Here is a 72,089-nt window from a genome sequence, read left to right as displayed (position 1 = left end):
TCTCATCCTGACCCTGACAAAGAGCCAGCAAATTCTTTTCTGCCTGATCCACTGAGTTAGGCTCATCGTACAGTAATCCGAGTGCCAGGAAAAACGCATTGATATTACTCAATGCAGGATCTCCTGGCGCAAGAGAAAATGCCCAGTCCTGAGGGTCGCCACGCAAAAAAAAAATAATAATCAAAACCTGATGAACTGGATCACCAGAGGAACGAGGTTTCAAGGCCAGAAATAACTTACAATTATTTTTGAAACTCAGAAACTTAGTTCTATCTCCAAAAAACAAATCAGGAATAGGAATTCTTGGTTCTAACATAGATTTCTGATCAATAGTGTCTTGAATCTTTTGTACTCTTGCCGAGAGCTGATCCACAAATGAAGACAGACTTCTAATGTCCATCGCTACACCTGTGTACTGAACCACCCAAATGTCTAGGGGAAAAAAAAGACAAAACACAAAGCCAAGAAAAAAAAATGGTCTCAGAACTTCTTTTTTCCCTCTATTGAGAATCATTAGTACTTTTGGCTTCCTGTACTGTTATGAAAGGCAATTCAGTATCACAATGGACATGGAGGTCAGAGCACATACAGTGATCTGACAATAACCCAAAATAATAGAACGAGCTCTGAGACGTGGGAACTCTGCAGACTGCAATCCCTGATCCTCTCCAAACACAACTAGAGGCAGCCGTGGATTGCGCCTAACGCTACCTATGCAACTCGGCACAGCCTGAGAAACTAGCTAGCCTGAAGATAGAAAAAATAAGCCTACCTTGCCTCAGAGAAATACCCCAAAGGAAAAGGCAGCCCCCCACATATAATGACTGTGAGTAAGATGAAAAGACAAACGTAGAGATGAAATAGATTCAGCAAAGTGAGGCCCGATATTCTAGACAGAACGAGGATAGGAAAGATAACTTTGCGGTCTACACAAAACCCTAAAGAAAACCACGCAAAGGGGCAAAAAGACCCTCCGTACCGAACTAACGGCACGGAGGTACACCCTTTGCGTCCCAGAGCTTCCAGCAAAACAAATAGACAAGCTGGACAGAAAAAATAGCAACAAATAGCAAAGAAGCACTTAGCTATGCAGAGCAGCAGGCCACAGGAATGATCCAGAGAAACACAAGTCCAACACTGGAACATTGACAGGAAGCATGAATCAAAGCATTAGGTGGGGTTAAGTAGAGAAGCACCTAACGACCTCACCAGATCACCTGAGGGAGGAAACTCAGAAGCAGCAGTACCAGTTTCCTCCACAAATGGAAGCTCCCAGAGAGAATCAGCCGAAGTACCATTTGTGACCACAGGAGGGAGCTCTGCCACAGAATTCACAACAAAGACCACCACGCGATGCTTAGCTCCTTCAAGCCAATGACGCCACTCTTCGAATGCCCACTTCATGGCCAGCAACTCTCGATTGCCAACATCATAATTACGCTCAGCAGGCGAAAACTTCCTGGAAAAGAAGGCGCATGGTTTCATCACCGAGCCATCAGAACTTCTTTGCGACAAAACAGCCCCTGCTCCAATCTCAGAAGCATCAACCTCGACCTGGAACGGGAGCGAAACATCTGGTTGGCACAACACAGGGGGAGAAGAAAAACGACGCTTCAACTCTTGAAAAGCTTCCACAGCAGCAGAAGACCAATTGACCACATCAGCACCCTTCTTGGTTAAATCAGTCAACGGTTTAGCAATACTAGAAAAATTATTGATGAAGCGACGATAAAAATTAGCAAAGCCCAGGAACTTTTGCAGACTCTTCAGAGGTGTCGGCTGAGTCCAATCATAAATGGCCTGAACTTTAACAGGGTCCATCTCGATAGTAGAAGGGGAAAAAATGAAACCCAAAAATGAAGCCTTCTGAACACCAAAGAGACACTTTGACCCCTTCACAAACAAAGAATTCGCACGCAGGACCTGGAACACCATTCTGACCTGCTTCACGTGAGACTCCCAATCATCCGAGAAGACTAAAATATCATCCAAGTATACAATCAGGAATTTATCCAGGTACTCTCGGAAGATGTCATGCATAAAGGACTGAAACACTGATGGAGCATTAGAAAGCCCGAATGGCATAACCAGGTACTCAAAATGGCCCTCGGGCGTATTAAATGCTGTTTTCCATTCATCGCCCTGTTTAATACGCACAAGATTATACGCACCACGAAGATCTATCTTGGTGAACCAACTAGCCCCCTTAATCCGAGCAAACAAATCAGACAGCAGAGGCAAGGGGTACTGAAATTTGACTGTGATTTTATTTAAAAGGCGGTAATCAATACAAGGTCTCAACGAACCATCCTTCTTGGCCACAAAAAAGAACCCTGCCCCCAATGGCGACGACGAGGGGCGAATATGACCCTTCTCCAAGGATTCCTTTACGTAACTCCGCATAGCGACGTGCTCAGGCACAGACAAATTAAACAGTCGACCTTTAGGAAACTTACTACCAGGAATCAAATCGATAGCACAATCGCAATCCCTATGCGGAGGTAGGGCACTGGACTTGGGCTCAGCAAATACATCCCGGTAATCTGACAAGAACTCTGGGACCTCAGAAGGGGTGGATGATGAAATAGACAGAAATGGAACATTACCATGTACCCCCTGACAACCGCAGCTGGACACAGACATTGATTTCCAATCTAATACTGGGTTATGGACTTGTAGCCATGTAGCCATGGCGACCCCAACACAACCACATCATGCAGATTCTGCAACACCAAAAAGCGAATATCCTCCTGATGCGCAGGAGCCATGCACATGGTCAGTTGGGTCCAATACTGAGGCTTATTCTTGGCCAAAGGCGTAGCATCAATTCCTCTCAATGGAATAGGATGCTGCAAGGGCTCCAAGAAAAACCCACAGCGCCTAGCAAACTCCAAGTCCATCAAATTCAGGGCAGCGCCTGAATCCACAAATGCCATAACAGAATAGGACGACAAAGAGCAGATCAAAGTAACGGACAAAAGAAATTTTGACTGTACCGTACCAATGGTGGCAGACCTAGCGAAACGCTTAATGCGCTTAGGACAATCAGAGATAGCATGAGTGGAATCACCACAGTAAAAACACAGCCCATTCCGTTGTCTGTGTTCTTGCTGTTCAGCTCTGGTCAAAGTCCTATTACATTGCATAGGCTCAGGTTTATGCTCAGGTAATACCGCCAAATGGTGCACAGTTTTACGCTCACGCAAGCGTCGATCGATCTGAATGGCCAAAGACATAGACTCATTCAGACCAGCAGGCATGGGAAATCCCACCATGACATCCTTAAGGGCTTCAGAGAGACCCTTTCTGAAAATTGCTGCCAGAGCACATTCATTCCATTGAGTGAGCACAGACCACTTCCTAAATTTCTGACAATATATCTCTACCTCATCCTGACCCTGACACAGAGCCAGCAAGATTTTCTCTGCCTGATCCACTGAATTAGGTTCATCATAAAGCAACCCGAGAGCCAGAAAAAACGCATCAATATCACATAATGCAGGATCTCCTGGCGCAAGGGAAAATGCCCAGTCTTGAGGGTCTCCACGTAATAAAGAAATAATGATCTTTACTTGTTGAACTGGGTCACCAGAGGAGCGGGGTTTCAAAGCCAGAAATAGTTTACAATTATTTTTGAAATTCAGAAACTTAGCTCTATCTCCAGAAAATAACTCAGGAATAGGAATTTTAGGTTCTAACATAGGATTCTGAACCACTAAATCTTAAATGTTCTGTACACTTATAGCGAGATTATCCATCAAAGAGGACAGACCTTGAATGTCCATGTCTACACCTGTGTTCTGAACCACCCTGATGTAAAGGGGAAAAGAAAGACAAAACACAGTGCAAAGAAAAAAAAATGGTCTCAGAACTTCTCTTTTCCCTCTATTGAGAAGCATTAGAACTTTGGGCCTCCAGTACTGTTATGAACCGGTGATTTAGAACCCCAATGGACCTGGTGGTTACGAGAACAGAAAATGACCTGATAGTTGCTAATCACATAGGACGAGCTCTGAGACGTGGGAACTCTGCTGACCGCAATCCCTAATCCTATCACACCACACTAGAGGTAGCCGTGGATTGCTCCTAACTAGGGTTGAGCGACCTTGACCTTTTTAGAGTCGAGTCGTGTTTCGCGAAACCCGACTATCTTAGAAGTCGAGTGGAATCGGCCGATTATCGCGAAAAGTCGGGTATCGCCCGAAACACGAAACCCAATGCAAGTCAATGGGGGAGCATAGTCGGCAGTGAGTGGAGGCCAGGAAAACACCTACACTGCCCATTTTAATGGCAAAAACATCCATTCTTTTTACTGAAGCTTGTCAATCGTAATTTAGCTTATAATAATTGGAAGGTATTTGAAATTGGGGGTCATTTGGCTAAAGTTGTGGGGGGTAGGGCTGGTTCAAGTAATTAGTGGGCCCAGGAAATCTGGAACGCGTCACGGCAGTGGAGCAGGGAGAGGAAAGTATTTCAACTTTGCAAGTGCTGTGATCCTGAGCAAGCAGGGGGGGCCCACTCGTTGGCACTGGCACTGGCACAGGGCCCCACAAAGTACAGCGGTGTGTTTGCACGGCGGGGGCGCCTCCCACCGGCAGCAACACTTTTGCGTACTATGAGAGGCCCTGTGCCAGTGACGTCGCCAACTAGTATTCCTCCCCCACCTGATGAAGGAACCTGCACTTTCATCTGCACCTTCCTCTTTGTCCCCGTGTAAGGTGGTATGGTATGCGGGAAGAGGAATCTGACTTTCAGCAGGGTCACAATCTTGCTGTGTAGCGTGCACGGGGAATTTAGCGTTATGGGTCAATGTACCAGCAGACTCATCTATCACTGGCTGGGCAATGGGCAGGATGAGGAGGAAACACAGATATAGGCCCAAAGAATAAAGTGGGCTAAATGCAGTTCAAAATTGGTAACACAGGACTAACCAGGGGGCATTTGATGTGGATTCTGTTTTTGGGCTCCCTCTGGTGGTTACAGATGGTACTGGGTGACTTGTGTTTTCTGCGGTCTCTGGTGTCCACCTGTTCTATCAGGATATGTGAGTTTCCTATTTAACCTGGCTTTCTTGTCATTTCCTCGCCGGCTATCAATGTAATCAGTGTGTCTTGTTACCTCTGCTTCCCGCTTCTGTAATCTTCAGGACAAGCTAAGTTTTTGATTTTCCTGTTCCACGTTTTGCTTAATTTTTGTCTTAGTCCAGCTTGCAGATATGTGATTCCTTTTTGCTGGTTGCTCTAGTGGGCTGATATTACTCCTCATGTTCCATGAGTTGGCACATGAGTTCAAGTAATTTCAGGATGGTTTTTTGTAGGGTTTTTCGCTGACCGCGCAGTTCACTTTTGTATCCTCTGCTATCTAGCTTTAGCGGGCCTCATTTTGCTGAATCTGTTTTCATATCTACGTATGTGCTTTCCTCTCATTTCACCGTTATTACATGTGGGGGGCTGCTATTTCTGTGGGGTGTTTCTCTGGAGGCAAGAGAGGTCTGTGTTTCTTCTAATAGGGGAAATTAGTCCTTCGGCTGGCGCGAGACGTCTAGTAATCATCGTAGGCACGTTCCCCGGCTACAGCTAGTTGTGTGTTTAGGTTCAGGATCGCGGTCAGCTCAGTTTCCATCACCCTAGAGCTTGTTTTGTTTTTTGTGCTTGTCCTTTTGTGATCCCCTGCCATTGGGATCATGACAGTATAGCCGGCCAAAAGTGGTAATCGTCTTGGCTGAAGTAGGAGGAAAAGTAGTCTGAGGAAGTTTTTTTTTTTTTTTTTTTTTTTCCCCCCTCAGAGTTTGCTGCCTAGCCTTAATTGCAGCCTGGCTGCGTCTTACCTCCTCTTAATCCTTGAATGGCTCTGACCTCAGCTGTTTATCATGGACGTCCAGAGTTTGGCTTCCAGCCTGAATAATCTTGCTGCTAAGGTTCAAAATATACAAGATTTTGTTGTACATGCTCCTATGTCTGAACCTAGAATTCCTATCCCAGAGTTTTTTTCTGGAGATAGATCTAGTTTTCTGAATTTTAGGAACAATTGCAAGTTGTTTCTTTCTTTGAAATCTCGCTCCTCTGGAGACCCTGCTCAGCAAGTCAAAATTGTTATATCTTTCCTGCGGGGTGACCCTCAGAATTGGGCATTTGCATTGGCACCAGGGGATCCTGCGTTGCTCAATGTGGATGCGTTTTTTCTGGCATTGGGTTTGCTCTATGAGGAACCTAACCTAGAGATTCAGGCTGAAAAAGCTTTATTGGCTCTCTCTCAGGGGCAAGATGAAGCAGAAATATATTGTCAGAAATTTCGGAAATGGTCGGTGCTTACTCAGTGGAATGAGTGCGCCCTGGCTGCAAGATTCAGAGATGGCCTTTCTGAGGCCATTAACCCCTTAGTGACAGAGCCAATTTGGTACTTAATGACCAGGCCAATTTTTGCAATTCTGACCACTGTCACTTTATGAGGTTATAACTCTGGAACACTTCAACGGATCCCGCTGATTCTGAGATTGTTTTTTCGTGACATATTGTACTTCATGTTAGTGGTAACATTTCTTCGATATTACTTGTGATTATTTATGAAAAAAACGGAAATATGGCGAAAATTTTTAAAATTTTGCAATTTTCAAACTTTGTATTTTTATGCCCTTAAATCAGAGAGATATGTCATAAAAAATAGTTAATAAATAACATTTCCCACATGTCTACTTTACATCAGCACAATTTTGGAAACAAAAATTTTTTTTGTTAGGGAGTTATAAGGGTTAAAAGTTGACCAGCAATTTCTCATTTTTACAACACCATTTTTTTTTAGGGACCACATCACATTTGAAGTCATTTTGAGGGGTCTATATGATAGAAAATAATGAAGTGTGACAACATTCTAAAAACTACACCCCTCAAGGTTCTCAAAACCACATTCAAGAAGTTTATTAACCCTTTACGTGCTTCACAGGAACTGAAACAATGTGGAAGGAAAAAATGAACATTTAACTTTTTTTTGCAAACATCTTAATTCAGAACCATTTTTTTTATTTTCACAAGTGTAAAAACAGAAATGTAACCATAAATTTTGTTATGCAATTTCTCCTGAATACGCCAATACCCCATATGTGGGGGTAAACCACTGTTAGGGCGCACCGCAGAACTTAGAAGTGAAGGAGCGCCGTTTGACTTTTTCAATGCAGAATTGGCTGGAATTGAGATCGGACACCATGTCACATTTAGAGAGCCCCTGATGTACCTAAACAGTGGAAACTCCCCACAAGTGACACCATTTTGGAAACTAGACCCCTTAAGGAACTTATCTAGATGTGTGGTGAGCACTTTGAACCCCCAAGTGCTTCACAGAAGTTTATAACGTAGAGCCGTGAAAATAAAAAATCGCTTTTGTTTACACAAAAATGATCTTTTTGCCCACAAATTCTTATTTTCACAAGGGTAACAGGAGAAATTAGACCACAAAAGTTGTTGTGCAATTTCTCCTGAGTACGCTGATACCCAATATGTGGGGGTAAACAACTGTTAGGGCGCACCGCAGAGCTTGGAAGAGAAGGAGTGCCGTTTTACTTTTTCAATGTAGAATTGGCTGGAATTGAGATTGGACGCCATGTCGCGTTTGGAGAGCCCCTGATGTGCCTAAACAGTGGAAAACCCCCACAAGTGACACCATTTTGGAAACTAGACCCCTTAAGGAACTTATCTAGATGTGTGGCGAGCACTTTGAACCCCCATGTGCTTCACAGAAGTTTATAACGTAGAGCCGTGAAAAAAAAAAATTGCATTTTTTCTACAAAAATGATCTTTTTGCCCACAAATTCTTATTTTCACAAGGGTAACAGGAGAAATTAGACCACAAAAGTTGTTGTGCAATTTCTCCTGAGTACGTCGATACCCAATATGTGGGGGTAAACCACTGTTTGGGCGCACCGCAGAGCTTGGAAGAGAAAGAGTGCCGTTTTACTTTTTCAATGTAGAATTGGCTGGAATTGAGATCGGACGCCATGTCGCGTTTGGAGAGCCCCTGATGTGCCTAAACAGTGGAAACCCCCCACAAGTGACACCATTTTGGAAACTAGACCCCTTAAGGAACTTATCTAGATGTGTGGCGAGCACTTTGAACCCCCATGTGCTTCACAGAAGTTTATAACGTAGAGCCGTGAAAATAAAAAATCGCTTTTGTTTACACAAAAATGATCTTTTTGCCCACAAATTCTTATTTTCACAAGGGTAACAGGAGAAATTAGACCACAAAAGTTGTTGGGCAATTTCTCCTGAGTACGTCGATACCCAATATGTGGGGGTAAACCACTGTTTGGGCGCACCGCAGAGCTTGGAAGAGAAAGAGTGCCGTTTTACTTTTTCAATGTAGAATTGGCTGGAATTGAGATCGGACGCCATGTCGCGTTTGGAGAGCCCCTGATGTGCCTAAACAGTAGAAATCCCCCACAAGTGACCCCATTTTGGAAACTAGACCCCCCATGGAACTTATCTAGATGTGTGGTGAGAACCTTGAATGCCCAAGTGCTTCACAGAAGTTTATAATGCAGAGCCGTGAAAATTAAAAATATTTTTTTTTTCCACAAAAAAGATTTTTTAGCCACCAAATTTTTATTTTCACAAGGGTAACAAGAGAAACAGGACCCCAAAAGTTGTTGTCCAATTTGTCCTGAGTATGCTGGTACCCCATATGTGGGGGTAAACCACTGTTTGGGCGCACGGCAGAGCTCGGAAGGAAGGAGCGCCGTTTTGGAATGCAGACTTTGATAGAATGGTCTGCGGGTATTATGTTGCGTTTGCAGAGCCCCTGATGTACCTAACCAGTAGAAACCCTCCACAAGTGACCCCATTTTGGAAACTAGACCCCCCAAGGAACTTATCTAGATGTGTGGTGAGAACTTTGAATGCCCAAGTGCTTCACAGAAGTTTAGAATGCAGAGTCGTGAAAATAAAAAATATTTTTTTTCCACAAAAAAGATATTGTAGCCCCCAAGTTTTTATTTTCACAAGGGTAACAGGAGAAATTGGACTGCAATAGTTGTTGTCCAATTTATCCCGAGTACGCTGATGCGCCATATGTGGCGGTAAACCACTGTTTGGGCGCACGGCAGAGCTCGGAAGGAAGGAGCGCCGTTTTGGAATGCAGACTTTGATAGAATGGTCTGCGGGTATTATGTTGCGTTTGCAGAGCCCCTGATGTACCTAACCAGTAGAAACCCTCCACAAGTGACCCCATTTTGGAAACTAGACCCCCCAAGGAACTTATCTAGATGTGTGGTGAGAACTTTGAATGCCCAAGTGCTTCACAGAAGTTTAGAATGCAGAGTCGTGAAAATAAAAAATATTTTTTTTCCACAAAAAAGATATTGTAGCCCCCAAGTTTTTATTTTCACAAGGGTAACAGGAGAAATTGGACTGCAATAGTTGTTGTCCAATTTATCCCGAGTACGCTGATGCGCCATATGTGGCGGTAAACCACTGTTTGGGCGCACGGCAGAGCTCGGAAGGGAAGGAGCGCCTTTTTGGAATGCAGACTTTGATAGAATGGTCTGTGGGCATTATGTTGCGATTGCAGAGCCCCTGACAGTGGCGTAACTACAAAGTTAGGGGCCCCGGTGCGAACTTCCAAATGGGGCCCCCCCCCTGCAGCCCTGCCATACAACTCAATGTAACCCCCATAGAATAATGGCCACACATGATGCTCAATACTGTATAACGGCCACCACACATGATGCTCCATACTGTATAATGGCCACACATGATGCTGCATACTGTATAACGGCCACACATGATGCTCAATACTGTATAATGACCCCCCTCCTGTATGCATGGCTCATCTCCCTCCTATCCCATATACATAGCTCATATTACCCCTCCTGTATGCATGGCTCATATTCCCCCCTGCATGGCTCATATTCCCCCCTGCATGGCTCATATTCCCCCCTGCATGGCTCATATTCCCCCCTGCATGGCTCATATTCCCCCCTGCATGGCTCATATTCCCCCCTGCATGGCTCATATTCCCCCCTGCATGGCTCATATCCACCCCTGCATGGCTCATATTCCCCCCTGCATGGCTCATATTCCCCCCTGTATGCAGGCTTAGCTCTCCGCTCCTGCTCGGCGCGCCGGCTTATGTCCTCCTTCATCCCCCCCCCCCCCCCCGTTCCCCCGTCCCCCCGTCCCCCCGTCCCCCCGTCCCTCGTCCCTCATACTCACCTGTCTTCCCACTGCACGGCCGTGCCGACATCCCTCGCGCTCTGTCCCGACTCCAGACGGCGGCGCCGGCGCAGCACCTTCTTCCTGCGCATATTCATGATCTTAATGAGCGGTGTCACGTGACCGCTCAAGCAGGAACGAGCTGCAGAGCAGACGCCGAGACCATCGCTGGAGCAGGGTGAGTATTCAAGGCAGCGGCGGCGGCGGCGGCGGCGGGGAAGGGGGGGGAGGCCCTGGAGCGGGGGGAGGCACTGCCAGTCCGAGCCTACCTGCCGGGCCCGGGCCCCTGACCTGCCGGGCCCGGTCGCACTGGCGACCGCTGCGACCGCGGTAGTTACACCACTGGCCCCTGATGTACCTAAACTGTAGTAACCCCCCACAAGTGACCCCATTTTGGAAACTAGACCCCCCAAGGAACTTATCTAGATGTGTGGTGAGAACTTTGAATGCCCAAGTGCTTCACAGAAGTTTAGAATGCAGAGTCGTGAAAATAAAAAATATTTTTTTTTTCACAAAAAAGATTTTGTAGCCCCCAAGTTTTTATTTTCACAAGGGTAACAAGAGAAATTGGACCCCAGAAGTTGTTGTCCAATTTATCCCGAGTACGCTGATGCCCCATATGTGGGGGTAACCCACTGTTTGGGCGCACGGCAGAGCTCAGAAGGGAGGGAGCACCATTTGACTTTTTGAGCGCAAAATTGGCTGTCGTGTTTGGAGACCCCCTGATGTACCTAAACAGTGGAAACCCCCCAATTCTAGCTCCAACCCTAACCCCAACACACCCCTAACCCTAATCCCAACCTCATCCATAATCCTAATCACTAACCCTAACCATAATCACAACCCTTACCCCAAAACAACCCTAATGTCAACCCTAACCATAACCCTAATCAAAACCCTAAATCCAACACACCCCTAATCCTAATCTCAACCCTAACCTCAAACCTAACCCTAATCCCAATACACCCCTAATCACAACCCTAACCTTAACCCTAATCCCAAACCTAACCCTAATCCCAAGCGTAACCCTAATGCCAACCCTAATCCTAATACGAACCCTAATCCAAACCCTAACCCTAATCCCAGCTCTAACCCTAACTTTAGCCCCAACCCTAGCCCTAACTTTAGCCCCAACCCTAACCCTAGCCCTAGGGCTACTTTCACACTTGCGTCGTTTGGCATTCCGTCGCAATCCGTCGTTTTGGACAAGAAACGGATCCTGCAAATGTGCCCGCAGGATGCGTTTTTTGCCCATAGACTTGTATTGCCGACGGATCGTGACGGATGGCCACACGTCGCGTCCGTCGTGCACTGGATCAGTTGTGTTTTGGCGGAGCGTCGGCACAAAAAAACGTTCAATGAAACGTTTTTTTGTACGTCGCATCCGCCATTTCTGACCGCGCATGCGTGGCCGTAACTCCGCCCCCTCCTCCCCAGGACATAGATTGGGCAGCGGATGTGTTGAAAAACTACAGCTGCTGCCCACGTTGTGCACAATTTTCACAACGTGTGTCGGTATGTCGGGCCGACGCATTGCGACGGCCCCGTACCGACGTAAGTGTGAAAGAAGCCTAACCCTAAGTTTAGCCCCAACCCTAACCCTAAATTTAGCCCCAACCCTAACCCTAAATTTAGCCCCAACCCTAGCCCTACCCCTAACCTAACCCTACCCCTACCCCTAACCTAACCCTACCCCTAACCCTACCCCTACCCCTAACCCTACCCCTAACCTAACCCTACCCCTAACCCTACCCCTAACCCTACCCCTAACCTAACCCTACCCCTAACCCTACCCCTAACCTAACCCTACCCCTAACCTAACCCTACCCCTAACCCTACCCCTAACCCTACCCCTAACCTAACCCTAACCTAACCCTAACCCTACCCCTAACCCTACCCCTAACCCTAACCCTAACCCTACCCCTAACCCTAACCCTACCCCTAACCCTAACCTAACCCTACCCCTAACCCTACCCCTAACCTAACCCTACCCCTAACCCTACCCCTAACCTAACCCTAACCCTACCCCTAACCCTACCCCTAACCCTAACCTAACCCTACCCCTAACCCTAACCTAACCCTACCCCTAACCCTACCCCTAACCCTAACCTAACCCTAACCTAACCCTACCCCTAACCCTAACCCTACCCCTAACCCTACCCCTAATTTTAGCCCCAACTGCTGTTCTCCTGCCGGCCGGCAGATGGAGACAGATGGCGGGCGCACTGGGCATGCGTCCGCCATGTTCTGCTGCCGGCGGCCAGGAGGAGCAGCAAGAGGATCCAGGGACCTAGGTGAGTATGCTAGGGTCCCCGAATCCCGCTATTTCTCTGTCCTCTGATGTGCGATCACATCAGAGGACAGAGAATTACACTTTACTTTTTTTTTTTTTTTTTTTGCGGTCGCCGGTAAACAGTTAATTACCGGCGATCGCAAAACAGGGGTCGGTAATACCGACCCCGATCGTGCTCTTTGGGGTCTCTCCCGGTGCCGGCCGGCGGGCGCACTGCGCATGCGCCCGCCATTTTGAAGATGGCGGCGCCCACCGGGAGACACGAGGAGCATCGGGGGAGCTAGGTGAGTATTGGGGGGCCTCCTGGGACCCCTTTTCTCTGTCCTCCGATGTGCGATCACATCGGAGGACAGAGAAATTAAAAAGAGATCGCTTTTTTTTTGCGATCGCCGGTAAACGGTTAATTACCGGCGATCGCAAATGCGGGGTGGGTTAAAAACCCCCCGAATCATGTTCTCTGGGGTCTCGGCTACCCCCGGCAGCCGAGACCCCGGAGAAAATCGGCCTCTGGTGGGCGCTATGGACTTTTTCCACAGCGCCGTTAATTAACGGCGCTGTGGTTTAAGTACCCTTAGCGGCCGCCGTTAAAAGGCGTATCGGCGGTCGCTAAGGGGTTAAAGATGTTATGGTGGGGTTCCCTGCGCCTACAGGTCTGAATGAGTCTATGACTATGGCTATTCAGATTGATCGGCGTTTACGGGAGCGCAAACCTGTGCACCATATGGCGGTGTCTTCTGAACAGGCACCTGAGACAATGCAATGTGATAGAATTCAGTCCAGAAGTGAACGGCAAAACTATAGGCAGAAAAATGGGTTGTGTTTTTATTGTGGTGATTCAGCTCATGTTATATCAGCATGCTCTAAACGCACAAAAAAGGTTGATAAGTCTGTTGCCATTAGTACTTTACAGTCTAAGTTCATTCTGTCTGTGACTCTGATTTGTTCATTATCAGCCATTTCCATCGATGCCTATGTGGATTCAGGCGCTGCCCTGAGTCTTATGGATTGGTCATTTGCCAACCGCTGTGGGTTTAGTCTGGAGCCTCTGGAAGTCCCTATTCCTTTGAAAGGAATTGACTCTACACCTTTGGCTATGAACAAACCTCAGTACTGGACACAAGTGACCATGCGTATGACTCCCGTTCATCAGGAGGTGATTCGCTTCCTGGTACTGTATAATTTACATGATGTCTTAGTGCTTGGTCTGCCATGGTTACAAACTCATAACCCAGTCTTGGACTGGAAAACGATGTCTGTGTTAAGCTGGGGATGTCAGGGGGTTCATGATGATGCACCTCCGATTTCTATCGCTTCATCTACTCCTTCTGAGGTTCCTGTATTTTTGTCTGATTATTGGGATGTTTTTGAGGAGCCTAAGCTCAATTCGCTTCTTCCTCACAGGGATTGCGATTGTGCTATAGATTTGATTCCTGGCAGTAAATTCCCTAAAGGTCGTTTGTTCAATCTGTCAGTGCCAGAGCATACTGCTATGCGGGATTATGTTAAGGAGTCCTTGGAAAAGGGACATATCCGTCCATCTTCGTCCCCTTTGGGAGCAGGTTTTTTTTTCGTGGCCAAAAAAGATGGTTCCTTGAGGCCTTGTATAGATTACCGTCTTTTGAATAAGATTACAGTCAAATATCAGTATCCTTTGCCATTGTTGACTGATTTGTTCGCTCGCATTAAGGGGGCTAAATGGTTCACTAAGATTGATCTTCGGGGTGCGTATAATCTTGTGCGGATAAAGCAGGGTGATGAGTGGAAAACCGCATTTAATACGCCTGAGGGCCATTTTGAGTATTTGGTGATGCCTTTTGGACTTTCTAATGCTCCTTCTGTCTTCCAGTCCTTTATGCACGATATTTTCCGTGAATATCTGGATAAATTTATGATTGTGTATTTGGATGATGTTTTGGTTTTTTCTGATGACTGGGAGTCCCATGTTCAGCAGGTCAGAAAGGTGTTTCAGGTCCTGCGGGCCAATTCTTTGTTTGTAAAAGGTTCAAAGTGTCTCTTTGGAGTCCAGAAGATTTCTTTTTTGGGGTATATTTTTTCCCCTTCTACTATTAAGATGGATCCCGTCAAGGTTCAGGCTATTTGTGACTGGACGCAGCCTACATCTCTTAAGAGTCTACAGAAGTTCTTGGGCTTTGCTAATTTTTATCGTCGTTTCATAACTAATTTTTCTAGTGTTGTTAAGCCTTTGACGGATTTGACTAAGAAGGGTGCTGATGTTGCTGATTGGTCTCCTGCGGCTGTGGAGGCCTTTCAGGAACTTAAGCGCCGGTTTTCTTCTGCTCCTGTGTTGCGTCAGCCAGATGTTTCGCTTCCTTTTCAGGTTGAGGTTGATGCTTCCGAGATTGGAGCGGGGGCGGTTTTGTCGCAGAGAAGCTCCGATTGCTCAGTGATGAAGCCATGTGCATTCTTTTATAGAAAGTTTTCACCCACTGAGCGGAATTATGATGTTGGTAATCGGGAGCTTTTGGCCATGAAGTGGGCATTTGAGGAGTAGCGTCATTGGCTTGAGGGTGCTAGACATCGTGTGGTGGTCTTGACTGATCACAAAAATCTGATTTACCTTGAGTCTGCCAAGCGTCTGAATCCTAGACAGGCTCGTTGGTCACTGTTTTTCTCCCATTTCGATTTTGTGGTTTCATACCTGCCAGGTTCAAAGAATGTGAAGGCGGATGCTCTTTCTAGGAGTTTTGTGCCTGACTCCCCTGGAAATTCTGAGGCCACTGGTATCCTTAGGGATGGGGTGATTTTGTCGGCTGTCTCCCCAGACTTGCGACGTGCTTTGCAGGAGTTTCAGGCGGATAAACCTGATCGTTGTCCGCCTGAAAGACTGTTTGTTCCGGATAATTGGACCAGTAGAGTCATCTCCGAGGTCCATTCTTCTGCGTTGGCAGGTCATCCTGGAATATTTGGTACTAGAGACTTGGTGGCCAGGTCTTTTTGGTGGCCTTCCTTGTCGAGGGATGTGCGTTCTTTTGTGCAGTCTTGTGAAGTTTGCGCTCGGGCTAAGCCTTGCTGTTCTCGGGCCAGTGGATTGTTGTCACCTTTGCCTATCCCGAAGAGGCCTTGGACGCACATTTCCATGGACTTTATTTCGGATCTCCCTGTCTCTCAAAAAATGTCCGTCATCTGGGTTGTGTGTGACCGCTTTTCTAAGATGGTTCATCTGGTACCCTTGCCTAAGTTACCTTCCTCCTCTGAGTTGGTCCCTCTGTTTTTTCAGAACGTGGTTCGTTTGCATGGGATTCCGGAGAACATCGTTTCTGACAGGGGATCCCAGTTTGTGTCTAGATTTTGGCGGACGTTCTGTGCTAAGATGGGCATTGATTTGTCCTTTTCGTCTGCATTCCATCCTCAGACGAATGGCCAGACGGAACGAACTAATCAGACCTTGGAAACTTATTTGAGGTGTTTTGTTTCTGCTGATCAAGATGACTGGGTTACCTTTTTGCCGCTTGCCGAATTTGCCCTTAATAATCGGGCTAGTTCTGCTACCTTGGTTTCTCCTTTCTTTTGTAATTCGGGGTTTCATCCTCGTTTTTCCTCTGGTCAGGTGGAGCCTTCTGATTGTCCTGGAGTGGACATGGTGGTGGATAGGTTGCATCAGATTTGGAGTCATGTGGTGGACAATTTGAAGTTGTCCCAGGAGAGGGCTCAGCAGTTTGCTAATCGCCGTCGCCGCGTGGGTCCTCGACTTCGTGTTGGGGACTTGGTGTGGTTGTCTTCTCGTTTTGTTCCTATGAAGGTCTCTTCTCCTAAGTTCAAGCCTCGGTTCATCGGTCCCTATAGGATCTTGGAAATTCTTAACCCTGTGTCGTTTCGTTTGGATCTCCCGGCATCGTTTGCTATTCATAATGTGTTCCATCGGTCGTTGTTGCGGAAGTATGAGATACCTGTTGTTCCTTCGCTTGAACCTCCTGCTCCGGTGCTGGTGGAGGGAGAATTGGAGTATGTTGTGGAGAAGATCTTGGATTCTCGTGTTTCCAGACGGAAACTCCAATATTTGGTCAAGTGGAAGGGTTATGGTCAGGAGGATAATTCTTGGGTGGTTGCCTCTGATGTTCATGCTGCTGATTTGGTCCGTGCATTTCATAGGGCTCATCCTGGTCGCCCTGGTGGTTCTCGTGAGGGTTCGGTGACCCCTCCTCAAGGGGGGGGGTACTGTTGTGGATTCTGTTTTTGGGCTCCCTCTGGTGGTTACAGATGGTACTGGGTGACTTGTGTTTTCTGCGGTCTCTGGTGTCCACCTGTTCTATCAGGATATGGGAGTTTCCTATTTAACCTGGCTTTCTTGTCATTTCCTCGCCGGCTATCAATGTAATCAGTGTGTCTTGTTACCTCTGCTTCCCGCTTCTGTAATCTTCAGGACAAGCTAAGTTTTTGATTTTCCTGTTCCACGTTTTGCTTAATTTTTGTCTTAGTCCAGCTTGCAGATATGTGATTCCTTTTTGCTGGTTGCTCTAGTGGGCTGATATTACTCCTCATGTTCCATGAGTTGGCACATGAGTTCAAGTAATTTCAGGATGGTTTTTTGTAGGGTTTTTCGCTGACCGCGCAGTTCACTTTTGTATCCTCTGCTATCTAGCTTTAGCGGGCCTCATTTTGCTGAATCTGTTTTCATATCTACGTATGTGCTTTCCTCTCATTTCACCGTCATTACATGTGGGGGGCTGCTATTTCTGTGGGGTGTTTCTCTGGAGGCAAGAGAGGTCTGTGTTTCTTCTAATAGGGGAAATTAGTCCTTCGGCTGGCGCGAGACGTCTAGTAATCATCGTAGGCACGTTCCCCGGCTACAGCTAGTTGTGTGTTTAGGTTCAGGATCGCGGTCAGCTCAGTTTCCATCACCCTAGAGCTTGTTTTGTTTTTTGTGCTTGTCCTTTTGTGATCCCCTGCCATTGGGATCATGACAGGCATTGCAGTGGAGGACAACTGGAATGAGAGGCTGACACAGAGAGTAGTAAGTAGTCGAAATGCAGTTCAAAATTGGCAACCGTAGTAAACAGGTGGCACAGCTTTGTTCAGTGGAGGAGAACAGCAAGGAGTGGCAGACACCGATAGTAGGCCCCAACCCAACTAGTACGCCAAATGCAGTTGTTCCATTTAACCACAATTTAATGAGAGCCTGAACATAGAAGCTCAGGAAAGGCAACCTGGAGAACACCTTGTAGTGTAACACACCATCTCTCTACACCCCATACCCAATTTGTAGGCCTAATGCAGTGTAGTTTCCAACAACTACTAAACGAGAGTAGGAAGATCGAAGCAATGGCGAGGAAACCTGGGGAACACCTTGGAGTGGAACACACCATCTCTCTATACCCCATACCCAATTTGTAGGCCTAATGCACTGTAGTTTCCAACAACTACTAAACGAGAGCATTAAGATCGCAGCAATGGCGAGGAAACCTGGGGAACACCTTGGAGTGTAACACACCGTCTCTCTACACCCCATACCCAATTTGTAGGCCTAATGCACTGTAGTTTCCAACAACTACTAAGCGAGAGTCGGAAGACCGAAGCAATGTGGATGAAACCTGGGGAACACCTTGGAGCGTAACACACCATCTCTCTACACCCCATACCCAATTTGTAGGCCTAATGCAGCGTAGTTTCCAACAACTACTAAACGAGAGCATTAAGATCGAAGCAATGGCGAGGAAACCTGGGGAACACCTTGGAGTGGAACACACCATCTCTACACCCCAGACCCAACTTGTAGGCCGAATGCAGTGTTGTTTTCAACAACTACTTAAGAAGAGCCTGAAGATCAAAGCTCAGAAAAGGCAACCCGGGGAACACCTTGGAGCGGCAGACACTGGTAGTAGGCTGTAAACCCCAAATTTTGGTCAATGGAGTTTATGAAATGTTCCAGGGGTACACAGGCAGCATTGGTGTGGTAAGCGGAGGACAATTTATATTTGGGACTGCAGACAGACTTTGTAGGCTGTCCCCTGTGGACCATGCATCCACAACATTAACCCAGTGCGCCGTAATGGACATCTAACCTTTCGTGGACATGCCTACTGGTCCATGCATCTGTTGTTAGGTGCACCTTTCTACTATTAGATAGCCAGAGAGCATGGACAATGCAGATTTTTACATGATGCTGTAGTGCTGGGATGGCTTTTCTCGCAAAAGAAGTGACGACTGGGTAGCTCTTACCGTGGTACAGCGTAGTCCATCTGGGCTTTATAATTGTAAAATAGAGAATAAAAATTGGCTGTATGCACTTTAAAATAGGTTACAGGGGTACACGGGCGGCAGTGGTCTGGTCAGTGTAGTTGTAGTAGAAAGAAGGGACCGCAGACAGGCTTCGAAGGCCTAACATAACAAATTGGACAGGCTGTAGGCACTTTTACATTGGTTCCAGGGGTACACGGGCAGCAGTACAATGGTCAGTGGAGGCCAAGTGGAAGGAGGGACCGCAGACAGGCTTCGAAGGCCTAACATAAAAAAATAGGGCTGTTGGCAATTTACAATTGGTTCCAGGGGTACACGGGCAGCAGTACAATGGTCAGTGGAGGCCTAGTGGAAGGAGGGACCGCAGACAGGCTTCGAAGGCCTAACATAACAAAAATAGGGGTGCAGGCAATTTGTAACATAACATAGTAACATAGTTAGTAAGGCCGAAAAAAGACATTTGTCCATCCAGTTCAGCCCATATTCCATCATAATAAATCCCCAGATCTACGTCCTTCTACAGAACCTAATTGTATGATACAATATTGTTCTGCTCCAGGAAGACATCCAGGCCTCTCTTGAACCCCTCGACTGAGTTCGCCATCACCACCTCCTCAGGCAAGCAATTCCAGATTCTCACTGCCCTAACAGTAAAGAATCCTCTTCTATGTTGGTGGAAAAACCTTCTCTCCTCCAGACGCAAAGAATGCCCCCTTGTGCCCGTCACCTTCCTTGGTATTAACAGATCCTCAGTGAGATATTTGTATTGTCCCCTTATATACTTATACATGGTTATTAGATCGCCCCTCAGTCGTCTTTTTTCTAGACTAAATAATCCTAATTTCGCTAATCTTTCTGGGTATTGTAGTTCTCCCATCCCCTTTATTAATTTTGTTGCCCTCCTTTGTACTCTCTCTAGTTCCATTATATCCTTCCTGAGCACCGGTGCCCAAAACTGGACACAGTACTCCATGTGCGGTCTAACTAGGGATTTGTACAGAGGCAGTATAATGCTCTCATCATGTGTATCCATACCTCTTTTAATGCACCCCATGATCCTGTTTGCCTTGGCAGCTGCTGCCTGGCACTGGCTGCTCCAGGTAAGTTTATCATTAACTAGGATCCCCAAGTCCTTCTCCCTGTCAGATTTACCCAGTGGTTTCCCATTCAGTGTGTAATGGTGATATTGATTCCTTCTTCCCATGTGTATAACCTTACATTTATCATTGTTAAACCTCATCTGCCACCTTTCAGCCCAAGTTTCCAACTTATCCAGATCCATCTGTAGCAGAATACTATCTTCTCTTGTATTAACTGCTTTACATAGTTTTGTATCATCTGCAAATATCGATATTTTACTGTGTAAACCTTCTACCAGATCATTAATGAATATGTTGAAGAGAACAGGTCCCAATACTGACCCCTGCGGTACCCCACTGTTCACAGCGACCCAGTTAGAGACTATACCATTTATAACCACCCTCTGCTTTCTATCACTAAGCCAGTTACTAACCCATTTACACACATTTTCCCCCAGACCAAGCATTCTCATTTTGTGTACCAACCTCTTGTGCGGCACGGTATCAAACGCTTTGGAAAAATCGAGATATACCACGTCCAATGACTCACCGTGGTCCAGCCTATAGCTTACCTCTTCATAAAAACTGATTAGATTGGTTTGACAGGAGCGATTTTTCATAAACCCATGCTGATATGGAGTTAAACAGTCATTCTCATTGAGATAATCCAGAATAACATCCCTCAGAAACCCTTCAAATATTTTACCAACAATAGAGGTTAGACTTACTGGCCTATAATTTCCAGTTTAACATTGGTTCCAGGGGTACACGGGCAGCAGTGGTCTGGTCAGTGTAGTAGTAGTAGAAAGAAGGGACTGCAGACAGGCTTCGAAGGCCTAACATAACAAAATTGGGCTGTTGGCAATTTAAAATTGGTTCCAGGGGTACACGGGCAGCAGTACAATGGTCAGTGGAGGCCTAGTGGAAGGAGGGACCGCAGACAGGCTTCGAAGGCCTAACATAACAAAAATGTCAATACAATGGTATTGTCAGTGCCAGGCATTGAAGGATGTCAGCACATAGACTAAACATTGGTGGAGCTGTGAGAGATAATTTTGCAAGTGGTAGAGCACTGTTTGAGCTGGGGGGGGGAACTGTCTTGTGGCCGGCGGTACAGGCCCAGGGCCCCTCATATTACAACGGTGTGTCTGACGTTGGGTGCGCACCACCACCGCCAGAGACACTTTATTGTACTATGAGGGACCCAGTGGCAGTGCCGTCGACCAAAAGCGGGCACACCCACCTCTTCAGAAAAAAAACAGCACTCTCACGGGTGCTGGCGCCAAGTGGCGATACCACGGCCCCGTGTGGGGAGTTTGGCCATTTAGGGAGGTGTAAACATGTCGTATGCTGGACAATCAGGTGCAGCAAATTACGATATTGGAAAAGTCATTCATAATAGTCCACAGGCAAGACCTTTTCATAGGAAAGCTAGGTGTCAGCCGGGCAAGGTGGGGCAAAAGATTTCGAAATCCAGTTGTGGTTCATTTTAATGAAGGTTAGATCATCTACATTTTGGGTAGTCAGACGAGTCCTTTTTTCAGTTAGTATTGAACCTGCAGCACTGAATACTCTTTCTGATAGGACACTAGCTGCCGGGCAAGCAAGCTCCTGCAATGCATATTCTACCAATTCTGGCCAGGTGTCTAATTTGGATGCCCAGTAATCAAATGGGAATGACGGTTGAGGGAGAACGTCGATAAGGGATGAAAAATAGTTTGTAACCATACTGGACAAATGTTGTCTCCTGTCACTTTGAATTGATGCTGCAGTACCTGTCCTGTCTGCGGTCATAGCAAAATCACTCCACAACCTGGTCAGAAAACCCCTCTGGCCAACCCACTTCTGATTTCTGCCCCTCTAACACCTCTGGTCTGCTGGCCCCTGCAGCTCGTGTGAGAACGATCACGGGCGCTGTGTGCAGGGAATGCCAGAAGCAAACGGTCAACAAGAGTTGATTGTTTGGTTGCTAATATTAGTTCCAAGTTCTCATGTGGCATTATATTTTGCAATTTGCCTTTATAGCGAGGATCAAGGAGGCAGGCCAACCAGTAATCGTCATCATTCATCATTTTAGTTATGCTTGTGTCCCTTTTGAGGATACGTAAGGCATAATCCGCCATGTGGGCCAAAGTTCCAGTTCTCAAATCTGCGCTTGTGCTTGGTTGAGGGGCAGTTTCAGGCAAATCCACGTCACTTGTGTCCCTCAAAAAACCAGAACCCGGCCTTGCCGCGCCAACAATTTCCAGTGGCCCCGGAAAAGCTTCCTCATTAAAAATATAATCATCCGCATCATCCTCCTCGTCCTCCTCCTCCTCTTCGCCCGCTACCTCGTCCTGTACACTGCCCTGGCCAGACAATGGCTGACTGTCATCAAGGCTTTCCTCTTCCTCTGGTGCAGACGCCTGATCCTTTATGTGCGTCAAACTTTGCATCAGCAGACGCATTAGGGGGATGCTCATGCTTATTATGGCGTTGTCTGCACTAACCAGCCGTGTGCATTCCTCAAAACACTGAAGGACTTGACACATGTCTTGAATCTTCGACCACTGCACACCTGACAACTCCATGTCTGCCATCCTACTGCCTGCCCGTGTATGTGTATCCTCCCAGAAAAACATAACAGCCCACCTCTGTTCGCACAGTCTCTGAAGCATGTGCAGTGTTGAGTTCCACCTTATTGCAACGTCTATGATTAGGCGATGCTGGGGAAGGTTCAAAGAACGCTGATAGGTCTGCATACGGCTGGAGTGTACGGGCGAACGGCGGATATGTGAGCAAAGTCCACGCACTTTGAGGAGCAGGTCGGATAACTTTTCAGGAAGCACTGCACCACCAGGTTTAAGGTGTGAGCCAGGCAAGGAATGTGTTTCAGTTGGGAAAGGGAGATGGCAGCCATGAAATTCCTTCCGTTATCACTCACTACCTTGCCTGCCTCAAGATCTACAGTGCCCAGCCACGACTGCGTTTCTTTCTGCAAGAACTCGGACAGAACTTCCGCGGTGTGTCTGTTGTCGCCCAAAACACTTCATAGCCAATACAGCCTGCTGACGTTTGCCAGTAGCTGCCCCATAATGGGAGACCTGGTGTGCAACAGTGGCAGCTGCGGATGGAGTGGTTGTGCGACTGCGGTCTGTGGACGAGCTCTCGCTTCTGCAGGAGGACGAGGAGGAGGAGGAGGGGGTGCAAACGGCTACAGCCAACTGTTTCCTAGACCGTGGGCTAGGCAGAACTGTCCCAAAATTGCTGTCTCCTGTGGACTCTGCATCCACAACATTCACCCAGTGTGCCGTGATGGACACGTAACGTCCCTGGCCATGCCTACTGGTCCATGCATCTGTTGTCAGATGCACCTTTGTGCTCACAGATTGCCTGAGTGCATGAACGATGCGCTCTTTAACATGCTGGTGGAGGGCTGGGATGGCTTTTCTGGAAAAAAAAGTGTCGACTGGGTAGCTCGTAGCGTGGTACAGCATAGTCCATCAGGGCTTTGAAAGCTTCGCTTTCAACTAACCGGTAGGGCATCATCTCTAACGAGATTAGTCTAGCTATGTGGGCATTCAAACCCTGTGTACGCGGATGCGAGGCTAAGTACTTCCTTTTTCTAACCATAGTCTCATGTAGGGTGAGCTGGACTGGAGAGCTGGAGATCGTGGAACTAGCGGGGGTGCTGGTGGACATGGCAGACTGAGAGACGGTGGGAGATGGTATTGTTGCCGCCGGTGCCCTAGATGCAGTGTTTCCTACTACGAAACTGGTGATTCCCTGACCCTGACTGCTTTGGCCTGGCAAAGAAACCTGCACAGATACTGCAGGTGGTGCGGAAAATGGTGGCCTTACAGTGACGGAAGGGATGTTGCGTTGCTGACTAGCTTCATTGGCCGAGGGTGCTACAACCTTAAGGGACGTTTGATAGTTAGTCCAAGCTTGCAAATGCATGGTGGTTAAATGTCTATGCATGCAACTTGTATTGAGACTTTTCAGATTCTGTCCTCTGCTTAAGGTAGTTGAACATTTTTGACAGATGACTTTGCGCTGATCAATTGGATGTTGTTTAAAAAAATGCCAGACTGCACTCTTTCTAGCATCGGATACCTTTTCAGGCATTGCAGACTGAGCTTTAACCGGATGGCCACGCTGTCCTCCAACAGGTTTTGGCTTTGCCACGCGTTTTGGGCAAGATACGGGCCCGGCAGATGGAACCTGTTGCGATGTTGATGCCTGCTGTGGCCCCTCCTCCTCCGCTTCAGAACTGCTGCCGCCTGCACCCTGTTCCCCCAATGGCTGCCAATCGGGGTCAAGAACTGGGTCATCTATTACCTCTTCTTGTAGCTCGTGTGCAACTTCGTCTGTGTCACCGTGTCGGTCGGTGGTATAGCGTTCGTGATGGGGCAACATAGTCTCATCAGGGTCTGATTCTTGATCAGTACCCTGCGAGGGCAATGTTGTGGTCTGAGTCAAAGGACCAGCATAGTAGTCTGGCTGTGGCTGTGCATCAGTGCACTCCATGTCAGATTCAACTTGTAATGGGCATGGACTGTTAACTGCTTCACTTTCTAAGCCAGGGACGGTATGTGTAAAGAGCTCCATGGAGTAACCCGTTGTGGCGCCTGCTGCATTCTTCTCTGTTGTTGTTTTTGCTGAAGAGGACAAGGAAGCGACTTGTCCCTGACCGTGAACATCCACGAACGACGCGCTGCTTTTACTTTTACCAGTTTCACGAGAGGAGGCAAAAGAGCTAGAGGCTGAGTCAGCAAGATAAGCCAAAACTTGCTCTTGCTGCTCCGGCTTTAAAAGCGGTTTTCCTACTCCCAGAAAAGGGAGCGTTCGAGGCCTTGTGTAGCCAGACGACGAACCTGGCTCCACAGCTCCAGACTTAGGTGCAATATTTTTTTTCCCACGACCACCTGATGCTCCACCACTACCACTACCCTCATTACCAGCTGACAATGAACTCCCCCGGCCACGACCTCTTCCACCAGACTTCCTCATTGTTTTAAAAACGTAACCTAACGGTATTTGTTGCTGTCACACAACTTACACGGTGAGCTATAACTTCAGTATGATTTAGCTACCCCTTTACAGGTGGGTGAGACCACAACGAAAATCAGGCACAATGTTACACACTCTGTTTTTGGTGGCACCAAATGAGAGAGATGCCACACACGCAGGACTGTCACTGAAGCACAAATGTAAATATTAATCTCCCACTGTTTTTTTTTATTTATTTTTTTTTTTTAAGGGAAACTTTAGAAACAAAATAAAATAAAATGATTTTTTCAGGAAGAATTTAGAAACCAAATAAAATAAAATGATTTCTTCAGGGAGAATTTAGAAAACAAATAAAACAAAAAATAGGCTTTCTATGGCCCACTGAGTGAGAGATGACGCGCACAGGAGTCAGGAGTGGCACACAAGCCCAGAGGCCAATATTTATCTCCCATTGATTGATGTAGTGATTTTTTCAGGTTGATTTTGGAACCCAAATCAAGCTACAAAAATAATAGGCTTTCTATGGCCCACAATTAGAGAGAGAGAGAGATGGCACACCCAGGAGTCAAGACTGGCACACAAGCAGAAAGGGCAATATTAATCTCCCACTGATTTTTTTTTTTTTTTTCAGGGAGACTTTAGAAAAAAAAATAATAGAATAAAATGATTTTTTCAGGAAGAATTTAGAAACCAAATAAAATAAAATGATTTTTTCAGGGAGAATTTAGAAAACTAATAAAACAAAAAATAGGCTTTCTATGGCCCACTGAGTGAGAGATGACGCACACAGGAGTCAGGAGTGGCACACAAGCCCAGAGGCCAATATTTTTCTCCCAATGATTGATGTAGTGATTTTTTCAGGTAGATTTTGGAACCCAAATCAAGCAAAAAAAATAATAGGCTTTCTATGGCCCACAATTGGAGAGAGAGAGAGAGATGGCACACCCAGGAGTCAAGACTGGCACACAAGCAGAAGGGGCAATATGAATCTCCCACTGATTTTTTTTTTTTTCAGGGAGACTTTAGAAAAAAAAAATAATAGAATAAAATGATTTTTTTCAGGAAGAATTTAGAAACCAAATAAAATAAAATGATTTTTTCAGGGAGAATTTAGAAAACAAATAAAACAAAAAATAGGCTTTCTATGGCCCACTGAGTGAGAGATGACGCACACAGGAGTCAGGACTGGCACACAAGCCCAAAGGCCAATATTAATCTCCCTTTTTTTTTTTTTTTTCAGGGAAAATTTATAAACCCAATAAAAAAATAATAAATAGGCTTTCTATGGCCCACTATCTGAGAGAGAGAGATGGCACGCTTAGGACTGTCACACAAGCCCAAAGGCCAATATTAATCTCCCTTTTTTTTTCAGGGAGAATTTATAAAACCAAAAAAAATAAAAAATAAATAGGCTTTCTATGGCCCACTATTTGTGAGAGAGATGGCACGCTTAGGACTGGCACACAAGCCCAAAGGCCAATATTAATCTCCCACTGATTGATTTATTGATTTTTTCAGGTAGAATTTAGAACCCAAATAAAGCAAAAAAAAAATAAATAGGCTTTCTATGGCCCACTGACTGAGAGATGGCACGCACAGGAGTCAGGAGTGGCACACAAGCCCTGAGGCCAATATTTTTCTCCCACTGATTGATGTAGTGATTTTTTCAGGTAGATTTTGGAACCCAAATCAAGCAAAAAAATAATTAGGCTTTCTATGGCCCACTGAGTGAGAGATGGCACAGACAGGGATGGCACTCTAGCAGAAATGCCAATCTTAATCTCCCACAAAAAAAAAAAAAAAAAAAAAGGAACTGTCCTTCAATTACTATCTCCCTGCAGTAATCTCAGCCAGGTATGGCAGGCAGCAATAAGGAGTGGACTGATGCACAAATTAAATAAAAAGTGTGGACAAACAAAAAAGATAGCTGTGCAGAAAGGAAGGAACAAGAGGATTTGTGCTTTGAAAAAAGCAGTTGGTTTGCACAGCGGCGTACACACAGCAATGCAGCTATCAGGGAGCCTTCTAGGGCAGCCCAATGAGCTACAGCGCTGAGAAAAAAAAAAAAAATGTAGCTTCCACTGTCCCTGCACACCGAAGGTGGTGTTGGGCAGTGGAAATCGCTACAGCACAAGCGGTTTGGTGGTTAATGGACCCTGCCTAACGCTATCCCTGCTTCTGACGAAGCGGCAGCAACCTCTCCCTAAGCTCAGATCAGCAGCAGTAAGATGGCGGTCGGCGGGAACTCCCCTTTATAGCCCCTGTGACGCCGCAGACAGCAAACCAATCACTGCAATGCCCTTCTCTAAGATGGTGGGGACCAGGACCTATGTCATCACGCTGCCCACACTCTGCGTTTACCTTCATTGGCTGAGAAATGGCGCTTTTCGCATCATTGAAACGCGACTTTGGCGCGAAAGTCGCGTACCGCATGGCCGACCCCGCACAGGGGTCGGATCGGGTTTCATGAAACCCGACTTTGCCAAAAGTCGGCGACTTTTGAAAATGAACGACCCGTTTCGCTCAACCCTACTCCTAATGCTCCCTATGCAACTCGGCACAGCCTGAGAAACTAGCTAGCCCTTAAGATAGAAAAATAAGCCTACCTTGCCTCAGAGAAATTCCCCAAAGGAAAAGGCAGCCCCCCACATATAATGACTGTGAGCAAAGATGAAAACACAAACACAGGGATGAAATAGATTTTAGCAAAGTGAGGCCCGACTTACTAAATAGACCGAGGATAGGAAAGATAGCTTTGCGGTCAGCACAAAAACCTACAAACAACCACGCAGAGGGCGCAAAAAGACCCTCCGCACCGACTAACGGCACGGAGGTGCTTCCTCTGCATCCCAGAGCTTCCAGCAAGCAAGACAAACCAATATAGCAAGCTGGACAGAAAAAATAGCAAACAAAAGTAACACAAGCAGAACTTAGCTTATGCAGGGCAGACAGGCCACAAGAACGATCCAGGAGAGAGCAAAACCAATAGTGGAACATTGACTGGAGGCCAGGAACAAAGAACTAGGTGGAGTTAAATAGAGCAGCACCTAACGACTTAACCTCGTCACCTGAGGAAGGAAACTCAGAAGCCGCAGCCCCACTCACATCCACCAGAGGAAGCTCATAGACAGAACCAGCCGAAGTACCGCTCATGACCACAGGAGGGAGCTTGACCACAGAATTCACAACACATTATACTATATGGAGGACTATGGGGAGTGAATTATACTATATGGAGGACTATGGGGAGTCTATTATACGATATGGAGGACTATGGGGAGTGCATTATACTATATAGAGGACTATGGGGAGTCTATTATACGATATGGAGGACTATGGGGAGTGAATTATACTATATGGAGGACTATGGGGGTGCATTATACTATATGGAGGACTATGGGGAGTGAATTATACTATATGGAGGACTATGGGGAGTCTATTATATGATATGGAGGACTATGGGGAGTGCATTATACTATATAGAGGACTATGGGGAGTCTATTATTCGATATGGAGGACTATGGGGAGTGAATTATACTATATGGAGGACTAGGGGGAGTATATTACACTATATGGAGGACTATGGGGGTGCGTTATACTATATGGAGGACTATTGGGGTGTATTATACTATATGGAGGACTATGGGGGTGCATTATACTATATGGAGGACTATGGGGGTGCGTTATACTATATGGAGGACTATGGGGGTGTATTATACTATATGGAGGACTAAAGGGAATGCAAAATGTAGGATAGTCATCAAGCACTTGGACTGGTTATGCCGAAACAAAAATCATTGTTCTCATCAGCACATCGCCCAGTGAAACCTGCAGATATGTTGCTAAGATGATACTGTATGTGGACAGATTGATCTACTAGCGATCATTCTGTCCCCATCATTATTCCTCAGCCGGTGTAAAGAGGCCGGAAACAAGCGGCGAATGACCTCAATATTGTTGATCACCCTTGTTTCGTGGCCTGAAATCAGCGCATGTCGCTACAACCAAAATGTTTCTGTGTGATTTGCAAGTTGTTAGTAATATAAACTTTTGCCTGGGGCCCCACTTTGCCTATAACCGGCCCTGTGAACATGTATGGCCTTTGTCGAACACTGTAAAGGTCAGTAAGCACTAAAATATGTACGAGCGCGTCATCGCTACGATCGTGCCCCTCCACTATCCAATGTGTGTGGCCAACATTAGCCCAGATGTCCTTGTGCTGCCGACTCTTGGTCAAATATCAATCATTCATCATCCATGATATATTGTCAAGTATGACGATCTTTACAAACCCCAGTAACAAGACGTTTTTGTTTCCTTCCACCCCCATTTATGTGCAGACCCCTATCATGGACTTCGGTGGGCTTCCTTTATATGTTATTCTGCGCTGGTCATACATAAGATTGGATATTGTCAGTCTTCCTTGCTGTTCCCCGGATCCATGTATCCCGCAGTGAGCAGATCCCATCGCAATCCCCAGATTACGCCCCGAGGAGCCGTCATTATCTGACCTGTAATCAGCAAACCCTTCATTATCATTATCTTCTGCCGGAACCCTGGAGACCTTCATAGGAGCAAATCTATAATTATAGCGAATCTGTGTCCTGAAAGTCAGATAATCATAGATATAAATACTGACAGGCTCACCTCTGTACTATATACATATATCCACCCCCATATCACCTACAGACAGTATAGACAGATTCTATATACTCTATATACTCATCATTGGGTCAGAAACTCACATATACATATACTCTGACCCCATGTTATATGCAACCCCAGATATATACATATCCCCATCACATATATAGCCACGTGTATACACCCTATACTCATCACATGTATCATATACACAGACCCATCCTCAGGTCATAGGAATATACTGCCCACTGTATATATATATACCCACATATCATTGCGGTGTTAGTGGAATCATCATGTCAGGGCTGTGATACGCCATGATTCCATCTGTGGACAGGTCACTAGAACCAGATTCCATCTGATGAATCCACAAACTGTGACCCCCATGAAGGAAATCTGAAGTAAGAGCATTTAACACTTTAAGCAATGTGTATGAGCTTGTGGACTGATGAGTTCGCCCTCAATCTAATATCCGGATGCTGTTCTTGTGTGTGATGGACATTGCGCCATAAATCAGGTATCTTCTCATCAGATCCCGAGCAATGATCCACAAAAGGCACGGACAGATCCTGGCTCCGGTTTCAGGTAAGTAGACAAGAAGAGAAAAGGCAAAAAGTCCATCTAACGCAAACACAAACAGCTCTCGAAACGCGTCGGCTTAATGCTATGGTTTTTCTTCTTTATAGAGCATTGAAGTATATGATGTTTTTAATAATATCTTTTCACTTGTTTTTCTAAATAAATGTTTTGAGGTGGTTGGACTTTTTGCCTTTTCTCTTCATGCGCTGGACTGACCCATAGGCTGCTCTCTACCAGATCATTAGTGATATCAATCTGAGGCTTTAGGTCTGTAATCTGGTGATAATGTCCCCGAGTCACCATGAGAGGGAACAATGAGGATTATACTCGAGCCCATAAACCGGGTACCCATATCTCTATGTGAATATAATGGTCTGTACTGACCTGGAGAAGCAGCTGACTGTAGACCGGCCTTTCTGGTGTGGCTAGCTTCTCCGCCATGTCTGAAGGGGATGGATATAAACTGTTAGTTGAACAGAGTAAAGTCTGTACTGACCTGGAGAAGCAGCTGACTGTAGACCGGCCTTTCTGGTGAGGCTAGCTTCTAAGCCATGTCTGAAGGGGATGGATATAAACTGTTAGTTGAACAGAGTAAAGTCTGTACTGACCTGGAGAAGCAGCTGACTGTAGACCGGCCTCTCTGGTGTGGCTAGCTTCTCTGCCATGTCTGAAGGGGATGGATATAAACTGTTAGTTGAGCAGAGTAAAGTCTGTACTGACCTGGAGGAGCAGCTGACTGTAGACCGGCCTCTCTGGTGTGGCTAGCTTCTCCGCCATGTCTGAAGGGGATGGATATAAACTGTTAGTTGAGCAGAGTAAAGTCTGTACTGACCTGGAGAAGCAGCTGACTGTAGACCGGCCTCTCTGGTGTGGCTAGCTTCTCAGCCATGTCTGAAGGGGATGGATATAAACTGTTAGTTGAGCAGAGTAAAGTCTGTACTGACCTGGAGAAGCAGCTGACTGTAGACCGGCCTTTCTGGTGAGGCTAGCTTCTCAGCCATGTCTGAAAGGGATGGATATAAACTGTTAGTTGAGCAGAGTAAAGTCTGTACTGACCTGGAGAAACAGCTGACTGTAGACCGGCCTCTCTGGTGTGGCTAGCTTCTCCGCCATGTCTGAAGGGGATGGATATAAACTGTTAGATGAACAGAGTAAAGTCTGTACTGACCTGGAGAAGCAGCTGACTCTAGACCGGCCTTTCTGGTGTGGCTAGCTTCTCAGCCATGTCTGAAGGGGATGGATATAAACTGTTAGTTGAGCAGAGTAAAGTCTGTACTGACCTGGAGAAGCAGCTGACTGTAGACCGGCCTCTCTGGTGTGGCTAGCTTCTCCGCCATGTCTGAAGGGGATGGATATAAACTGTTAGTTGAGCAGAGTAAAGTCTGTACTGACCTGGAGAAGCAGCTGACTGTAGACCGGCCTCTCTGGTGTGGCTAGCTTCTCCGCCATGTCTGAAGGGGATGGATATAAACTGTTAGTTGAGCAGAGTAAAGTCTGTACTGACCTGGAGAAGCAGCTGACTGTAGACCGGCCTTTCTGGTGAGGCTAGCTTCTCCGCCATGTATGAAGGGGATGGATATAAACTGTTAGTTGAGCAGAGTAAAGTCTGTACTGACCTGGAGAAGCAGCTGACTGTAGACCGGCCTCTCTGGTGTGGCTAGCTTCTCAGCCATGTCTGAAAGGGATGGATATAAACTGTTAGTTGAGCAGAGTAAAGTCTGTACTGACCTGGAGAAACAGCTGACTGTAGACCGGCCTCTCTGGTGTGGCTAGCTTCTCCGCCATGTATGAAGGGGATGGATATAAACTGTTAGATGAACAGAGTAAAGTCTGTACTGACCTGGAGAAGCAGCTGACTGTAGACCGGCCTTTCTGGTGTGGCTAGCTTCTCAGCCATGTCTGAAGGGGATGGATATAAACTGTTAGTTGAGCAGAGTAAAGTCTGTACTGACCTGGAGGAGCAGCTGACTGTAGACCGGCCTCTCTGGTGTGGCTAGCTTCTCCGCCATGTATGAAGGGGATGGATATAAACTGTTAGGCGAGCAGAGAAGAGCAAGTCTTTTGAAACGCACATCCCTCAGCTCCTCCAAAAACGTTGATTCTCATAGAACTGCAAGTGTCAGCACGGTGGCGCAGTGGTTAGCACAGCAGCCTTGCAGCGCTGGGGTCCTGGGTTCTAACCCCACCCAGGACAACATCTGCAAAGAGTTTGTATGTTCTCTCCGTGTTTGCGTGGGTTTCCTCCGGGTACTCCGGTTTCCTCCCACATTCCAAAGACATACTGATAGGGATTATAGATTGTGAGCCCCATTGGGGACAGTGATGATAATGTGTGCAAAACTGTAAAGCGCTGCGGAATATGTTAGCGCTATATAAAAATAAAGATTATTATAAAATAAAGATTATTAAGTGTCCGTTGCTCTGCTGTCACACCATGCACACACTGTCTGTCCTGCCGCAGACGCTGCTGGCCGGCTGGAGGAAACGTTGAAGGAAGAATTGTTCAGCCAGGGTTGGTTGAGTGGACTTTCTCCTCCTTTCCTGCATGGACTGCAGAGCAGCGGACAAACAGCTCAGTCTCCACCAAACAGAGCTCTGTTCTCCATTTCCCCGAGCTGCTCCCAATTTTGACTCAACTTTGGGGCAGTAAAAAAATCATAGACACTATGGACAGGAGAAAAAAAACATGGTTTGCATGCTGTCTGTAAATAATTTATGGACAATTTGGCAATCCTGAATTGAAGGCCTCGCAGTACTTCCGATTCATGGCAAGTTAATTTGCTACAAAAATTCAAGGAATCTGGCAGCTAAAATTGTGAAAATATTCTCTCATCTCTAGATGGAAGCAGTGAGATATTTCTCATACAGTTCTGTGAAGGAAAATAGGACAACAGTATCTGTATCCGATTATATCAGTGTATATTATCCTTCACTAGAATCTATAATTGCAGGCGCAGCCGCAGAACAACGATGGAGACCTGGAAAGAATTGAGTTCAAAGTCACCAAATGAGAAAATATATAAATACGTGTTTCATTAGATCACCAACTTTATTAGAACTAAAAATACGGGATTTTAATAACAGAAAAACAATGGGCAAAGAGACGACATGGGCAAAGAGACGACATGGGATAAGTGCAGGCGATATAGTACAATGTGTGATATGCAGTGCAAATAATTTACAAGAATGGGACAGAAATGCACAATGATGATGTAACTGCAAAATGTGATATAAGTACCTGCTTATTAATAATACATTGGGCGGAACAAGTGTCAGTACCACATAGATCACACATCACTTGTATGGAAACGTGGGTTAGAGTATAAGACACAACGTGCATAACTGTAGCAATGATCCACAGCCTGTCAGAGGAAGACAACGGTGCCGTATAATGTGAACAGGAGGCTACATCCTAAACATGATTATATCAAGTGCAAAAATGAACTCACACCAGAACGTGCCTGAATCACTGCACTGGTGTCAGAATGCCACAATGCACGTTTCGTTGCTGCCTTCTTCATGGGGTGTAAAGCTATGCTTATGGTCGGCAATAAAATGCAACACCATATGTTCTAAGGGGAGTAAAACTTGAAGAGTCACTTGTAGAGTAGAATAATCCGTAGGCATTATATGTTTAATGGGAGTGAAACTAGGAGAGTCACGTGTAGAGGAGAATAATCTGCAGGTATTGTACGTTTAATGGGACTAAATCTAGGAGACTTACTTGTAGAGGAGAATAATCTGCAGGTATTATATGTTTAATGGGACTAAAACTAGGAGAGTCACTTGTAGAAGAGAATAATCTGCAGGTATTGTATGTTTAATGGGACTAAATCTAGGAGACTCACTTGTAGAGTAGAATAATCCGCAGGAATTATGTGTTTAATGGGAGTAAAACTAGGAGAGTCACTTGTAGAGGAGAATAATCTGCAGGTATTATATGTTTAATGGGAGTGAAACTAGGAGAGACACTTGTAGAGGAGAATAATCTGCAGTTATTATATGTTTAATGGGAGTGAAACTAGGAGAGTCACTTGTAGAGGAGAATAATCTGCAGGTATTATATGTTTAATGGGAGTAAAACTAGAAGAGTCACTTGTAGAGGAGAATAATCTGCAGGTATTATATGTTTAATGGGAGTAAAACTAGGAGAGTCACTTGTAGAGGAGAATAATCTGCAGGTATTATATGTTTAATGGGAGTGAAACTAGGAGAGTCACTTGTAGAGGAGAAGAATCTGCAGATATTGTATGTTTAATGGGAGTAAAACTAGGAGAGTCACTTGTAGAGGAGAATAATCCGCAGGTATTATATGTTTAATGGGAGTAAAACTAGGAGAGTCACATGTTGAGGAGAATAATCTGCAGATATTGTATGTTTAATGGGAGTAAAACTAGGAGAGTCACGTGTAGAAGAGAATAATCTGCAGATACTGTATGTTTAATGGGAGTGAAACTAGGAGAGTCACTTGTTGAGGAGAATAATCTGCAGATATTGTATGTTTAATGGGACTAAATCTAGGAGAGTCACTTGTTGAGGAGAATAATCTGCAGATATTGTATGTTTAATGGGACTAAATCTAGGAGAGTCACTTGTAGAGGAGAATAATCCGCAGGTATTATATGTTTAATGGGACTAAATCTAGGAGACTCACTTGTAGAGGAGAATAATCCGCAGGTATTATATGTTTAATGGGAGTAAAACTAGGAGAGTCACTTGTAGAGGAGAATAATCTGCAGGTATTATATGTTTAATGGGAGTGAAACTAGGAGAGTCACTTGTTGAGGAGAATAATCTGCAGATATTGTATGTTTAATGGGACTAAATCTAGGAGACTCACTTGTAGAGGAGAATAATCCGCAGGTATTATGTGTTTAATGGGAGTAAAACTAGGAGAGTCACTTGTAGAGGAGAATAATCTGCAGGTATTATATGTTTAATGGGAGTAAAACAAGGAGAGTCACTTGTAGAGGAGAATAATCCGCAGGTATTATATGTTTAATGGGAGTAAACTAGGAGAGTCACTTGTAGAGGAGAATAATCTGCAGGTATTATATGTTTAATGGGAGTAAAACTAGGAGAGTCACTTGTAGAGGAGAATAATCTGCAGGTATTATATGTTTAATGGGAGTAAAACTAGGAGAGTCACTTGTAGAGGAGAATAATCTGCAGGTATTATATGTTTAATGGGACTAAATCTAGGAGACTCACTTGTAGAGGAGAATAATCTGCAGGTATTATATGTTTAATGGGAGTAAAACTAGGAGAGTCACTTGTAGAGGAGAATAATCCGCAGGTATTATATGTTTAATGGGAGTGAAACTAGGAGAGTCACTTGTAGAGGAGAATAATCTGCAGATATTGTATATTTAATGGGACTAAATCTAGGAGACTCACTTGTAGAGGAGAATAATCCGCAGGTATTATGTGTTTAATGGGAGTAAAACTAGGAGAGTCACTTGTAGAGGAGAATAATCTGCAGGTATTATATGTTTAATGGGAGTAAAACAAGGAGAGTCAATTGTAGAGGAGAATAATCCACAGGTATTATATGTTTAATGGGAGTAAAACTAGGAGAGTCACTTGTAGAGGAGAATAATCTGCAGGTATTATATGTTTAATGGGAGTAAAACAAGGAGAGTCACTTGTAGAGGAGAATAATCTGCAGGTATTATATGTTTAGTGGGACTAAATCTAGGAGACTCACTTGTAGAGGAGAATAATCTGCAGGTATTATATGTTTAATGGGAGTAAAACTAGGAGAGTCACTTGTAGAGGAGAATAATCTGCAGGTATTATATGTTTAATGGGAGTAAAACTAGGAGAGTCACTTGTAGAGGAGAATAATCTGCAGGTATTATATGTTTAATGGGACTAAATCTAGGAGACTCACTTGTAGAGGAGAATAATCTGCAGGTATTATATGTTTAATGGGAGTAAAACTAGGAGAGTCACTTGTAGAGGAGAATAATCCGCAGGTATTATATGTTTAATGGGAGTGAAACTAGGAGAGTCACTTGTAGAGGAGAATAATCTGCAGATATTGTATATTTCATGGGACTAAATCTAGGAGACTCACTTGTAGAGGAGAATAATCCGCAGGTATTATGTGTTTAATGGGAGTAAAACTAGGAGAGTCACTTGTAGAGGAGAATAATCCGCAGGTATTATATGTTTAATTGGAGTAAAACTAGGAGAGTCACTTGTAGAGGAGAATAATCTGCAGGTATTATATGTTTAATGGGAGTAAAACTAGGAGAGTCACTTGTAGAGGAGAATAATCCACAGGTATTATATGTTTAATGGGAGTAAAACTAGGAGAGTCACTTGTAGAGAATAATCTGCAGATATTGTATGTTTAATGGGAGTGAAACTAGGAGAGTCACTTGTAGAGTAGAATAATCCGCAGGTATTATATGTTTAATGGGAGTAAAACTAGGAGAGTCACTTGTAGAGTAGAATAATCCGCAGGTATTATATATTTAATGGGAGTAAAACTAGGAGAGTCACTTGTAGAGGAGAATAATCTGCAGGTATTATATGTTTAGTGGGAGTAAAACTAGGAGAGTCACTTGTAGAGTAGAATAATCCGCAGGTATTATATGTTTAATGGGAGTAAAACTAGGAGAGTCACTTGTAGAGGAGAATAATCTGCAGGTATTATATGTTTAATGGGAGTAAAACTAGCAGAGTCACTTGTACAGAAGGATCTGGTTCTACTTGTATTTCAGAAACTAAGTACCAGCACAATGTCAATCAGCTGTCTCTAAAGCCAGCAGGACACTGTCATGAATTAAGAGGTTTGAACTTGCAGGACAGGGATGTAGCTGGAATATGCAGCTGAGTTCTGGGCACCAGTTCATAGGAAGAAGGACGCCCTGGACCTAGAGAAGTAACAAATAAAAGCCAAAAAACTGATGAGGTTCATGGAGGAGCCTAGTTATGATGAAGGACTACAGGAATGAATTTTAGTTTGCCTTGAGATATGAAGTATAAGGGTGACATGATTGACTTATACAAGTACAGAAATAACCCATAGAAAAATTGTGGTAACAAGTGGCTTCATAAAAAACCCCACAAAAGACTATGGGGCATGTCTGGTGCCGAGTTTCTTTGCCATGGCAACTATTAATCTGGGGAATAGTCTACCTCAGGAGATGCTTACAATGGGAACCATTGATGGTTTTGAAAAAGGCTTGGATTCTTTTTTTTTTAAAGAAAATAATATAAATCAGTTGGTTCATGTCATGTGCTAAGGTCTTTTCTAAATGGTTGCTCAGTGGATCGACAACTGCTTTTCTGGTTCGGCCCGGATCATGCATTGTAGTTGTACATATTCTCCCTCATGTTAGTTATCCTTTCCCATCTATGAGCTTTTTTTAAACATATTAACTATAGAATTATGAGTTAACATCAAAAATAGCTTAAAAATGCTGGATCAGCAAAGTTTGCATCATTTTGCTTCAGTTCCAGTTGCTTGACGTGGCATACACTCTCGATACATCTCAGACGACCATTCCGTCTCCATGAGAAGAATCCTTCAAATACTCCTTCTTCTTCTGTCTTCACTGAGTGAAGAACATTCCCAGCTTGGCTGCAGCCTCCAGGGATGGACAATGGATTCCTTCCTCCAGAACGGAGATATTTTAATTGGAGGAACTTTCGTTGTTCACTCTGACTTTTACTTCCAACCACCGACTTTCCAGGAGCAGCCAAAGCCTGTATTGTGCACCAGGTAAGGGTGGGTTCATCCTTTCTACTTCTGATGCTTCTAATGTTACATCAAGAATAGTGTCTTGCTCTACACATCAGCAGAAAAAAAAAATAAATTACAAAGATGGGTGTCAACCGGCTAGTTGTCACCCATTAATCATTTTTTGTACAAACCTCAAGAAGGTGGGCAGCAGTCTAGGTAAATTGCGTGCCAATAATGTTGGCCCATGTGAACAGGTGACAATGTTTTGGCTCAATACATTTAAGCTTTTGTCAAACCTACAGGTGAGTAGAAAATATATTGGTCAAAGTCAAATTAGATGCGACCATGTTGCTTCAGATCACGTTGACCATTTATTGGTCTTTCTTGATGATGTCTTCTTCTCGTTTCTTGTAGCCTCTGTATATTTCAGATTAATGAGTGTTTATTATAAATAAGCTATAAATCTCTCATTATCTTCTGGTTCTCATAGTTTCCACATCCGTTATTACCGAGATGTTCTTGGCCTCATATTTGCACTAAATGAAGTTAATCAAACTCCGAACCTCCTGCCTAATGTCACGCTGGGTTTCAGTCTCGTAGACACTTGTATGTCTGAACTGAGAGCAGTCAGAGGAGTCATGTCGTTGTTGTCCGGAACTGCTAACCCTATTCCAGATTATGATTGTTGCCTCCAGACTGTCAAAGCTGGGATCATTGGGGATGTTTACTCAGCTTTATCTCTTCCAATGGCTCGAATCCTTGGTGTCCTCCATTACCCCCAGGTAAAGCATTTGGACACACATCTCACCTGTTATGATGCATTGATCTGCTCTTTGCTTTCACTATGTAAAGCTGCAAACTTCATTTACTGTATATCAATATTATAGGAAATTTCATGGATTGTGAAATAGATTATGTGTCTTTTCTAGATCAGCCATGGGGCCACCCTGTCCAGCCTTAGTAATAAGATTAACTTCCCATCATTCTTCCGCACAGTAACTAGCAATGCGTTTCAGAACATTGCTCTTTCTCAGCTGGTTGGCCAGTTTGGCTGGACATGGGTGGGAATGTTGGTGGTGGACAATGATGTGGGGCTACAAGGAGCACAAGTCATCCAAGCCAGTATGGAGAGAATTGGAGTTTGTATAGCCTTCCTGGAGAAAATCCACCTGAGCTATTCAGCCAGACAGATTTCCAGCGTGGTCCAGGTCATTAAGAAAAGCACGGTCAATGTGATTGTTCTGCACTGTCCTGAGGTCCACACGAAAGCTCTGCTAGATGCTCTGTTTGCTGAGGGTGTGACTGGGAAGATATTCATAACTTCCGTTTCCTTTGCAATGACTCCAGGACTTTATTCTAAAAATACCTGGAAGATTTTGAACGGCACCATTGGGTTGATTCCAAAAACAGGAGATATGCCTGGATTTGAAAGCTTTCTTCTCAACCTGAGTCCATCTGACCATTCTTCGTACCCATTTATCAGAGTATTCTGGGAGAAAGCATTCAACTGCAAGTGGACTAATGGGGACAGGGACCTGCAAACCTCAGCTGTCCTCAATAAAAATGACACAGCACACTGCACAGGGAAAGAGGACCTTGGAGAAAATATGGCTTTCTTATTTGAGACCAATGACCTGAGTTTCACCTACCATGCCTACCTAGCGGTGTATGCCTATGCTCATGCATTGCACTGGCTACTTAGATGCCATGATGGAATCTGTGATGAATTTAGGGATGTAAAACCTTTGAAGGTATGTGATGATTTATATAATGTTTTCCTGGTTTTGTTTTACTGCTGTCAGCTCAATCTCCAGCCAATGCAACTTGATAGATGAACAATCTGGAGAACCATTGATTTTGTCCAAGCCTTGATAGCTCCATCAGGATGTTCTCCACCTTAATCCTGATAGTTATCAAGCCATTGGGTTGCTGGTCATCCTCTTCGCATTGTTCCTTCTATTCTTCTGATCTCCTCCAGTTATTGCTCTCTTTGCATGTTGTGTCCAAAGTAGGCAAGTTGTAGCTTGGCGATCCTTGCTTCAAATGACATTTCTGGCTTTATTCATTCCAAAATTAATTTATTTGTTCTCCTTGCTATCCATGGTATTGTTGAAGTCCTTCTACAGCGCGACATTACAAAGACATCAAAATACCAAACTATGTACTGTGCATTAATTGCCAGTGAAATGTTCCTCAACTTGAAGATCTTGTCCAGTCACTTCATTGTTGATTTGCCCATAGCTATTCTCCCATTGACTTCCGGTGTCATCACTGCATTTCGATCATTGATCCGAGAAGGTTGAAGTCCTTTACAACTTTCAGTTTGTAGCCATCCATCTCACATGTGCCCCCGTCATACCTGGCAGTAGTCAATATCTTCATCTTCTTTGTGTTGGGTAGGGTCCCATGTTCGAAAGTTCCATCATCTGCGTACTTAAAATTGTTGATTAGTCCAGCAATTTTGTTTCCTTCTTCCTTTTTAGCAATCCAGCCTTCCTAAAAATATCTTCTGCATATAAACTTAAGAAAAATGGTGCTAGAATGCCACCCTGCCTCATGCTTCACACTACTCCGCACCATGCCATGTCATCGTATTCCATCCAGATTGTGTCACGCCGTAAGCGGCGTTAAAGGGGCAGCATGGCGTACTGGGACCCGCACCTGTCCCTACCACTTTAATGGGGCCCTGGCTTTCCCTTATCTTGGGGGTACCTATGATGGTTAGGAGGCCTGAGCCGCCAGCGTATCCCTGTCTCCTGTGCAGGCCCTATCAGTGGCCCCCTCTCCCACCAAAGGAGGTGGACTGCACCAGTGTAATAATACAACAAATAACAGGGTATACAGACAAGGTAACTAAAAGTCTCAAACTCACCAAATGCTCACACAACCACAGAGGAAACACAGAGAAGGGAAGAGAAGGAATAAACTAGGAAGGAAAACAGGTTAAACATGCAACCAAAACAGCAGACACCAATCTCTGTAAATAAACCTCCAACACCAACACTACGCTCCTTCAACCTCCAAGCCAGGCAGTAGAACTGATCACTGACAATAGCTGAAGTCAGCAGCGGGTCTATATAGAGGTTCAGATTACAAAATCCACTTCAGCTGAGAGACCCAGCTCTCAGCAACTCAGCAATAAGGTTAACTCCTGCACTGCTGGCACAAAGCAGCCAGGTCAGAATACAGGTGAAGAGTTTCTGTTCACTGTGTGTGAACGAGGCCCAGAGCGCTGCGGTTCTCTGGAACCTCTCTGTCGCGGTAGCCCTGTGGCAGATTGTTGCTTCTTGGTATTCAGTGAGATTAGGTCACATCAGTCTTTGTCTCAGGTTTGCACAGTTAATTTGATGTTCTTCTTACTGTGTGGCCATTGTAGCCATTTATGTAAATTCTAAAAATAAGAAATCATGGGTTCACTTGGGTCATGAGCAACATTCAAAACACATTTTAGAATCCTGATTCATAAAATTTGCATATATTGTTCATTCACTGCCAGATAAATCCTCTAGATAAGGCCCAAATGATTGAAATTTAATTGTTTCCATCCCATTTACTGGTTGTGGTATGACGAGCCAGCCCCTGACCAAATGTCAACCATGGAGCTGTAATGGCCGGTTCAGTCTATGGACCATGACTACATATTCGCCAGTGTGAGGATTGAAGGTCATGAGGTGGATTCTGTGATACTGACCATGTACCTCTTCTACAGGTGCTTCATCACCTCAAGAAATCAAGTTTCCGTACCAGCTCAGGGGAGAAGTTTACATTTAATGCTGATGGTGACCTCACAGCTTCCTATGACATCATTAACGTTCAGATTCTCCAGAACACATTTAATTTTGTGAAAGTGGGAAAAGTCAACCCAGAATCTAATGATGGAGACAAAATCACATTGAATATCAGCTCCATTCTGTGGAATGAGAAGTTTTCACATGTGAGTACAGAGGAGACCGGGACTTTTACATAATAATATGCTTTATAGAAGTATTATTGGGCAGGTATCAACATGGGGCAGAGGGATTAGCGGCAGGTAAATGTGAAATGCATTCCACAGACATCACCTACGGAGAGCGGCTCCTCAATGACTCACATTACTCCTCCAGGAATACGGCTCCTTGTAAATTGTACCTGAATACTGTCCTGATGGAGAGGCGGCCTCCCCTCCACACCCAGCTCCAGAAATCAAGAAATTCTAGGATCTAAAGGTACCTTCACACATAACGATTTCGTTAACGCTTTTTGTGACGTAGCAATGATATCGTTAACGAAATCGTTATGCGTGACAGCGACCAACGATCAGGCCCCTGCTGGGAGATCGTTGGTCACTGGGAATGATCAGGAAATTTTTTTGGTCGCTGATCACCTGCGTGTGTGACGCCCATTCCAACGATGTGTTCACCGCAGGGCCGCGCTTAGTAACCCGATATTTACCCTGGTTACCATTGTAAAAGTTTAAAAAAAAAAAAACAGTACATACTCACATTCCGATGTCTGTCACGTCCCCCGTCGTCAGCTTCCTGCACTGACTGTGTCAGCGCCGGCCGGCCGTAAAGCAGAGCATAGCGGTGACATCACCGCTGTGCTCTGCTTTACGGCCGGCCGGCGCTGACACTCAGTGCGGGAAGCTGACGACGGGGGACGTGACAGACATCGGAATGTGAGTATGTACTGTTTTTTTTTAACTTTTACAATGGTAACCAGGGTAAATATCGGGTTACTAAGCGCGGCCCTGCACTTAGTAACCCGATATTTACCCTGGTTACCCGGGGACTTCAGCATCGTTGAAGACAGTTTCAACGATGCCGAAGTCTTTCCCCGGATCGTTGGTCGCTGGAGAGAGCTGTCTGTGTGACACCTCTCCAGCGACCACACAACGACTTACCAACGATCACAGCCAGGTCGTATCGCTGCTCGTGATCGTTGGTAAGTCGTTTAGTGTAACGGTACCTTTACACCAAATCCACTTAGTAAAAAACTGCTAAATTATTTACTGACTGACAGCAGAAATATGAACATTTTATTTATGAATTTATTAATATGTAGGTTGTATGTTTCTGAATAATTATTAGTATAGTTATTATTTATTATTATAGTGCCATATATCCCATGGCGCTTTACATGTGAGGGGGGGGGTATACATAAAAAAGTACAGTAATCTTATACAAAACAAGTAGAGGAGGAGAGAGGACCCTGCCCTGGAGTTTCTAGGTAATGGGGAGCCAGTGAAGAGGCCGGGGAATGGCGGGGGTGGAGCTCCCAGCAGGGCAGTGGGGTACTCGGTACTGGGTCAGGTACTTAAAGGGATGTGTCACGGCAGAGGTGAACCAGTCCATAGCCCTGGACGCCCATGTTAAAAGAGTCGGTATTTAAAGGGATTTTAGGAATAGAGCTTGTTCGTGATGCCACCTGTGGTATTCGGTCAGGGATGACCGACGCTACTTTAAGGGGTCCTCCGGGGTGATTATTGTGGCAGCAGGGATGGTATAAATTCCTACAGGTGAAGTTGGGTCCCCAGGGCTCCCCGGTGTAGTAGGGACAGATGGTAGGCGGTGTAGAAAGAAACGGAGGACACAGGTTTGCAGTCTCTTTACCTGGTTTTCTGATGAATTCAGGCAGCCACAGTCCAGGGTACCGGATCACAGGTGTCGATGTTCCAGCCAGCGTGGAAATGAGTCTGGAATCCCCCTTGCCAGGTGGGGTTGGAAGACTTCCCTCTAGCACTGTGGTGTAGTCCGTTGCTGCGTTAGGCCTCACACAAGGTTCTCACGTTTTCTCTCTCTGTCCCCCTTGTTGATAGGACACTACCCGTAGCTTGAGCCTTTTTACAGGATCTCTAGCATGACCCGGGCTCTATGTGCTACTGTGTCCTCAGGTTTCAATGGTGGACATGTGACTTGCAATCCAGCTATCCTGCCGGTTTCTGCTGTGAGATGTAGAGAACTTCACAACCCCGGTCTTCCAGCTACCGGTATCTGCGCTCAGTAGGGAGGTAGATCAGTCGCAGCTAACCCCCAGCTCTTTACTCTTCTTTGCTTCACTTCCCCTTCACGCTCTCTAGAATCTGTTCTGCTTTCCCTTCTCTCCTTCCAGGAGCTGCAGCACCCTCGTGGCCGCACGGCCCCTCCCTCAGATTCTCTTCCTCAGACTGCTCTAGTCTGCTGTCTGGCAGTCACTGACTCCTCTCACCAACTCACTAACTTTCCCTCCAGACTAGAATATACATAGGGGAGCCACCCACAAGCTGGATCAGAGCTCCCCCTTCTAGCCTGGAGTATGAACATGTTGCATGTTTGTGATTACCTGATAAAGAGATCCTTCATCGCTTCCAAGCGTGACATCACTCTCCCCGTGTGGAAAGCAATGCCACTGTAACAACCAGGAACCTTGGGTGTTACAGGAGTATAAGTGGATTAGTTGGGCAGCAGAGTTTAGAATAAATTGGAAGGGTGCAAGAGTGTTAGAGGGGAGGCGACAGAGCAGGAGTTTGCAGTAGTCAAGGCTGGAGATAATGAGGATGTGCACTAATAATAATAATAATATAATAATAATAGTAATCTTTATTTTTATATAGCGCTAACATACTCTGCAGTGCTTTACAGTTTGCACACATTATCATCACTGTCCTTGATGGGGCTCACATTCTAAATTCAAAAGAAGAAAAATGTCCAGCTCCACCGAATCCGTGTTGTGATTCACACCCACATGGTTTGTGCTGAAGTTTGTATCCTCTATGTTACAAGTTTGTGAATAAAGACATTTTATCTTCACGGATTCGGTAGAGCCTGACATTTTTCTTCTTTTGGACTTTATACGTTTGGACACAGCGGGTCCGTGCTCCCGAAGTTCAACAAATGCATTACGGGTGAGCAGGTTTATTTTTCTTCTCACAATCTAAATTCTCTATCAGTATGTCTATGGAACTATGCACTATTGTTTTTGCAGATTCTTGGTTGAGGAATGTACGGATCCGGGAAAAATTTTGAGTTGAAGTCAGCAGGAAATGGAAAGGTCTTGGATATGTGACTTGAAGGACAGATCAGAGTCAAGGATTACCACGAGGCTGCGAGCTTGTGGGACTGGGGAGAGTGGGCAGCCATTTACTGTAATGGATAGGTCCGCTGGGGTAGTCGAGTGAGATTGGGGAAAGATGATGAATTCTGTTTTGTCCATGTTAAGTTTCTGAAATCTAGCGGAGAAGAAGGATGAAATAGTGGACAGACATTGAGGGATTCTGGTTAGTAGGGAGGTGATATCTGGTCCAGAGATGTAGATCTGTGTGTCATCAGCATAGAGGTGATACTGAAAGCCATGAGATTCTATGAGCTGTCCCAGGCCAAAGGTGTAAATGGAGAAGAGCAGGGGCCCTAGAACTGAACCTTGTGGGACTCCGACAGATAGGGGGCGAGGTGAGGAGGTGGTGTGTGAGTGGGAGACACTGAATGTCCGGTCTGTTAGGTATGATGAGATCCAGGATAGGGCCAAGTCTGTGATGCCAAGGGATGAGAGGGTCTGTAATAATAGGGAATGGTCCACTGTGTCAAAGGCAGAGGACAGGTCCAGGAGGAGGAGGACAGAGTAATATAGAAGGCAGAGGACAGGTCCAGGAGGAGGAGGACAGAGTAGTGTCATTTGACTTTGGCAGTTAGGAGGTCATTGGTGACTATAGTTAGGGCAGTTTCAGTGGAAAGATGCGGTCAGTAGCCAGACTGTTAGCGGCCGAAGAGGCAGCAAAAGAGAGGTGGGAGGACAGTTCGAAATAGACATGTTGTTCCAGTAGTTTTGAGACATAGGGGAGAAGTGATATGGGGTCATAGCTACTTACAGAGGATCAGTCAAGAGAGGCCTCTTTGAGGATGGGAGTGATTGAGACATGTTTGAAGCATGACGGGAAAACATCAGCTGTTAGTGATAGGTTGAAAAGATGGGTTAGAGTTAGGTTGGGATGAAAATTGTAGTGAGTTTTGGCATGAAGTGGGATGGGATCGGATCAGTTGCACAGGTGGTGTGATGTGATTTTGAGAGTAGGGAAGAAAGTTGATCTTCTGTAATGGTGAAGAAGTTGGTTTTGGAGGAGAACAGCTGAGTAGTTCGGAAGAGGGGTTGTGGGGGTTTTAGGCCAAAGCTTTCTCTGATATTATCATTTTTCTGACAGAAGAATGAGGTAAAGTTTTCAGCCAAGATGAGTGGAGATGGAGGAGATGCTGGGGGACGGAGGGGAGAATTGAAAGTGTTGAATAGTTGTCTAGGGTTGTGAGATAGGGAGGATATGAGAGAACAGAAGTAGGTTTGTTTTGCTGTGACGAATGTGGCCATGAAAGTAGTGAGGGACATCTCTGCTCAGCAACCCTGGTAGCCCTTCTCAGTTCTTTGGTCAGGCTGGTGTTCCAGGGTTGTCTGTTGATTTTGTGATCTTTGGTATGTGTGAGAGGGGTGACCAATTAGAGAGCTGCAGCTATTGTGTAAGGAACTTATGTCTGTAAAAGGGATAAGGAATTCAGAGAGAGAGGGTGTTCAAGTTTGTGGTGTGGGGATTGTGGAACTGAATAGGAGAGGAAATATAAGTAGGTTGTGGTCAGAAAGAGGGAGAGGTGTGTTACAGAGGTTAGAGAGGGAGCAGAGGCGGGTGAAGATGGGGTCCAGTATGTGGCCATCTTTGTGGGTGGCTGCAGTAGACAATTGAGTTAGGCCAAATGAGGAAGTGAGAGATAGAAGTTTAGTGACAGCTGAGAGGGAAGTGTCAGTGGCGATGCTGAAGTCACTCATGATGATATTGGGGATGTCAGTGGAGAGGAAATTAAGTATCTAGGTGGTGAAGTGGTCAAAGAAAATCGTGGCTGTTCCTGGGGGGCAGTAAATGACAGCCAGTTGGAGGTTGGTGGGAGAGTAGATGTGCACAGACTGCACCTCAAAGGAAGGGAGAGTAACAGAGGGTGGCAGTGGGATTTGGGTGAAGGAACAGTTACTGTATCTGACAGGAGAAAGCCAACTCCTCCGCCATGCTTGCTGCTGGGGTGGGAGGTGTGGGAAAGGTGGAATCCACGAAAGTGCAGCTGGAGAGGCTGTGTCAGAGGGGGTGAGCCAGTTTTGGTGATAGCGAGGAAGGAAAATTTGTTAGTAATAAAAAGATCAAGAATGTAGGAAAGTTTATTGCAGTCAGAGCAAGCGTTCCATAGAGCTCACTTTCGAGGGACCGGGGAAGCAGGGGCTGGGCGAATGAGTATAAGATTAGAGAGGTTACAGAAATGTGTGGTAGAGCATGGATGGGAGGTGGAAGTGACTGGGGATGTGGTGAGGAGGACCAAGATTTGGAGAGATGTCACCAGCAGTGAGAAGGAGCAGAGAAAGTGTTAGCAGGTGGGAGCAAGAGAGGGCATGAGGGGCTGTCTGTGTTTTGAGACAGAGAATTGTATGTAGAGGAACAGTTCTGAGGAGGAGGTGAGATGGATGGGGAGGATGGAGGGAGAGATGACCAGTTCCTTACTAGGTGTAGGGACTAGGGAGGTTAGCAGAAAGTGAAGGACTAGGGGGTGAGAGAGAAAACAAACAGAAACATTGTTTACAGTGACTGTATCGTTACCTTTAGTTGCCTGCTGGATGATCAAGGCTGAGTTAAAAAGCAGGTAATAAATAACATTGGGGGTATAACGAGTTAGTTGAAAAGCATACCAAGAAGCTGAGGTAGGGGAATGCCAGTGTGGAAGTTGGGTCACGTACCTGTAGGAAGAATAAATAAATGGACATGCTGATTAGAGTGTGATGGAGGCAGATGGCACGGTACAGTCTGTATACTTCATATTAAATTCTGGATTAATTCATAGCTCCACACTTCTATGGTGCACTTATATGGTGCACACTGGTTCTATTTTATATGCGCTGTATGTTTGCTAGTCATGTTAGTTTGTCAGTATGCACACTTGTGCTCAAAACTTTACATACCCTTGCAGATTTTTTGCTTTCTTGGGCTTTTTTACAGAGAATATGAATGATAACATCAAAGCGTTTTCTCCACTCATTGTTAGTGGTTGGGTGAAGCCGTTTTGTCATGATCCGTTCCAGGGTTTAATCCTGTCTGCCCTTTTCCAGGTGGATGAAGGGTTAAGTTTGCTCTGCCTCATTCTGGGTTCAGGTTTACTATTTTGCTCCCATGCATCCTGCTGGTGATGTCAGCTATAGTTCTGCCTTCGGCATGTGTACCTGAGTCTTGTTATCCTTGATTTGTCCTGCTGTGATCCCTGACTTGCCCCGTGTCTGTTGTCTTCCTCTGTCTGCCCTTTTCCAAGCGTTTCTCTGTTTCTCGGTTTGATTATCTGGTTTCTGACTCAACCTGTACTCGGACTCGCTTCTGCTTTCTGTCTTTGCCTTATCCACTTCTGACCGTTGCTGAACCCCCTGGCTTTTTCCTGACCACGTATACTGCTTACTCCTTTTTGTACTTTGCATCTGAATGCTTTTGACTTGGCTTGTCTGACCACTCTCTCGCCATTTGGTGACACCTGTGCTGCTGCTCTATGGAGCTACTCTTTGTACGCAGTCTCACTTCCCTCTCAAGCTCCCTCTGGTGGAGGTTGCATTACACTGCACTGCAGCAGCATGACATTATAGCTGACCACACATTTAAAGGGATTTCTGCATTTTCTTCTCTGCTCTGTTTGCTATGGATCCACTCCATACCTTGGCAGATCAAATGGACAGCTTGACATTGATGATACAAGACCTGTTTATGGAACAGAGGGCCTTGGCCTCGTCTCATAACCACCTGCAAAGGGCGCTTGCTAACACAGTAAAATTGTTGCAGACTGACTGTAGGCACTCTAACACTGTTGATGTTTCATTGCACTCTCCCGAACCTACAGTCAAGCTCCCAGATATCTTCTCCGGTGAGAGAGAGATTCCATACTTTTAGGGAGAGTTGCAAGCTATTGTTTTCTCTTAGGCCCCTATCTTCTGGTGATGAGAGTCAGCAGGTAGGGATAATCATTTCCTTACTGCGGGAGGGACCTCAGTCGTGGGCTTTTTCTCTACCTGCTTCTGCCCCTGAACATGTGTCTGTGGACAGATTCTTTGAGGCTTTGGGACTCATTTATGATGAACCAGACCGGGTCAGGGTAGCAGAGGACATGATCATGGGTCTCTCCCAGAATGAACTCACTGCTGAACAGTATTGTTCTGAGTTTAGGCAGTGGTCTGTTGAGGTGTCTTGGGGTGACTCTGCTCTGAGATGCCTGTTTGACAGAGAACTTTCTGATCATCTCAAGGGCATGCTGGCCCTTCATATGCCACCCAGTTCCCTGGAGGAGACCATAACCCAGGCCATTCGTATGGACCGGAGGTGACGGGAGAGAGGAACTATCCAGCGTGAGATCCCTGTTTTGCCTGCCAAGTCTGAGATGATGTCATTCAAGGAGACTATGGAAGTTGGTGCCACCAACTTCAAGGAGAAAGACAGGAAGCGACGACGTGATGGGAAATTATGTTTTTATTGGTGAGATCAGGGACATTGGAAGGACTGCCCTTCTTGTCCATCGAGTAACAAGCTGCAGAGTCTGGGTGATGGTCTAGGAGGTCATCCTGACTCCCAGGTACCATTTTCATAATTTAAAAAAGTTTTGTTAGAGGTGGAATTGGTTTATGGAGGTGGTTTTGCATCCCCTTCATCATTTGTGGACTGTGGATCTTCCATGAACTTCATTGACTCTAGTCTGGTGTCCAAGTTAAAGTTAGGGACAGTTGGCTAGAGACTCCAATCCATGTTGTTGCCATTGATAAGACACAGTTGGCTCAAAATATCCTTAAGTTTGTCTCTGAGGAGTTCCTCCTCAAAGTGGGTTCCTTGCATCAGGAACGAATTTCATGTTATGTTATGAATAATCTTCCTGCGGGACTGGTGTTGGGGTTCCCCTGGTTGCAGAGGCATAATCCTGTTATAGACTGGGGATCTCGTGATATTGTTAAATGGGTCCTAATTGTTCCAATGGTTGTCTTTCTTCTGTTTTTGTATCTGCCATTAGTCCAGAGGTATTCCGAGTACCTAAAGGACTTTGGGGACATGTTCTCCGAAAAAGAGGCTGAGGTCTTGCCACCCCATCGTCCTTATGATTGTACCATTAATCTTATTCTGGGTTCTAAATTGCCCAAAGCCCGTTTGTACAATCTTTCTGGCCCGAAATGTATTGCTATGAAAAACTATATCTCTGATAGTCTACGCAAAGGTCACAACCGTCCCTCTGTCTCACCTGTGGCCGCAGGATTCTTTTTTGTCAAGATAAAAGATGGAGGTTTACGCCCCTGCCTTGATTTCCGGGAACTAAATAAAATTACTTTGAGAAATACCTACCCTCTCCCACTCATTCCTGATCTCTATAACCAATTGTCTGGGGCTAAGTGGTTTTCCAAACTTGATCTCATGGGAGCATATAACCTTTTCCGTATTCAGGAAGGATATGAGTGGAAAACCTCCTAGGGTCTGTTTGAAAATTTGGTCATGCCCTTTGGTCTCACAAATGCACCCACTGTCTTTCAGAACTTCATAAATGATGTTTGCTCTGATTTTATTGGGCACTTTATGGTTGTATAATTGGATGATATCCTTGACAAGGAATACTACTTTGGTCATTTATGTGCTGTTCTTCACAGGTTTTAGGGTAATTCTCTGTTCCCTAACCTGAGAAACGTTTGTTTTGTGTCTAGGAGCTTTCCTTTCTGGGGATCATCCTTTCTGCCAATGGGTTTCGGATGGATCCCAGAAAGGTAAAGGCCATTGTTGATTGGGTGCAACTCACAGACCTCAAGGGGTTGCAGCATTTTCTTGGTTTCACCAACTATTACCAAAAATTCATTAGGGGGTTTTCTCAGGTGGTCACACTCACTGATCTCACTCGCAAGGGGGCTGATCACAAAGTTTGGTCACCCTTGACAGTTGAAGCATTTTTTACTTTAAAGAAGTGTTTTATGTGTGCTCCTGTCTTGGTTCAGCCCGATCCATCTGAAACATTTATTGTAGAGGTGGACGCATCAGAGGTGGGCGTGGGGGCGGTGTTGTCTCACGGACCCGTTACTTTGACCAATTTAAGACCATTTGCCTTTTTCTCCCAGAAGTTTTCTTCTGCTGAGAGGAACTATGATGTTGGTAACTGGGAGTTATTGGCCATAAAATTGGCTTTTGAAGAATGGAGGCATATTTTGGAGGGGGCGGTTCATCAGATCACGGTGATCATGGACCACAAGAACTTGTCTTACATTGAATCTGCCAACCGGTTGACTCTTAGAAAGGCTAGGTGGTCGCTTTTTTTTCTCGTTTTAATTTTTCAATCACTTTTTGGTCTGGTTCCAAAAATGTCAAGGCTGATGCCTTATCTCACAGTTTTGATCCAATATCACCCCCAAACCTCCTTCCTCCATTATTCAGCACGGGATGGTTGTTGTGGGGGTATCCTCTGAATTGGAACAGAAGATTTGGAAGGCTCAGTCTCTTGCTCCTCCCTCTTTGCCTGATAATAAGCTCTTTGTCCCAGTTCAGTACCGGTTGAGGGTTCTCTGGGAATTCCACATTTCTGCTCAAAGTGGACACTCAGGGATCTCAGCCACTCAGAAAGCCATTGCTAGGCTTTTTTGGTGGCCCTCCATGAACTCTGATATCATTGTTTGTGTCTGCTTGTGATACCTGTGCCCATGCTAAGAGCTCCCATAACCGGCCGGCCGGGGAATTGGTGCCATTGCCAATTCCAGATGGACCTTGGACTCATTTGTCCATGGATTTTATCACTGATCTCCCTTCTTCCAATGGCAAAACTATAATCTGGGTAGTGATTGACAGATTCAGTAAACAGGTGCATTTTGTACCTCTAGCAGGATTGCCTAATGCTGAGACACTATCTAGCTTGTTTGTTGAGCATGTAGTATGGCCAGTGGCGTAACTACCGCGGTCGCAGCGGTCGCCAGTGCGACCGGGCCCGGCAGGTCAGGGGCCCGGGCCCGGCAGGCAGGCTCGGACTGGCAGTGCCTCCCCCCGCTCCAGGGCCTCCCCCCCCTTCCCCGCCGCCGCCACCGCTGCCTTGAATACTCACCCTGCTCCAGCGATGGTCTCGGCGTCTGCACTGCAGCTCGTTCCTGCTTGAGCGGTCACGTGACACCGCTCATTAAGATCATGAATATGCGCATATTCATGATCTTAATGAACGGTGTCACATGACCGCTCAAGCAGGAAGAAGGTGCTGCGCCGGCGCCGCCGTCTGGAGTCGGGACAGAGCGCGAGGGATGTCGGCACGGCCGTGCAGTGGGAAGACAGGTGAGTATGAGGGACGAGGGACGGGGGGACGGGGGGACGGGGAGACAGGGGGGGGGAACGGGGGGGGGGGATGAAGGAGGACATAAGCCAGCGCGCCGAGCAGGAGCGGAGAGCTAAGCCTGCATACAGGGGGGAATATGAGCCATGCAGGGGGGAATATGAGCCATGCAGGGGGGGATATGAGCCATGCAGGGGGGAATATGAGCCATGCAGGGGGGAATATGAGCCATGCAGGGGGGAATATGAGCCATGCAGGGGGGAATATGAGCCATGCAGGGGGGGATATGAGCCATGCAGGGGGGAATATGAGCCATGCAGGGGGAATATGAGCCATGCATACAGGAGGGGTAATATGAGCTATGTATATGGGATAGGAGGGAGATGAGCCATGCATACAGGAGGGGGGTCATTATACAGTATTGAGCATCATGTGTGGCCGTTATACAGTATGCAGCATCATGTGTGGCCATTATACAGTATGGAGCATCATGTGTGGTGGCCGTTATACAGTATTGAGCATCATGTGTGGCCATTATTCTATGGGGGTTACATTGAGTTGTATGGCAGGGCTGCAGGGGGGGGGCCCCATTTGGAAGTTCGCACCGGGGCCCCTAACTTTGTAGTTACGCCACTGAGTATGGCTGCATGGCGTGCCTTTGAATGTGGTTTCTGATAGAGGGGTACAATTTGTGCCCAAATCTTGGAGGGCATTTTGTAAAAGGTTGGGTATTTGTTTGACCTTCTCCTCTGCTTACCATCCTGAGACCAACGGTCAGACGGAGAGGACCAATCAGTCACTTGAACAGATTTTGAGGTATCTTGCTATGTCTCTATGGCTATGATTGGTGTTCTTCGTTGCCCATGGCTGAATTTGCATATAATAATCAGATTAACCAGTCTACGAGCACTTCTCCATTCTTCTGTAACTACGGTTTTCATCCCCATTTTGGAGAATTTTCTAGGCTGGATTCAGAATGTCCAGGGGCTGATACGGCAGTGCAACGATTGGGGGAGGTGTATAGGGAGGTCCAGAAGAACATTGGGGAAGCACAGGGCAAACATAAACTTTTTGCGGATAAGCAACAGTCTGTAGGACGTATATTCCTGGTAGGAGATAAAGTGTGGTTGTCTACCAAGAACATTCGTCTAAAGGTTCCTTGTGCTAAGCTTGGTCCCAGGTTTATTGGTCCTTATGAGATCATTGATTCTGTGTACGCATTTCAGTTCCCTCTCAAGCTCCCTCTGGTGGAGGTTGCCTTACACTGCACTGCAGCAGCATGACACATTTATTGTTAAATGACTGTTTTTTCTCTTTTTAAACAACCCAAAACATACATTAGACCTGGTCTTCACCCATCTCTGCTCTCTATCTAACTTCACTACTTCCCCTCTCCCTCTATCCGACCACCATCTGCTCACTTTCTCATTTCTGTCCTTCTCACCGCTCACCCATGTCCAGTACCATGCACACCCCCGCAGAAACCTCGCACACCTAGACACCCACACACTCTCTGACTCCATCCTACCACTGGCATTCATATCCTCACTGCACAGCCCAGACAGTGCCACTGCTTTCTACAATGCCACTCTTCCATCAGATATTGACACAGTTGCCCCTCTCGTTCATGGCATAGTGCGATGTATCAATAGACAACCCTGGCACAATAACACCACTAAAAAGCTCTGGGAAGTGTCCAGGGTTGCAGAGTGGTGTTGGAAGAAAACAAATTCGCAAGACGACTTCACTGCATTCAAACAGGCAACATTCGCTTTCAAATCTGCTCTCACCTCTGCTATACAGGTCTGCTTCACAACCCTTGTATCTTCCCTATCCTACAACCCCAAACAGTTATTCAAAATGTTTAACTCCCTCCTCTGCCCCCACTGCCCCCTCCAACCTTCCTCATCTCTGCTGAGGACTTTGACTTTAAAAATAAGTTCGACCAAACAAGGCAAGTCTTCATTGTTCAACCACCACAACCCCTTTGTATACCAGACCAATGCCCAAACCCCATATCATCCCTATCCAACATCACTGAAGGAGGGCTTAACTGTCTCCTCTCCAAATCGCACGTCACCACCTGTGTGCTTGACCCCATCCCATCTCCTCCCCAACCTCACCACCACACTTATCCCATCCCTAACCAACTTATTCAACCCATCACTAACTTCTGGCACCTTCCCTTCTGTTTTCAAACATGCCACAATCACGCCTATCCTTAAAAAGCCAACCCTCGATCCAACTGCTATGTCCAGCTATCGCCCAATATCACTGCTCCCATTCACTTCCAAACTCCTGGAGCAGCACGTCCATGCTGAACTTTCCTCCCACGTCTCACATTATTCTTTGACAATCTACAATCTGGTTTCCACCCCATCACGCAACGGCTGGGACCAAGAGGGACGGCTCAAGAAGAAAGCTCAGAAAGGAAAATGGATTTAAACAGACAGACTGAGACGAACAAGTAGGGAAAGGAACCAGAACAACTGGACGAGACAGAGAATGGGCCAGAAGCATGCATGGACTGCACATGATAATCAGGCATTGTTGGAATGGTGGAGACACCTGATATACCCTGTGCTGGAATCTGACTGCTGGGAAGAAGGAGCGAGGGTTAAACAGAATAAGGAGTGCACGCCGACACCCTAAAGCGCCTGAATGGAGCCGATACTGGCTGAAAAGGAGCTCCACGCTGAAGCCCCCTAGTGGCCAGAGAAGGAATTGAGGATTCAGCGTGAGACCAGGAGCGAGGAGGGGCCGACGGCACAGGAAGCCCGGGAACAGCGGCGAGACGACGAGAGCGGCGAGAAGGAAGCAGATCGGCGGAGACAGTAGCAGGGACAGCGGAGGGAACGGCCGCAAGCGAGGAGGAACCAACGCAACGCCCGGATAGGTGAGTAGAAGTGGCGGCAGTGGCGGCAGTAGTGGCAGCAGCTGTAACGTAAAGTCCCATGGATTCCAGTACCACCTTTATGCTGATGACACTCAGATCTATCTCTCTGGCTCTGACATCACTTCTCTGCTGCCCAGAATGCTAGAGTGTCTATCAGCCATATCCTCCTTCTCCTCTCGCTTCCTCAAGGTCAATGTAGACAAATCTGAACTCATCATCTTTCCTCCATCTCATAGATCTTCTTTACCTGATCTATTTATTACAATTAACAACATCACGCTTTCCCCCGTACCGGAAGTCCGCTGCCTCGGAGTGACCCTTGATTCTGCCCTGTCTTTCAAACCGCACATCCAAGCTCTTTCCACCTCCAGTCGCCTCCAGCTCAAAAATATCTCCAGGATCCGTCCTTTCCTCAACCGTCAATCTACTAAAATGTTTGTGCATGCCCTCATCATTTCCCGCCTCAATTACTGCAACATCCTTTTCTGTGGCCTCCCTGCTAACACCCTTGCAACTCTCCAATCCATCCTTAACTCTGCTGCCCGACTAATCCATCTCTCCTCACTACTCCTCCGCTTCCCCCTCTGCAAATCTCTTCACTGGCTCCCATTCACTCAGCGTATCCAGTTCGAATTACTTACACTGACCTACAAAGCCATCCACAACCTGTCTCCTCCATATATCACTGAACTAATCTCCCGATATCTTCCCTCACGTGATCTCCGGTCCTCCCAAGACCTCCTTCTCTCCTCCACACTTATTCGCTCCTCATCCAACCGCCTCCAAGACTTCTCCCGAATATCCCCCATCCTCTGGAACTCTCTGCCCCAACACGTCTGACTGTCAAACACATTCGGATCCTTCAGATGGAACCTGAAAACCCATCTCTTCAGGAAAGCCTACAGCCTGCACTGACCCCGCTACCGCCTCATCAGTACCGAAGCTACCGCCTCACCAACACCGGAGCTACCGCCTCACCAACACCGGAGCTACCGCCTCACCAACACCGGAGCTACCGCCTCACCAACACTGGAGCTACCGCCTCACCAACACCCGAGCTGCTGCAACCCTCAACCTACTGTCTCCTTCCCCATAATCCTGTAGAATATAAACCCGCAAGGGCAGGGTCCTCGCCCCTCTGTATCAGTCTGTCATTGTTAGTTTGTTTACTGTAAGTGATATCTGTAATTTGTATGTAAGCCTTTCTCATGTACAGCACCATGGAATCAATGGTGCATTAGAAATAAATAATCACTCATATTCTCTGAAAAAAAGGCCAAGAAAGCAAAAATTCTGCCGGGTTATGTAAACTTTTGAGCACAACTGTATATATGTATTGTATGCATGTGTATGATTTATGTATGTACGGTATATGTCTGTAATGCATTGTAATGCTTTTTATATTTGCATTGTATACGTGCTGTATGTTTGTAGTTTATTATAAAGTATATACATAGGCATCTAGGTTTTTAGCTTTTACATAAGAAAAATGTAACAATATAGAAACTAAAGTTCAAAATGATGGCCGTATGTGAGCCTAATCTTTCCTAAATCATTGACAATCTTGCGTCCATTGTGATTAAGGTGGATGTTGAGCTCACAAATTGTAGAGGCAAAGGACGGTGAACGACTGATCGGTAGCTCCACATACTCCACATACTCTTGTGTAGATCTGTAGATCCTCAGATTCTTCTGTTGATCTGATCAGTAGCTCTACAGACTCTTGTGTAGATCTAATCGGTAGCTCCACAGACTCATGTGTAGGACAGATCTCTAGGCCCTCAGACTCTTCTGTTAATCTGATCATTACCGTAGCTCCACATTCCCCTGTGTAGATCTGATCTGTAGCTCCACATTCCCCTGTGAAGATCTGATCTGTAGCTCCATATTCCCCTGTGTAGATCTGATCTGTAGCTCCACATTCCCCTGTGTAGATCTGATCTGTAGCTCCACATTCCCCTGTGTAGATCTGATCTGTAGCTCCACATTCCCGTGTAGATCTGATCTGCAGCTCCACTTTCCCCTGTGTAGATCTGATCTGTAGCTCCACATTCTCCTGTGTAGATCTGATCTGTATCTCCACATTCCCCTGTGTAGATCTGATCTGTAGCTCCACATTCTCCTGTGTAGATCTGATCTGTAGCTCCACTTTCCCCTGTGTAGATCTGATCTGTAGCTCCACATTCCCCTGTGTAGATCTGATCTGTAGCTCCACATTCCCCTGTGTAGATCTGATCTGTAGCTCCACATTCCCGTGTAGATCTGATCTGCAGCTCCACTTTCCCCTGTGTAGATCTGATCTGTAGCTCCACATTCTCCTGTGTAGATCTGATCTGTAGCTCCACATTCCCCTGTGTAGATCTGATCTGTATCTCCACATTCCCCTGTGTAGATCTGATCTGTAGCTCCACATTCTCCTGTGTAGATCTGATCTGTTGCTCCACTTTCCCCTGTGTAGATCTGATCTGTAGCTCCACATTCCCCTGTGTAGATCTGATCTGTAGCTCCACATTCTCCTGTGTAGATCTGATCTGTAGCTCCACATTCCCCTGTGTAGATCTGATCTGTAGCTCCACATTCCCCTGTGTAGATCTGATCTGTAGCTCCACATTCCCCTGTGTAGATCTGATCTGTAGCTCCACATTCCCCTGTGTAGATCTGATCTGTAGCTCCACATTCTCCTGTGTAGATCTGATCTGTTGCTCCACTTTCCCCTGTGTAGATCTGATCTGTAGCTCCACATTCCCCTGTGTAGATCTGATCTGTAGCTCCACATTCTCCTGTGTAGATCTGATCTGTAGCTCCACATTCCCCTGTGTAGATCTGATCTGTAGCTCCACTTTCCCCTGTGTAGATCTCATCTGTAGCTCCACATTCCCCTGTGTAGATCTGATCTGTAGCTCCACATTCTCCTGTGTAGATCTGATCTGTAGCTCCACATTCCCCTGTGTAGATCTGATCTGCAGCTCCACATTCTCCTGTGCAGATCTGATCTGTAGCTCCACATTCTCCTGTGTAGATCTGATCTGTAGCTCCACTTTCCCCTGTGTAGATCTCATCTGTAGCTCCACATTCCCCTGTGTAGATCTGATCTGTAGCTCCACATTCTCCTGTGTAGATCTGATCTGTAGCTCCACATTCCCCTGTGTAGATCTGATCTGCAGCTCCACATTCTCCTGTGCAGATCTGATCTGTAGCTCCACATTCTCCTGTGTAGATCTGATCTGTAGCTCCACTTTCCCCTGTGTAGATCTCATCTGTAGCTCCACATTCCCCTGTGTAGATCTGATCTGTAGCTCCACATTCTCCTGTGTAGATCTGATCTGTAGCTCCACATTCCCCTGTGTAGATCTGATCTGCAGCTCCACATTCTCCTGTGCAGATCTGATCTGTAGCTCCACATTCCCCTGTGTAGATCTGATCTGTAGCTCCACATTCTCCTGTGTAGATGTGATCTGTAGCTCCACATTCTCCTGTGTAGATCTGATCTGTAGCTCCACATTCTCCTGTGTAGATCTGATCTGTAGCTCCACATTCCCCGGTGTAGATCTGATCTGTAGCTCCACATTCCTGTTGTGAATTCCACATTGCCTCCAATGTCCATGCCGCCGATTTGGTTCGTGCTTTTCACTTGGCTCGTCCTGATCGGCCTGGGGGCTCTGGTGAGGGTTCGGTGACCCCTCCTCAAGGGGGGTACTGTTGTGAATTTCGCTCTTGGGCTTCCTCCGGTGGTTGTAAGTGGCACTTTTGTGAGTTCTGCTCTTGGGCTCCCTCCGGTGGTTTTAAGTGGTATGGCTGCTCCTTGGATTTAGCAGTCTGCAGCTGCTTCCACTGATTGTCTTTCTGCTCGGCTATTTATGCCTGACTCTTTCCTTCAGCCAGTGCCACTTGTCAATGGTTCCTGGTTGGATTCACATCTCTCTTGGATTTCCCTGATATCCTGACCAGTTCAGCAAAGTTAAGTCCTTGCTTGCTCTTTTCTGTCCACAGGTTGTGGACTTATTCGTTCTGTGCTTTCTATGTTTTGTCCAGCTTGTCAGTATGGATTAATTCAGTTAAGCTGGGAGCTCTGGGAAGCAGATTTACCCTCCACACCTTTAGTCAGGTGTGGAGATTTTTGTAAACTCTGTGTGGATTTTTGTAGTTTTTAATACTGACCGCACAGTATTCTATCCTGTCCTATCTATTTAGCTAGACTGGCCTCCTGTGCTACATCCTGGTTTCATTCTGTGTATGTCTTTTCCCTCTCCACTCACAGTCATTACTTGTGGGGGGCTATCTATCCTTTGGGGATTTTCTCTAAGGCAAGATAGTTTTCCTGTTTCTATCTTTAGGGGTAGTTAGTTCTCAGGCTGTGACGAGGTGCCTAGGGAGTGACAGGAGCATCCCACGGCTACTTCTAGTGTTGTGTTGAGCTTAGGGACTGCGGTCAGTACAGGTACCACTTCCTTCAGAGCTCGTCCCATGTTGCTCCTAAACCACCAGTTCACAACACATTCCCCTTTGTAGATCTGATCTGTAGCTCCACATTCTCCTGTGTAGATCTGATCAGCAGCTCCACAGACTCTTAAGTAGATTCTATAGAATCTTGAATTTTAAAATTACAAAAGAACCTTCTAATCATCCCCTTGGGTTCAATGTTTCTAGATTCCCAGTTCTGTCTGCAGTGACCAGTGTCTTCCTGGACACAGGAAGATCCCAATACAAGCAAAGCCTGTCTGTTGCTATGACTGCATTCCCTGTTCTATGGGTGAGGTGGCCAACAACACTGGTAAGATTGTCCACTCAATTACTGTATTTATGAATGCATAAATTAACAAAAGAAGAAATTCTGAGAAAATTAAAGAATTATTGTACGTCCTTCTTGTAAGCTAACATTATTTTTGGAAAGTGTTGTCCAAATAGAACTAAAAAATAGAAAAGAACTTATACATATGGTAAGTATAATGTAAAAATTGCATAGAATCACTTTTTGCAAAAATATGTATGCGTAGGAAGATGGACCGGGCCGGTGATGCTTGTCTCGTCTCAGTTCCGGAACTATTGGGGCTGTCACCATTGTTGCTGGGGGGAAAGCTTTCCAACCTGGACAAACCTTTGCACTCAACTGTAGGGGGCATGTCAGGTATAAAAGGGGCTGTGTGCGGGAAAGAGGGACACTTGGCGGGAAGCGTGGAGCAGGAGAAGGTTGACTCACTCTCTGTGGGTCTACGCAATCACACAGGCCCTGAGGAATGTGAGATGGTGTGTCCATCCATTCTGACTACCTAAGCTCTGACCCGTACTGCTCAGCTACCGGCCGTTAGTACTGACCAGGGGGATTGTCGAGAACCAGGTAACTATATCCCTGGCACCAGCCTTGTGCAGAGACATCTTCCAGTGGAGGCAGAGACTCCTACACTTAGTGAACATCGCCCCGGTAACCCGCTACCTCATCAGGATACGCCTTTTCCGTTGGGAGACAGTGCTTCACCTTTTTTCAAGAACAGGCCCGAGACTTCACGCGTCACCTACGGCGCCACCATGGGATTTCAAGCTTCTACAGCCCGGAAACCATCAGACTGATAAATTTACCAGTTTCCTAACCATTTGTTCTTACCCTGATACAAAGCCCAAGTTTACTTTCCCCTTAACCCTTTTTCCTCCTGCGGGAAGTAATCTTTGTAATAAACTCGCTAACACTTGTTCTGCCTCCTGCTCGTCACTGCATCCCGCGTTCCTGCTATGTCACATATGCAAAATAATGAAGTGAAGAAATAATGAAGTCTCCATCCTCAAGGCCAAGGTTGAAGATAGCTAAACCTGAGACTCCAAACATTTCAGGGTTGTTGCCCATCATTTGTAAAGGTAGTGGTTGGCTGAAGGCTCCCATACATGGTTGATGTTCACTGGTCCACACGTCTATCTAATGCTTACTATGCCCCTCACAATTCTACACAGATGATGTAGAAGTACACTATATCACAAAAAGTGTGTACACCCCTCACATTTTTGTAAAAATTTTGCTATGTCTTTTTATGGGGCAAGACTGAATGCGACACTTTGATACAATGTAAAGTAGTCAGTGCACAGCTTGTATAAGTGTAAATGTGGTGTGCCCTCTAAATAACTCAACACACAGGCATTAATGTCTAAACTGCTGGCCACAAAAGAGAGTACACCCCCAAGTGGAAATTACCAAATCGACCAAATTTCTTGGGCATGGAGTTCACTAGAGCTTCAGATGTTACCACTGAAATCCTCTTCCACTCCTCCATGATGACATCATGGAGCTGGGCAATGTTAGAGACTTTATGCTCCTCCACCTTCCATTTGAGGATGCCCCACAGATGCTTGATAGGGTTTAGGTCGGAAAACATGCTTTGCGAGTCTAGCACCTTTACCCTCAGTTTCTTTAGCAAGGCAGTGGTCATCTTGCAGTTGTGTTTGGGGTTGTTATGATAGAATACTGCCCTGCGGCCCAGTTTCCAAAAAGAAGTGACCATGCTCTGCTTCAATATGTCACAACACATGTTGGCATCATGGTTTCCTCCATGAACTGTAGATTATCACAGCTGGCAACACTCATGCAGCCATAAACCATGACACTCCCACCAACATTCTTGGCTGTAGGCAAGACACACTTGTCCTTGTACTTCTCACCTGGTTGCCACCACACATGCTTGACACCATCTGAACCAAGTAAGTTCATCTTGGTCTCATCAGACCACAAGACATGGTTCCATTAATCGATATGGTCAGGCTTCGTGACTTCAGCACAGTGTTTGTGGCTTTTTTGTGCTTCATCTTTCGAAGAGGCTTCTTTCCGAGATGATAGCCATGCAGACGAGTTTGATGCAGTATGTGGCCTATGGTCTGACCACTGACAGGATGACCCCTCACCCCTTTAACCTCTGCAGAAAAGCTGGCAGCATAAAATACGTCTATTTTGAAAAGACAACCTCTGAATATGAAGTTCAGCATGTGCACTCAATTTCTTCATCCAACCATGGCGAAGCCAGTTCTGAGTGAAACCTGTCTTGTTACACGGCTGTATGGTCTTGGCCGCTGTGCTGCAGCCCAGTTTCAGGGTGTTGGTGATCTTCTTATAGCCTCGGCCATCTTTATGTAGCGCAACATATTTTTTTTTTAGATCCTCAGACAGTTCTTTGACAAGAGGAACCTTGTTCAACTTCCAGTGACCAGTATGAGAGAGTATTATTATGCATTTTTATAACGCCATTTATTCCATGGTGCTTTACGCATGAAAGGGGCAAATATAGACAAGTACAATAGACATGAGCAAAACAAGGCACTAACAGGTATAGAAGGAGGGAGGACCCTGCCCGCGAGGGCTCACAGTCTACAGGGTATGGATGAGGATACACTAGGAGAGAGTAGAGCTGGTCGTGCGGCGGTTCAGCAGACTAAGGTTCACCGCAGGTTGTAGGCTTGTTGGAAGAGGTGAGTCTTCAGGTTCTTTTTGAAGGTTTCTGTGGTAGGCGAGTCTGATGTGTTGGGGTAGAGAGTTCCAGAGTATGGGGGAAGCACAGGAGAAGTCTTGGATGCAGTTGTGTTAAGAAGAGATAAGAGGGGAATAGAGAAGGAGATCTTGTGAGGATCGGAGGTTGCGTGTAGGTAAGTATCGGGAGACCATGTCACAGATGTATGGAGGAGACAGGTTGTGGATGGCTTTGTATGTCATAGTTAGGGTTTTGAACTGGAGCCTCTGGACAATAGGATACCAGTAAATGGCTTGGCAGAGATGATAGGCTGGGGAAAAATGGTGAGACAGGTGGATTAGTCGGGCATCAGAGTGTAGGATGGATTGGAGTGGTGCCAGAGTGCAAGAGGGGAGTCCAGAGAGTAGGAGGTTGCAGTAGTCAAGGAGGGAGATGATATGGGAGTGCACTAGCGTTTTTGTGTTTTCATGGTCAAGGAATGTACGGATCCGGGAAATATTTTTGAGTTTGAGCCAGCAGGAGGAGGCAAGGGCTTGGATATGTGGCTTGAAAGAGAGGGCAGAGTCGAGGATCACCCCAAGGCACCGAGCGTGTGGTACTGGGGAAAGTGAGCAGACATTGACATTGATGGATAGGTCTTGTGGAGGGGTAGAGTGAGGTGGGGGAAAGATGATGAATTCTGTTTGTCCATGTTCAGTTTTAGAAAGCGAGCAGAAAAGACAGATGAAATGGCAGACAGACAGTGTGGGATTTTGGTCAGTAAGGCAGTGAGGTCGGGTCCAAATAGGTAGATCTGCGTGTCATCGGCATAGAGATGATACTGCAAACTGTGGGGTTCTATGAGCTGTCCCGGGCTGAAGGTGTAGATGGAGAAAAGTAGGGGTCCTAGAACCAAGTATGAGAGGGACAACACCAAGGTTAACCCACCTTCTCCCCATTTACACCTGAGAACTTGTAATACTAATCAGTCACACGACACCGGGGAGAGAAAATGGCTAATTGGGCACAATTTGGCTATTTTCCCTTAGGGGTGTACTCACTTTTGTTGCCAGAGGTTTAGACATTAATGGCTGTGTTGAGCTATTTAAAGGGCACCAAATCTACGCTGTTATACCAGCCGTACACTGACTACTGTACATTCTATGAGTGTCAGATCTTCAGTGTTGTACCATGAAAAGATAGAACAAAGTATTTACAAAGACTTGAGGTTTGGACTCATTTTTGTGACATACTGTTAATATAGATTGATCAATTTGAAATCAAAGTTCTAACACTTTTGTTTTCTTGAAGATATTCCACCACCCGGGTGTCTGGCACCTGCTGCCTTCACCCTCTTCAGTCAAACAGAAGAAAGCTCAGTTATGCCAAAGTTTCATTTGTTTAAAATAGGGAGGAAAAATTGCTGTTGGGTGAAGAAGCATCTAGCCAAAGAGCTAAAACCTTTATATGGCATATCTAGACTCAGCCACAGTGGGGATTACTAGCTCTAACTTAAAATAACCAGCACTGAAGGCAAATTATTTACAGTCACTTTTTAATGGGCGAAAAATATACATCAGCAAAGTCAGAGACTGCTCCAGACTGAAAACACCAATGTTTGGAGGTTCTTGGCCCTCGTCAGTGGAGAGGATGGTAAAGGTCAAAATAAACATAGAAGAAGCACATAAAGAAAAATTGGGAAAAGCCTCACCGTGTGGTAAATGTAGTATTACGTCTTGTTAACACAGCATGGATCCAATACCGTTGGCCACCGGAGAAATTGACAAAAAAAAGGAAGAAAATGATCCACATGGCCATATGCATTCTATGACTAAGGGCTTCGGCCAGAAACACGAGCCAGAATGGCACAGCTTTTTATTTGTATGGACATCCCTTTTTAACCATATGAAATAAAGCTACATATTTTATTCATACGGCCATGTGAATCCTTTTATTCCTTTTTTTGTCAATTTCTCCAGTGGTCAACGTTTTTTTATTCTGGCCTCTTTCTTTTGTAGTAGTCTACGACTTGACTGATGTAAGTGAGATTTCATGCTGTTCCCCATCATTTATTGTCTGTAAATACATTTTCAAACATCGCTAGGTCTCTTTAGTGAAATCCATTATTCCCCCTTAGCTCTACCAGATCCCAACCACGTAAACAACTTTTAGCTTTATGAAGTCTGAGAAGCCCCTTTTACCTACATCTCAAATCTTATTTTATTTCAGATGCCAGCGAGTGTCTTAAGTGTCCTCTCGACCAGTGGTCCAGTGAGGAGAAAGACAGATGCATCCCAAAAGTAGTAGAATTTCTTACCTATGAGGAACCGTTGGGAATTATGTTGGTCATCATGGTTGTCATCTTCTCATCTTTTACAGTCAGCATCTTAATACTGTTTGCTAAACACCAGGAAACACCAATCATCAAAGCCACCAACCGGGAGCTCAGCTACATCTTGTTGGTGTCTCTTATTCTCTGCTTCCTCTGCTGCTTGGTCTTCATAGGTCAACCAACCCAGGTCACCTGCCTCCTGAGACAAACGTTCTTCAGCATGGTCTTCTGCATCAGCATCTCCTCAGTCCTAGCGAAGACCATCATGGTGATCTTGGCATTTAAAGCCACCAGACTTACCAGTCCTGTGAGGAAATGGTTAGGACCCATAATCCCACGTCATGTTGTAGGACTTTGCTCCGGGTTGCAGATTGTAATTTGCTCTGTTTGGGTTTACAAGTCACCTCCTTTTCCTGCACTGAACTCTCAGATAGAAAATCATAAGATAATATTTGAGTGTAATGAAGGACATAAGATCTTCTTCTACATGACATTGGGGTTCATGGGCTTGTTGGCCATGATAAGTTTCTTTGTTGCCTTTTTAGCAAAGAACCTTCCGGGAACCTACAATGAGGCCAAACTGATCACTTTCAGTATGTTGGTCTTCTGCTGTGTCTGGATCTCGTTCATCCCGGCTTATCTGAGCACCAGTGGTAAGTATACTGTAGCCGTGCAGGTATTTGCCATCTTGGCCTCCAGCGCTGGACTTCTGAGCTGCATCTTCCTCCCCAAATGTTATATCTTACTTCTGAGGCCGGAGAGGAATAGTCGAGAGCTCTTAGTAAGCAATAAAAAAAATGGGATGTTTGGGTGAAAATCTGCTGGACTGGTGGGCGTGCGACTACAAAAAAAAAAAGCTTGGACAGCACAAAAAAAAATTTCCATCAAAGAATCAATCACTATAGAAATGAATCCCAAATCCTCGTTCAAAGATAAAAATACTTGATTTCTTACACTATTTTGGGATTTGTGGTTCAATCTCATCTACAAACAGTAATTTTACTGGTGTATAGCGGTCAATACACGCACTGACAATTCTGGTGAACCTGGGGAAACACTCGCGAGAGACATCATGGGAAGATGTTCATGGTTTGGGAGCCCCGTCACTGTCCGAGTAGTTGGGTTACCGATCATGTATCTAAATCTCTGTTGCTTATACCACGACTGTCTGCTGAAGTACAGATATTACAGGTGAATTAATTGAGTCGATGCAAATCGATTGAGTTGAATTTTATGAAATTCACAGGTCCGTCCAGGATAGAACAATTTGTGATTCAGATCATGTGTCCTTAACAATGCCTCCTTTTAGACATTGCTGCAGAGCATTGTATCACATACAGGATACTGACATGACCAGTGATAGATGCAGACAGAAAGCTGCCCCTGTGTAACAACAGTTAATGGGGTCTTTGCAGTCCAATAGTTCTGTTATAACAGAAGCCTTGGGCCTTTGTTCGGCTGCACAGGCTGCATCACTAACCGCAGGCATAACCACATGGGTATCCTCATAATGTCTTGTAGCTATAACATCACATGACATAATGCAACCAATCAAGAGGGATTAATATAGCCTGCATAAAAGCTGAGGCAGGGAATGCAGCAGCCATTTTAGAGCGATTTCAGGAGAGTGAAAGTCTCTCAGAGCTCACAACTCAGCGTTATCAATAAGGTTAGAAAGCCATGTAACATTAGACAAATCCTTCCGATAGTAAAGTGTTGTGGAGCTGCAGCAGTGAAGCAGACACCGTGTGTGGACTATCATCATAGTAAGGATGCTCCGGCTGTTATGACCTGCTGTTGATGTGATGAACAGCCAGATACAAGCTTTCTTAGGAATCTTAGAGATTTCCTCTTGAGGACAGGTTCCATCATGTATAATAAATAAATCCCGGACGGGACATCATCCGCCAGGTGCTCCGGTTTGGGAACTCTGTGGGTCCTAGAGTCAGGTGCATCAGCCTTAGTAAAGGGCATTGTGGGTGAGCAAGTCAGGCAGAATTCTGATTCAACTATTTGCAAAGTTTTTACTGCAACATTTGATTTGCAGAGAATTTAATGTCCCTTATTTTGCTCTCGATTGAAAGATTGAAAAACCCTTCTATTCACTTCCCCACTCATCTCTCCAGCCCCTCGGCTCCTCACCACCATCCGTCCAGTCCTCGTTACATCTTCTGATCGCTTCGGATTCTGTGCATACTGAGATCACGGCGTGCGTCACCTTGTCATGTCGCAAGTTCCTCAGGATTTCTGTGCCAGCAACGGGGAATCAGGAGACGCAATGAGGTCAGATAGATGGGTGGGGGTAGCGGAGGGGCCGGAGAGGAGAGAAATAAGGTGAGTATGAGGATTTTCCCCCACTCCATTCCACAACATTTATTGATCCCTTAACGACAGGCGCCATGCTTTTTCACAATGGCCGTGTAGGGGCACACTAAAGAAACCACCCGGCCCGTGACATGGGAAATTCAGGCCTTTCATCAGCCTACTCATGGATATCTCTTGATCAATTCCCTCCAGACTTAACAAGTTGCATCTCTAGGGAAGAAAAATCCCTGTCTAGAAGAGAACACCTATTAAATGCATGCAACGTGAAAAAGGCCTGTTTTGGCCGAAACGCGTTGACACTCAAACGTTGCTCTTATGTCTTGAACTTTAATAAAATAAATCTTGTTTGCATTCAAAAGCAGTGTGCAATTGATATTTATTCTATTTGGTCTATGAGGGATTTCGCCAGTGCCCTCAATTGGCAGCTCCATTAGTGAAATACCTCAGTGTGCACGCCAATATCTATTTTTCATGTTAGGGGTCTTATTCATCAGCACTGCACTGAGGAATAAGAATGTAGTGCCCCCATACCCCTAGGGGGCAAAAAATTCCACGGGTGTCACCGATATCGGATTATGGTCAATATATACAGTATATCCCACTATTAATCGCGTCGACGGCACGTAAGTGATTAAAAGAGGGAGACGACTCCACCTTTAGCACTATGGGCGCTCCGCGATCATAATCACAGGTAAAATATTCATGTCATATTCAATTCCCACTGTGGGAGTAAGCGAAATTATTAAGAATTAGTTAACTAAAATGCATAAAAAGAAAAAGAAAACACAAAAAGTGCACAAAAAGCCATTTAGTCATTAAAAATACAGCTTTTAGGTAAAAAGAAATATAGTTATGATTGGTATCGCTGCTTCAGAGACAACTCGAACTATAAAACTCTCACGTTGTTTATTCTGTACAGCTAACACCGTAAAAAAATTAATAAGCAATACGCCAAATATCTCACTTTTTCATCAAGATGGCACACAAAAAGTTGAATAAAAAGCATTGAAAAAGTGATATGTTAAAAAAAATGGTACAAAAGAAAACACCAAATTGGTCCACAAAAATTGAGCCCTAATTTGACTCATTACACAAAAAAATAAAAAAAGTTACAGCTCTCAGATTATAGCAATGTAAAAACAAATGAACAATTGTAAATTTAGTTTTCAGTGTGCAAAAGAAGCAAAGCAGAAGAAACCCCATATAAATCCGTCATCGCTGGAATCACATTGACCTGCAGAATAAATCTGCCTTATCACTTAGACAGCACAAAAATAAAAATAAGAACTATTCTTGTACTGCTGTTTGTTCATTCTGCCTCCGAAAAACTGGAATAAGGCTCGGATCACATTTATCTTGCGCTCTCCGCTGAGCGCTGAGATCAAGGTTTCTGTATAAATTTCCCAAAACCGCAATTCAGACAAAACCCCCAATGAAGCCACGCACTATAATGAGGAAGATGGAGACAATGTGTACTTTGTCTGGTCTCTGTTCTGATGATGTGACATTATTTTAGGAGTCTTTTTAGCCCACAAGTGTGCCCAAAAAGATGGATACCACCGGAACTGACACAAAACGTAGTCCAAATTGTCTCCATCCATGGAAAAAAGAAGAATTATCTGTGTAGAAAGGCAAACTGAGCAATTGTATGTACACGGTGCTGAATAATATAATAGTTGCAATATATTAAGAGGATAAATATTTCGATGGGAGGAGTAGGAAGAGGAGGAGGAGGAGTACTTCTTTAAGTAAGAGGCCAATCTACACAGATAAATTAGGAATACCTATACATGTAATGTGCAAGGCTGAACATATGAAAACTATACAAATGTATTTTTATGATACAAATGTAAAATTAGCACAAATTAAGACAGGTTAAAACATACTGTAGATAGGTCAGTATGGCATCATCCACCTAAGTTTATGAAATGTCACGTCAAGATGTGACCAAAAATAGTCAGTGCGGGACAAGTAATCCTAAAGATCAAACCTAAAGATAATACAGCAGTCAAAGAGCACAAAGGTGTCAAAGAGACCGCACTTCTTACGCACATTACGCACCAAGCTTCATCAGGGGTGTGGGAAAATGTGCAATGCAAGTAATTTTCATGCTCAAACACCATCCAGAGTATGGCTCACATAGGTGGAAATACCTAATTAATAAACTCACTTCACGGTATGTATTGCCAGTAATGGTATACATCACAGCACTGGTCAGAAAGCCTGTCAGACCAAAACTGGCACATCACCATCCATATCCGGATAAGGGAAGGTGGCCCCATGCAGGATGGATGACCTCCTGAAGATCAGTCATGTGACTGATAACGCAATAGGCCGGCACGGTAGTTGCAAAGGGCGGACAGTAGTGCTTAAAGGAATGTGAAATACCTTATGTCAGAAAAACCCAATTTTGTTTCAGTTCAGTTCAGGAACTTGCAGCTCTCTGGTGCCCCCCTATCCTCAGGTCCATCAGGGAACTGCACCTAGGATAAGTAGTGGCCGGAAAGGCTGCCCTGTCACCTACTGGCTATTGGGGCACTCTGCAGTGAGGGCGGTATGTATATCACAAGTCCCATGAGGGGAATACACATATGAACCTCAGATTCATCACTGGCAGGATTCCCCAATAACACCAGAACTCTAAGCTGCCACCAGTTCCTCGTTTGATATAAGCAAGGTCCGTTACCAAGCCAATATCGGGTCAGAAACCAACCCCAGGTAGCGGGAATAGCACGGAGTATGTGTCGGTTCGGTCATAGAGCACAAACAATGAAGCTAGTAAATTTATAAGCTTACTCCAGAAATTATCGTCGGTGTTTACAAAAAATACAAAAGATATTACAAAATGAGACAAAATACAATATGTAGAACAGTTAGAAAATAAAAGGGATGAACATATGAACTTACTATATCTCAGTCACAGGCATGACATGTTGATAAAGGGGAGAAGAGATCCCAAAGAAATGGTTCAACAGCACAGCATGGTGTTCTTAGCTGTCTCTCCGGCTTCTGACAACTCCCAAAATGTACGTTTCTGTTTTATGCTTTGTCCAAAAACCTAGAGAATCCTCCTTGTGCTGACTTCACTGGTGGACAAGGAAGATACACCTCTCTTTGGAAGTCATCAAAACTCCTATTTTCCATATCTTTGGCTAGGAAGCTCACAGGGTGACGATAGGGGCATTATATTTTTTCCTGTGAATTTACCATTCTTTTGAGACTGAACACGGCATGTCTGCATGAGACTGGGGAGCAGAAATTCATTTCCCAGGTTTCTGATGGCCCTAACGGCCACAAAACGCTGCCATGCGTAGCCCTACGTGTCCAGATCAGGGAAATCCAATTTCCACATTTCTAAGATTACAGGGAGTTATTAAATTTGACTTTAAGTATTTGGGGATAGGAACAAAGGAATCTTTGGCGAGGAAACACATGTTGACTGAAGGCCATAAGCTCGCATTCCCGAGGGAGAGGGGAGGGAGAAGAGGGGGAGTTGCAGTAGCCAGAGGGATGAATGTGGAATTTAGTTTTGCACAAAACAATTGGGGAAGGAGTGGCATGCATCTCTGGCTGTGTCACTCGAACAATAGGACATAAATCATCTTTTCCTGACACCCTATAAATGCGGCATGAAGATTCATAGTGTCCTGTTCTAGGGGGAACAGCGCAGCCAGTAGAACAAAAAAATAAGTGAACAAATCGGAGCAGAAAATATCACGATAGAGAAACGCCGATCTCAGAGTGCCAAGTAACAAAACATGCAGCCAAATATACACATATTTGATGGATAAAAGTGAAACAGTGAATGTGAAAATATATATATATATATATATATATATATATATATATATATATATATATATATATATATATATATATCAAGGATTATACCTTCTCAAACTATTTTTGGAAAAATAGAGCTGAAAAAAAAGAAAAGAACTTACACATAAGGCAATTATAGTGTAAAAATTGCATAGAACCAATTTTTGAAAAAATGTGTAGGCAAATAATGAAGTGAAGAAATAATGAAGTCTCCGTCCTCAAGGCCAAGGTTGTTGAGGATAATAGAGAGATTTTGACAAGGATCCAATTTCTACCTCGGGGTCCAGAGATGATGTAGTCAATTCCACGGATGTGAAGTAAAGTTTCATCACATCCATGCATCATCTTGAAATGTTTTGGAATTGGTTTAAGACCCGTTGTTGATGGGATCTCCTTTGCTGCTCTAATATCACAAGATTTCATGGCCACATAGATTTTGTTGGAAGTCCATGTCACATAGAAGATAACGCCTGTAGTAATGGAATTGATTGTGTTGGTCATTTTATGTAAATAACTCTTGAGTTTTAGAAATTGGAACATTTCTCCACTTTAGGAACTGCTATACATCTTCCACATGGTAACCTTCCCAACTTAGGGCCTCTAGAGCCAAGGTAGGTCAAGCGAATAGATTTCTGAGCTTGATGGTAACTATGACCCAACATATCCCTGGGGTTATTGGAACGTGTGTATTGCATTTAACAGGTGGATATGTTGGTAGTTGATTGCTAATAGTATTATCACACAGTAGTATAGGCCAGTATTTAAGTATTTCTCGTTCTTGGGAGTACTTGAGCAAAAAGAAGTTGCGTGTAAGTACAAATGACAGTGCCTCTAGGATGACTTCCCACTTTTCCTCATCAAAATCGTGCATTAGAAGGAATGTTCTTACTGCATTTAGGCCATGTATATGTTTGATAGATGAATATTATGATTTCAGATGCAAGTTACCAAAAGCATGTTAGCTTCCAGTTGAATCCCGTCTAACTCCAACAAAACATCACCATTATCCTTAATATGTTGGAAGATTTTCAACCAGAGGTTGGAGATAAACATCGATTCATCTACAGATTGGATCGCATAGATTGTTATTACCTGAGACCATGGGATACCCAAGTGGAATGACCTAATGTGTGGATTTTCAGAAGTAAATAAATAGTAGCAATGGTAAGATATTTTATGATAAGTCCATCAACTTGATGTTTAGTTAAGATCGCCTTGTCCTTAGCTTGCTCAAGAATATCAATCAGTTGTCCCCTGTATTGTGGCAGAAGATTTTATGGAAGCTTCTTATTACACGATGATCTTGTAGCTGTTTGTACATTTCTCATTCA

General features: G+C 45.2%; 1 protein-coding gene across 1 annotated transcript; it reads left to right on the top strand.

The window, feature by feature from the left end:
* The first annotated feature begins 37,328 nt into the window (after window positions 1-37,328).
* Window positions 37,329-67,035, top strand: LOC138638881 (extracellular calcium-sensing receptor-like). Its single transcript, XM_069728586.1, has 6 exons — window positions 37,329-37,719; window positions 38,171-38,462; window positions 38,610-39,431; window positions 41,390-41,614; window positions 59,506-59,629; window positions 64,509-67,035. The coding sequence occupies exons 1-6, from the start codon at window positions 37,511-37,513 to the stop codon at window positions 65,423-65,425; spliced, it is 2,589 nt and encodes an 862-aa protein (XP_069584687.1). The 5' UTR covers window positions 37,329-37,510; the 3' UTR covers window positions 65,426-67,035.
* The last annotated feature ends 5,054 nt before the right edge of the window (window positions 67,036-72,089 follow it).

The sequence above is a fragment of the Ranitomeya imitator genome, chromosome 5 (assembly GCF_032444005.1).
Source record: "Ranitomeya imitator isolate aRanImi1 chromosome 5, aRanImi1.pri, whole genome shotgun sequence".
Taxonomy (NCBI): domain Eukaryota; kingdom Metazoa; phylum Chordata; class Amphibia; order Anura; family Dendrobatidae; genus Ranitomeya; species Ranitomeya imitator.
The sequence above is the reverse complement of the archived record's forward strand: the minus strand, read 5'-3'. Positions and strand labels throughout refer to the sequence as shown.

What these genes read in the sequence shown, in the direction of transcription:
- LOC138638881 (XM_069728586.1), top strand. Translation starts at nt 37,511, where the DNA reads ATGAGAAGAATCCTTCAAATACTCCTTCTTCTTCTGTCTTCACTGAGT. An exon ending in AAGCCTGTATTGTGCACCAG is followed by an intron (nt 37,720 to 38,170) that starts GTAAGGGTGGGT and finishes TGGTTCTCATAG; the next exon opens with TTTCCACATCCGTTATTACC. An exon ending in TGAGGTGGCCAACAACACTG is followed by an intron (nt 59,630 to 64,508) that starts GTAAGATTGTCC and finishes ATTTTATTTCAG; the next exon opens with ATGCCAGCGAGTGTCTTAAG.